The following is a 72,089-nucleotide window of genomic DNA, read 5'->3' as shown; positions in this document are numbered from 1 at the left end:
CAGGAGACAAAAGCTACTGAGAGCAAAACTGAGAAGATTACTTAGCCTGGACCCTGGCAAGGGTGGTGCAATTCTGCCTCGACAAAACATTTGAGATTCACTGCAACAGGCCCCTCCCCAGAAACATATCCAGCCAAGACCAAGCTCACGGATCAAGGAGACCTATAAACTCCAGCACTAGGAGAATACAACACATAGAATTCATGTTTTGTTTTGTTTTGTTTTTTCTCATGATTAGTCAGTCATTCAAAGTTAAATTTTTAAAATTTTATTTCTTTCTTATTCTATTTAAAAAAAAATATTTTCTTCTTTCCTGTTTTAGCCTATTTTAACAATACGTTTTTAAAAAATCTTTTTAATTTTTATCTTTACATTCATATTCCATCCCTTCATCATGTTTATCATTATTTTTGTGTATATACAAGTTTTTCTTTATTTAAAATTTTGGAAGTCAGTTTCTTCTAACAGATCAAAATACACCCAAAAACAAGTGTGTAGCTCTTTTCTATTCACTGTTCTAATCATATAAAATGTGTATATATATATATATATATATATATATATATATATATATTTTCCCTGTCTGGAGATATAAAAGCCCTTTCTGGAGAAATGAGAACTAAAATCTAACCAAGTTGAAAGAAAAAAAGCTATTAATGAGGTATGATAAAAAATGGAAGCTCTTACTGCTAGGATAAATGAGGAAGAAGAGAGAATTAGTGCTATATAGAAGACCACATGATAGAGAATAAAGAAGCTGAAGAAAAGAGAGATAAACAACTACTGGATCATAAAGGGAGAATCTGAGAGATAAGTTATACCATAAGATGAAAGAATATTAGAATAATTGGGATCCCAGAAGAAGAGAGAGGGACAGAATGTATATTGGAGCAAATTATAGCAATCCTATAATTTCCCTTCCCTAATTTGGGGAAGGAAACTAGCATCAAAATCCAGGAGACACAGAAATCGCCCTCAAAATCAGTAAAAATAGGTCCACACTCCATCATCTAATAGTAAAATTTACAAGTCTCAGAGACAATGAGAAAATCCTGAAAGCAGCTCAGGACAAGAGCTCCGTAACATACAATGGTAGAAATATTAGATTGGCAGTAGACCTGTCAACAGAGACCTGTCAGGCCACAAAGGACTGGCATGTTACATTCAGAGCAGTAAACAAGAAAAATATGCAGTGAAGAATACTATATCCAGCTAGGTTGTCATTGAAAATAGAAGGAGAGAGAAAAAGCTTCCAGGACCAAAAAAAAAAAAAAAATACCTAAAGGTATTTGCAAACACCAAACCAGCCCTACAGGAAATATTGGAAAGGGTACTCTAAACAAAGAGCGAACCTAAAAGTAACAGACCAGAAAGGAACAGAGACAATATACAGTAACAGTCACTTTACAGGCAATACAATGGCACTAAATTCATATATTTTAATACTTACCCTGAATGTAAATGGGCTAAATGCCCCAATCAAAAGACACAGGGTATTAGATTAATAAAACAAACAAACAAACAAACAAAAAACCAAGACCCATCAATATTCTGTCTGCAATAAACTCATTTTAGATCCAAAGACACCTTCAGATTTAAAAGATTTAAAGTGAGGGGGTGGAAACCAACTTACCATTTTAACAGGCATCAAAAAAAAAAAAAGCTGGGGTGGCAATCTTTATATCATATAAATTAGATTTTAACACAAAGACTATAATAAGAGATAAGGAAGGACACTCTATCATACTTAAAGGATCTGTCCAACAAGAAGACCTAACAATTTTAAATGTCTATGCCCCTAACATGGGAGCAGCCAATTATATAAACCAATTAATAACAAAACAAAAGAAACAGATTAACAATAATACAGTGATAGATGGGAACATTAACACCCCCTTCACTGAAATGGACAGATCATCTAAGCAAAAGATCAACAAAGAAATAAAGGCTTTAAATGACACACTGGACCAGATGGACATCACAGACATATTCAGAATATTCCATCCCAAAGCAACAGAATACACATTCTTTTCTAGTGCACATGGAACATTCTCCAGAATAGATCACATCCTGGATCACAAATCAGGTTTCAAATGGTACCAAAAGATTGGGATCATTCCTTGCATATTTTTAGACCAGAGTACCCTGAAACTAGAACTCAATCACAAGGAGAAAGTTGGGAAAAATCTCAAATACATGGAGACTAAAGAGCATCCTACTAAAGGATGAATGGGTCAACCAGGAAATTAAAGGAGAATTTAAAAATTCATGGAAACAAATGAAAATGAAAACACAACTGTTCAAAATCTTTGGGACACAGAAAAGGTGGTCCTGAGAGGAGAGTACATGACAATACAAGCCTTCCTCAAGAAACAAGAAAGGTCTCAAGTACATAAGCTAACCCTATGCCTAAAGGAACCAGAGAAAGAACAGCAAAGAAAAATTAATTTAATTAATTAATTAGGTATTAATTACATTAATGAAACAAAGAACAAGAACCATATGATACTCTTAATACATCTGCATGTATTTGATAAAGCATTTGCAAAGCAGAGCATCCTTTCTTGATCAAAACTCTTCAGAGTGTAGGGATAGAGGGTACATACCTCAATATCATAAAAGCCATCTATGAGAAACCCACAGTAAATATCATTCTCATTGGGGAAAAACTGAGAGTTTTTCCCCTAAGGAAGGTCAGGAGCACACCAGGGATGTCCACTATCACCACTGCTATTCAACATAGGGTTAGAAGTCTTAGACTCAGCAATCAGACAACAAAGAGAAATTAAAGGCATAAAATCAGCAAAGAAGAAGTCAAGCTCTCACTCTTTGCAGAGGATATGCTACTTTATGTGGAAATCCCAAAGACTCCTCTCCAAAACTGCTAGAACTCATGCAGGAATTCAGTAAAGTGTCAGGATATAAAATCAATGCACATAAATCAGTTGCATTTCTATACACCAACAGCAAGACAGAAGAAAGAGAATTTAAGGAGTTGATCCCATTTACACCTGCACCCAAAACCATAAGATACCCAGGAATAAGTCTAACCAAAGAGGCAAAGAATCTGTATATAGAGTACTCATGAGGAAGTTCAGGAAGATACAAAGAAATGGAAAAACGTTCCATTCTCATGGATTAGAGGGTATCATGCTAAGTGAAATAAGTCAATCAGAAAAAGACAATTATCATATGATCTCACTGATATGAAGTATTTGAGAAACAAGACAGAGAATCATAGGGGAGTAGAGGGGAAAATGAAATAAGATGAAACCAGAGAGGGAGACAAACCCCAAGAGACTTAATCTCAGGAAACAAACTGAGGGTTGCTGGAGAGGAGGGTGGTGGGAGGGATGGGGTGGCTGGGTGATGGACACTGGGGAGGGTATGTGCTATAGTGAGTGCTATGAATTGTGTAAGACTGACAAATCACAGACCTATACCCCTGAAACAAATGATACATTATATGTTAATTTTTACAAAAATTAAAAATTAAAAAAAATGAGCTATTAGTACTATACTGAAATGAAAAGAGTTTATACAACAAAGAAAACCATCACAAAACAAAAGGGCAATCTACTGAATTGTAGAAGACATTTTCAAGTGTTATATTTGATAAGGGGTTAATATCCCAAATATATAAAGAACTTACACAACTTGACACCAAAAAACCCCACAAATAATCCAATTTTAAAAATGGGTCAAAGAACTGAATAGACATCTTTTGGAAAGAAGACATGCAGATGGCTAAAGAACACATGAAAAGATGCTCAACATCACTCATCATCAGGGAAACGCAAATCAAAACCATGATAAGATACCATCTTACATCTATGAGAATGGCTAAAATCAAAAACACAAGAAACAGCCAGTGTTGGAGAAGATACCGAGAAAAAGGAATGCTGGTGGACTGTTGGTGGGAATGCAAGCTGCTGTAGTCACTGTGAGAACAGTATGGAGGCCCCTCATTGAGTATTTTTATGGCCATTATCTTGAAGTCTTTATTGGGTAGATCACTTATCTCCATTTCATTAAGACCAATAACTGAAAATTTATCTTGTTTTGTTTAGAACGTATTCCCCTGTTTCTTCATGTTCTTTGACTATGTCTTGGTTTCTTTGCATTAGGTAAAAGAGCTACCTCTCCCAGCCTCAATAGACTGGTTTTACGGAAGAGATGAAACTCACCAACCAGCGTGGCCTAAGCTGGTTGGTCCTGAAATCTTTGTGATTTTTCAAGTTATTGCGTGTGTTCTTAGTGGCTCCAAGCAATTGGTGTGCCAAGATCTGCCTGTGTCCCAAAGGTATGGGAAATGCTCATATGCCTGTTCAGGCTCCTAGAGGATTACTAATTGCCTATCTCTTCAGCTTCCCAATCAGGTACACTGGAAGGTTTCAGGCAGCAGCTGGAATGGTCAGGACATAGGTATGGATTCTGCTTTAATGTAGGAGACACAGGAGCTAGGTGTATTTGTCTTCATTCTGTGTTGAGTCAGAGAGAATAGTCGCTGGGAGTACTTGTGTGCCTAAACAGAAATGCCTCTTTGTTTTGTGTGGACCAGGAATTCTCATAATAAATGCCAAGGCCTCTCAGCTCTCAGGGCTAAGTGATTTGGGAGCTAGTTCTCTGGATTACTTAAAAGTTGGGATACTAGATACTAGATACACAGTCTAAACCTTCTCTCCTCAGGGAGAAGCTGGGAATTGGTTCCCTCCCAATGGATGTAAGCACTCTGCCAGGAATATGGTGGTTTATGGGAAGAGTACGTCTCAGCCTTTCTGACTCAATTCATTGTGGATTTTTTACCACTTACCAAGATGGAGGACTCACCCAGCTGGTTTCTGGATTTGTCTCAGGGGGAATTCTCTGTATACAGCTGTATATTTGGTGCATCATGGGAGAAAGGAAATTCAGGAGGCTTCTATGTCACTGTTTTAGTGGCATTTCTCCTAACTTCTTGGTTATGGACTTGCATTCTCTACCATGGTAGAGCTGCTGCTCTCATGACAACGTTCAGAAAATTCTAACATTAGTTCACCTGTCAAAAGAGGGATAAATAGTATCTTTGCTCATGGTTTTTGTGATATTAGGGAACTATATGCAAATGATTGGTAAATAATATATATTATTATTTTAAAGTTCTTATTAAATATTATAAGTCACTGTAAAAATACTGAATAGTACAGGGAAAAAGTCTACAAAACTGGTAATCACATAACCCAAAGATAAAATTAATAAACTTTTGTAAAAGTATACCAAGTATCCATTCACATAGTAGTTATTACTAGCTATCCAGGTTTATATAAATATAGATGGCTAGGTAGAGCAAATAAACAAATATTTATATTTATACTATATTCACTATCTTTTAGAACAGTATGTTACTTAACAGTTATCATATGCCTTCCAATTTATCTGTTAATAAATATATTATTTTATATTCATCATTTTATAAACATTATCTTTCAGACTCATTTTTAATATAACAGATTTAGAGCTAAACAGTAACTACACATCTAATATCACAACCAAAAAGTTTGTTTTAAGTATAGCGGAAGGCTTATCTTTTTTTTTTTTAAGATTTTATTTATTTATTTGACAGACAGAGATCACAAGCAGGCAGAGAAGCAGGCAGAGAGAGAGGAAGGGAGGGAAGCAGGCTCCCTGCTGAGCAGAGAGCCTGATGCGGGGCTCGATCCCAGGACCCTGGGATCATGACCTGAGCTGAAGGCAGAGGCTTTAACCCCTTTCTTTCTTTCTTTCTTCTTTTTCTTTTATTATTAACATATAATGTATTATTTGCCGCAGGGGTACAGGTCTGTGCATCATCAAGTTTACACATTTCACAGCAGTCGCCATAGCACATACCCTCCCCAGTGTCCATAACCCAGCCACCCTATCCCTACTCCCCCACCCCACAGAAACTCTCAGTTTGTTTCTTAAGATTAAGTGTCTCTTATGGCTTGTCTCCCTCCCTGGTCCCATCTTGTTTCATTTTTTTCCATCCCTATCAGCCACAGCCCCAACTGCCTCTCGATTCTTCACATCAGAGAGATCATGTGATAATTGTCTTTCTCTGATTGACATTTCACACAACATAATACCCTCTAGTTCCATCCACATTGTGGCAAATGGAAAGATTTCATTTCTTTTGATGACTGCATAGTATTCCATTGTAAATATATACCACATCTTCTTTATCCATTCATCTGTTGATAGACACCTAGGTTCTTTCCATACTTTGGCTACTATGGACATTGATGTTATAAACATTGAGATGCATGTGCCCCTTCAGATCACTACATGTTTATATTTAGCATAAATAGTCAGTAGTGTGATTGCTGGGTTGAAGGGTAGTTCTATTTTCAACTTTTTGAGGAACCTCCATACTGTTTTCCAAAGTAGCTGCACCAGCTTGCATTCCTACCAACAGTGTAGGGAGGGTTCCCCTTTCTCCACATCCTTGAGAGCATTTTTCATTTCCTGACTTGTTAATTTTAGCCATTCTGAATGGTGTGAGATGCTATATCACTGTGCTTTTGATGTGTATTTCCCTGATTCTGAGTGATGTTGAGCACTTTTTCATGTGTCTGTTGGCCACCTGGATATATTCCTTGCAGAATTGTCTGTTCATGTCCTCTGCCCATTTCTTGATTGGATTATTTGTTCTTTGGGTGTTGAGTTTGATAAGTTCTTTATAGATTTTGAATACTAGCCCTTTATCTGATATATCATTTGCAAATATTTCCTCCCATCCTGTCAGTTGTCTTTTGGTTTTGTTGACTACTTCCTTTGCTGTGCAAAAGCTTCTGATCTTTATTAAGTCCCAATAGTTCATTTTTGCTCTTGCTTCCCTTGCCTTTGATGATGCTTCTAGGAAGAAGTTGCTGTGGCTGAGGTCAAAGAAGTTGCTGACTGTTTTTTCCTCAAGGATTTTGATGGATTCCTTTTTCACATTGAGGTCTTTCATCCATTTTGAGTCTATTTTTGTGGGTGGTGAAAGGAAATGGTCCACTTTCATTCTTCTGCATGTGGCTGTCCAATGGTCCCAACACCATTTATTGAAGAAACTGTCTTTTTTCCATTCTTTCCTGCTTTGACGAAGATTAGTTGACCATAGAGTTGAGGGTCTATTTCTGGGCCCTCTTTCCTGTTCCATTGGTCTATGTGTCTGTTTTTTGTGCCAGCACCACACTGTCTTGATGATTACAGGTTTGTAATAGAGCTTGAAGTCTGGAATTTGATGCTGCCAACTTTGGTTTTCTTTTTCATCATTTCTCTGGCTATTTGGGATCTTTGCTGGTTCCACACAAATTTTAGGATTATTTGTTCCATTTCAGTGAAAAAAGTTGATGGTATTTTGATAAGGATTGCATTAAATGTATAGATAGCTCTAGGTAGCTTAGACATTTTCACAGTATTTGTTCTTCCAATCCACAAGAATGGAACATTTTTCCATTTCTTTGTGTTTTCCTGAACTTCCTCATGAGTACTCTGTATTTTTCTGAGGACAGATTCTTTGCCTCTTTGGTTAGACTTATTCCTGGGTATCTTATGGTTTGGGGTGCAATTGTAAATGGGATCAGCTCCTTAAATTTTCTTTCTTCTGTCTTGCTGTTGGTGTATAGAAATGCAACTGATTTATGTACATTGCTTTTATATCCTGACACTTTACTGAATTCCTGCATGAGTTCTAGCAGTTATGGAGTGGAGTCTTTTGGGATTTCCACATAAAGCAGCATATCCTCTGCAAAGAGTGAGAGCTTGACTTCTTCTTTGCTGATTTGGATGCCTTTAATTTCTGTTTATTGTCTGATTGCTGAGACTAGGACTTCTAACACTATGTTGAATAGCAGTGGTGAAAGTGGACATCCTTGTTGTGTTTCTGACCTTAGGGGAAAAGCTCTCAGTTTTTCCCCAATGAGAATGATATTTACTGTGGGTTTCTCATAGATGGCTTTTATGATATTGAAGTATATACCCACTACCCCTAAAGTTTGAAGAATTTTGATCAAGAAAGGATGCTGTACTTCGTGAAATGTTTTTTTCAGCAGCAATTAAGAGTATCATAAGTTCTTATTCTTTCTTTTATTAATGTATTGCATCACATTGATTGATTTGCAGATGTTGAATGCACCTTCCAGCTCAGGAATAAATCCTACTTGGTCATGGTGAATAATCCTTTTAATGGAGTCTTGGATCCTATTGGCTGGTATTTAGATGAGAATTTTTGCATCCATATTCATCAGGGATATTGGTCTGTAATTCTCCTTTTTGAAGGGATCTTTGGTTTTGGGACCCAGGTAATGTTGGCCTCATGAAATGAATTTGGAAGTTTTTCTACCATTTCTATTTTTTGGAACAGTTTCAGGAGAATACATAGTAATTCTCCTCTAAATGTTTGGTAGAATTCCCCTGGGAAGCCGTCTGGCCTTTAGCTCTTCTTTTTTTGGGAGATTTTTGATGACTGCTTCAATCTCCTTATTGGTTATGGGTCTGTTCAGGTTTTCTGTTTCTTCCTGGTTCAATTGTGGTAGTTTATATGTCTCTAGGAATCCATCCATTATTTCCACATTGTCAAATTTGCTGGTAATAGATAGTTATAATAGGTTCTTATAATGGCTTGTGTTTCTTTGGTATTGCTTGTGATCTCTCCTCCTCTTTCATTCATGATTTTATTAATTTGGGTCCTTTCTCATTTCTTTTTGATATGTCTGGACAGGGGTTTATTAATCTTATTAATTCTTTCAAACAACTAGCTCCTAGTTTCATTGATCTATCCTACTGTTCTTTTGGTTTCTATTTCATTGATTTCTGCTCTGATTTTCATTATTTCTCTTCTACTGCTGGGTTTAGGCTTTCTTTGTTGTTCTTTCTCCAGCTCCTTTAGGCATAGCGTTAGGTTGTGTACTTGACACCTTTCTTGTTTCTTGAGAAAGGCTTGTATTGTTATATACTTTCCTCTCAGGACCACCTTTTCTGTGTCCCAAAGATTTTGAACAGTTGTGTTTTCATTTTCATTTGTTTCCATGAATTTTTAAATTCTCCTTTAATTTCCTGGTTGACCAATTCATCCTCTCAGTAGGATGCTCTTTAGTCTCCATGTATTTGAGTTCTTTCCAACTTTCCCCTTGTGATTGAGTTCTAGTTTCAGGGTACTCTGGTCTAAAAATATGCAAGGAACGATCCCAATCTTTTGGTACCATTTGAAACCTGATTTGGGACCCAGGATGTGATCTATTCTGGAGAATGCTCCATGTGCACTAGAAAAGAATGTGTATTCTGTTGCTTTGGGATGGAATATTCTGAATATGTCTCCGATGTCCATCTGGTCCAGTGTGTCATTTAAAGCCTTTATTTCCTTGTTGATCTTTTTCTTAGATGATCTGTCCATTTCAGTGAAGGGGGTATTAATGTTCCCTACTATCACTGTTTTATTGTTGATCTGTTTCTTTTGTTTTGTTATTAGCTGGTTTATATAATTGGCTGCTCCCATGTTAGGGGCATAAACATTTAAAATTGTTAGATTTTCTTGTTGAACAGACCCTTTAAGTATGATAGAGTGTCCTTCCTCATCTCTTGTTATAGTCTTTGGCTTAAAATCTAATTTATATGATATAAGGATTGCACCCCAGCTTTCTTTTGATGCCCATTAGCATGGTAAATGGTTTTCCATCCCTCACTTTAAATCTGGAAGTTTCTTTTGGTTTTAAATGAGTTTCTTGCAAACAGCATATCAACGAGTCTTGTTTTTTTTTTTTTTTTAGTTGTTGTTGTTGGGTTTTTTTGTTTGTTTTGTTGTTGTTGTTGTTGTTGTTGTTTGTTTTCCCATTCTAATACATTGAGTCTTTTGTTTGGGACATTTAGCCCATTTACATTCAGGGTAACTATTGAACGATATGAATTTAGTGCCATTACATTGCCTGTAAGGTGGCTATTACTGTATATTGTCTCTGTTCCTTTCTGGTCTGTTACTTTTAAGCTCTCTCTTTGCTTAGAGGACCCCTTCCAAAATTTCCTATAGGGCTGGTTTGGTGTTTGCAAATTCTTTTAGTTTTTGTTTATCCTGGAAGCTTTTTATCTTTCCTTTTATTTTCAATGACAGCCTAGCTGGATATAGTATTCTTGGCTGCATATTTCTCTTGTTTAGTACTCTGAATATATCATGCCAGTCATTTCTGGCCTGCCAGGTCTCTGTGGATAGGTCTGCTACCAATCTAATATTTCTACCATTGTATGTTACAGACCTCTTGTCCCAAGCTGCTTTCAGGATTTTCTCTTTGTCACTAAGACTTGTAAGTTTTATTATTAGATGATGGAGTATGGACCTATTTTTATTGATTTTGAGGGAGATTCTCTGTGCCTCCTGGATTGTGATGCTTATTCCCTTTGTTATAACAAAGGAAATTCTCTAATATAATTTGCTCTAATATACCTACTCCCCCCCTTTCTTCCTCTTCTAGGATCCCAATTATTCTAATATTGTTTCATCTTGTGGTATCACTTATCTCTCAAATTCTCCCCTTGGTGTCCAGTAATTGTTTGTCTCCCTTTTGCTCAACTTCCTTATTCTCTGTCATTTGGTCTTCTCTATCACTAATTCTCTCTTCTGCATCATTTATCCTGCAGTAAGAGCCTCCATTTTTTATTGCACCCCATTAATAGCTTTTTAAATTTCAACTTGGTTAGATTTTAGTTTTTATTTCTCCGAAAAGGGATTTTATTTCTCCAGAAAATGATTCTTTAATATCTTCCATGCTTTTTTTTGAGCCCAGCTAGCACCTTGATAATCATCATTCTGAACTCTAGTTCTGCTATATTACTAATGTCTGTATTGATTAGGTCCCTAGCCATTGGTACTGCCTCTTGGGTTTTGTTTGTTTGTTTGTTTGTTTTTTGTGGTTAGTTTTGCCACGTTGTCATTTTATCCAGATAAGAATAGATGAATGAGAGTACAAAGTACTAAAAGGGTGGCAAAGAGCCCAGGAAAATAGACACTAACCAAATCAGAAGAGGCTTGAAGCTGTGAGGGGGAGAAGAAAGGAGGAAAAATTAAAAAATAAATGTTTTATACTGGTGAATAGAACAGAGCCACCTGCATGATGTTGGGTGTATTCTGGTCTCTGAGAAGAAACAAAATCCCAAAATTTTAAAGAAAGAAAAATTTCCATATTAAAGACTAAAGGATCATGGGGGAAAAGCCATGAGTTCTATGTGCTGCATTCCCCTAGCTCTGGAGTTCCGCAGTTCTCAATGATTAATGAACTTGGTCTTGGCTGGATGTTCTTGCTGATCTTCTGGGGGAGGGGCCTCTTGCAGTGATTCTCAAATATCTTTGCCCAGGGCTGAACTGCACCACCCTTGGCAGGGGCCAGTTTAAGTAATCTGCTCGGGTTTGCTCTTGGTATCTTTTGTTCCCTGAATGCTTTCCATACAGCTTTGGAGGACAAAAATGAGGATGGCAGCCTCCCAATCTCCATCCCATAGGAGTCAAGAGCTCATGATCCCACTCCTCATTGCACCCTCAGAGAAAAGCAGTCAATCGCGTCTATCTCCCTGGTGTCCAGCTGCACTTTGTGGTCACCTGGCCTGTAATTGAGCATTTCTATCTCTGATGCACAGCCCCATTTGGAGTCTCCAAATCCAGAAGATTCCTGCCACACCCTCCTGTGCCACTCCTCCAGAAGAGGAAGAAGGAGAGTCTCTCCAGATCTGCCATTTGTGGGGTCACTGCTCAAAGAGCAGCAGCCCAACTGTGCTTTGCATCATGGTTTAAGGTAGCCCTGAGCTAAGAGTGCACTCCTCAGCTCTGTCTCTGTACCCAGCTTCCCTGCTCCAACACCTGGGAGCTCTGCCACATTCAGACACCCCTGGTCTTTCTGTGATCCAGCAGATCCTGAGACCACACTGTCCCCACAAGGGCTCCACCTCCCACTTAGCTTCTGGATCAACGTCCCTCAGTGAAGCAGACTTCTAAAAGTTCTGATTTTGTGCTCTGCTGCTCTCTCCCTTGCCAGGAGCTTACCCCTCCCTCTGGGGTCTATGCTCCCGTGGCTTTGAATTCACTTCTCCTCATGTCCAACCTTCAGGAAAGTGGTCAATTTTCTGTTCCTAGAATTGCTATTCTTCTCTTCTATCTCCTGTTAAGTTTGTAGGTGTTCAGAATGATTTGATAACTATCTAGCTGAACTCCTGGGACCTGATGATATTTCAGTCTTCTACTCCTTCGCCATCTTGCTTCCTTCTCCAAGAATTTCTGATTCAGTCTGATTGAATCAAGGTCCAAGAATCTGTATTTCTGTATTTTTCTGTAAATGATGTATTATATTATTGTATTATGTTGTATATTATATTGTAATATATTCTGTAAATAATGTAATATATTATTATTTATGTATTATATGTAATGCATTATTTATTATAATAATGTAATATATAATATGTTGTATTGTAATATATAGTCTGTAAATAATGTAATGTATTATTTCTGTAAGAATCTGTATTCAGCAAAAGAAATTTGCTGACATTGTTGCTGATGAAGGTCCTGGAATTAAACATTGAGAACACTTGTACAATGGTATGCCTTTTATTGATTGATTTGGTATTTTCAGATGTTCTTGATTCTTCAAGTCGATATATTGCAGTAGTTTTGGCAAATTCTTTGTTATCATATTATCAAATATTTCTTCTGCCCTACTCTCTTACCTCTACTTCTGGGACTCTAGATGTGTTGTGAGAATTTCTCATGATCTGTCTCTTCTGCTCTTTTTTTCTATTTTTTATATGTACATTTCAGTTTACATATTTTCTATTGATCTATCTTCCATTTAATCATCTTGTGATCTAATAGCCCAGATCTTTTCTTAAGCTTATCTTTTACTTCATAATTTCCAATGTTATTATTTTCCTAGTTAAAAAAAATCACCAATTTTTAAAATTCTAATTATGTACTAACATTTTCCATCCCTTCAATTTGGTCATTATTTTTTAAGTTGGAACTTAAATTAGGATATTAGTTATTTCTAGTCCTCTTTATCTAAATTCAGTACTTTTATCACACTGTCTATGGCTATTGCACATGTGTGAATATATGCTTTTCTTTTTTGTCTTCAGTCATATCTTTTGATGTGCTTCCACTAAAAGAAAGTGTAAGACAGAGCATCACTTTTGTGGCAATCCTGTCAAATATGCACAATCTGAGTAGAATTATGAGAAAACTTTCAACTAAAGAATATTGTGGGCAGCCTACAAATTAAACAGCTTCTAGGGCCACCTGGGATGCTCAGTCAGTTAGGTGTCTGCCTTCAGCTCAGGTCATGATCCTGGAGTCCCAGGATCAAGTCTCACATTTGGCTCCCTGCTCAGTAGGGCATCTGCTTCACCCCGTCCTCTCCCCCTACTCACCTCTGTTTCTCTCTCACTCATTCTCACTCTCTCAAATAAATAAACAAAATCTTAAAAAAAAAAAAAAGACTTCTACCCTCATATTGAGAGAACTAAACTGTTTCAGATAAATGAGATAAAGAAACGCAATAATGAGAAGCAGTGAATTACTTATGTAAATTTGAGTCATTATAGCATATTCGCTAGTAACACTTGTTAGGGTTTGATTGAGATTTCGCTTAATCTACAGATACATCTTAAGAAATTTTTGACATTTAGCATATTGAGATATCTCATTAGAAAATATAGAATACATACCTAGACATGTGATTTTGTGCTTGTTCTCTGGTTTTTCTTAATTCTTTTCTCCATATATTTCCCTTATATCATTTTTATTTCAAAGTATTTTATAGTTTTTGTTTATGAATGAATTCACTTATATTAATTAAAAATTACTATGTATATATAAAAGCTACTGATTTACTTTTTTCAATTCAAAATAGTCACTCTTTTCCTTTTGTTTAAAAACAAATTCACAGAAAAATAAGTAAAATCATTAATCATTTTTTATCTTCATCTTTAAACTCAAATAAGTAATTATTGTCATACATTTTACAGTGTGGCACATTAGAAACACTGCAATATGTCTAAATTCATAAATATCATACAATATGAATGGAGTTTAAATAATTTTCATGTGTATAAATAGGAAGATATCATTGAAAACAGAATATTAATGATAGAAAAGTTACTCCTAAAATGGTTTTCTTCTTTATATCAATGTCTGTGTTATGTAAAAGTTCTTAATTTTGTAGAAAAAATACATGAAGTGTTATTACTTTTCCTCTAATCACTACCTTCACCCTTCTCTGTTCTAAGCAATATCTGAGCAGTTTCTTAAACCTGTGGTTACATCTGATTATTAAAACAGAAATCACTTTATTTTAAACTGTTCTCATATTTCTGAAAGAGCTTCAAATTCCCTCTTGCAAAGAAGGCTGAAATTATGTCAGTGACCTATTAAGGTGTGTTGGGGGTGGGGAGAGGGAGGATAAACAAGAAAGAGGATATGTCTGGCAATAGGATTTCTCTTCTGTTATTTTCAAGGCTTACATTATGCTCTTCAGTGTTAGAGGGCAGAAACAGGAAGAGAAAAAAGGAACAAGGATCTTTCTTTTTCCTCAATCTGACTTATCTAGAGGAAGTATCACTGTGACAGTTTGCAGAGCTGTGAGATACAAGGTCTCTTCAAGATGATTTAACAGGTTTCTTGAAGTGCTCAGCTTCAACCTCTACCCTTCTATTACAAGGATCTTCTTACACAAGAGCAGCCAACTCTGCCATTCTAGGTAGAATATTTCTTTGTTTGATAGGTATCCTCCCGGGCCCTTCCCCTCTTATGCTTCTAACCTCATTTTCTAATCTCATTCTTCTTCAGTAAGAGCCACAGAGTCAATAATCAATTAGCACCATCTAATAATTTCAGAGAAGTAGGGTATGGTTGTTCTTCATTATTCTTTATTCTAGACATACTATTTACAATCCTTTCTTGCAATGTTGCTATTGCTATTAACTATTCTACCAACCATGCTATTTTCATAAAGCTTTAAATGGTGATTTAGTACATGCAAACATATTTTAGAGGATATTAACCTTGCTCTTCCAGTATCTCTTACAGAAGAATCACTTAGTAAGAATGGCAGAATAAGAACTTCTATAAATTATTCAACCATAAAAGCACTGAGAACAGTGGCAAATATTCTAAAACTCAACTTATTATACAATTCTGAATCTTAACTAAGACTTGCAACAATTCAAGGAGGGCTTATATAAGAAATTGGCTGAACCTTGGTTTTTAAAAGAAAGTGAGACTTGTGATATTTTTCTTGATCCATTTCCATTTCCCTCTCCTTAGCTGTCTGGTACTCTTGAAACCAGCAACCTCACAATAATGGTAAGTATGAAAACCAGCAACCTAAGGGCCACAAGAGGGCAAAAAAATTGGCTCAAAGCTCCCGTAAAGGTCCTATCCTCAGAGACTTGTCACTATTTGATCTATTTAGCAGCTTCCTTAAAAGCCTCATTCACAAGGCTTTTCTTTACTTAACCTAACTCAGAGTTCACATAGAGAGAAAAACCATTCCCCATAGCACATTTATGAAAAAAAAAAAAATGATTGTTTACACTGCAGCTATTCTAGGCAGCCATATCACTTGAGGAAACAAGAGGCTCACCAAAAATCTTACGAAGAAAATATTGGAAGTGAGATGTACATGTTGGGCTTTAGAAACCTCTTGACATGTTTCTGGGAATCTAGAACATTATATACATATACAGGTGAAGGTGCACACTCAGGAAAATCATGAGAAATGTCTGATCTTTTGCCTCTTGCTTACTTTGAGATCCTAGGAAAGCAGGAAGTAAAGGCTGTAAACTGCCAGATCAGTGAAGATGTGCCACGTACAAACAGAACTCAACAGAGGATAGGACAATGTGTTAAAGGAAATCTCTGTACAATCAACAACTGACCTTTGACCTAACTGAGCAGGAACTTCAGTGGTCACATATGATAAAAAATATAGATTTTATAAAAGTAGTGCAAGAAAGTCACAAAATAAACAAACAGCAATAACAACAATAACCAGCAACAACAAACCAAAGAATGGACTGATTTTAATAGTTCCCGTGTTATGTTATTTTAAATCTCTAGATTTCAATGAAAACAGTTATAACATGATAAATGACATAATAAATAATACATAAAATAACATAATAAATAATAAATAAAATAACATAATAAAAACATATAAAGGAACAGTAATAAATAGCTCATGCACAGAAATAAAAAGATAAAGCAGTCAACAGAAACTATCCATGACAAAGTAAAAATGTCACTTATTAGACAAAGGTCTGAAATCAGCTAGCTTAAATATATTCCAACTAAAAGAAATTATGTCTAATAAACTAATGGCAAGTGTGAAAATAATATCTCATCAAATGCACAATGCAAAAAAAAAAAGAAAGAGATAAATTAATAAACTGCTCAAATAGGAATTCTGGAGTCAGTAAGAACAATAACTGAAAAAAAATTCACTAGAAGAGTTCAACAACAGATTTGACAGTATGATCAACTAGTAAATTCAAAGATAGCTTAAGATTTTTCCAGTCTGAAGAAAAGAAATAAAAAAGAATAGATTAAAATAAATAGATCATCAGAGATCTGAAGTAAACCATCAAACTTACCAATAGATGCATAATGGAAGGTCCAGAGGAGAGAAGAGAAGAAAAAGAGGAATAAAAAATATTTTAAGAACTTTTGTGTAAAACCATCCCAAATTTGGGGTGCCTAGGTGGCTCAGTGGGTTAAGCCTCTGCCTTTAGCTCAGGTCATGATCTCAGAGTCCTGGGAGCCCCACATCGGGCTCCCTGCTCAGCAGGAAGCCTGCTTCCCCCTCTCTCTCTGCCTGCCTCTCTGTCTACTTGTGATCTCTCTCTCTCTCTGTCAAATAAATAAATAAAATCTTTTTTTTTTAAATCCCAAATTTGATTTTTAAAAATTTATCTATACATCTAGGTAGCTTAATGAATTCCAGATAGAAGAAATTCAGAGATCTCTGCCAAAAAACTTCATAATCAAGCCACTAAAAGATATAAACAAACAAAAAATTTCAAAAGCAAAAAAATATTATTGTAGTACAAAAGATTCCTTAATAAGATTTATAGCTGACTTCTTGTCAGAAATCACAAGGCCAGAAAGTAGTCTAGTGACACATCCAAAGTGCTGAAAGAAAAGTACTATCAGTTAAGAATTCTATATCCAAGGGATGCCTGAGAGGCTCAGTTGGTTAAATATCTGCTTTTGGCTGGGGTCATGATCCCAGGATCTTGGGATCCAGCCCCAGTTGGGCTCCTTGCTCAGCAGGGAATCCACTTCTCCCTCAGCTTGCCACTCCTCTTGCTCATTTTCCCTCTATTTCTCTCTCAAGTAAATAAATTAAATCTTAAAAAAAATATTATATATCCAGAAAAACTATCTTCAAACATGAGGAGAAATTAAGAGATTCCCAAATAAAGAAAAATGGAGTTATTTGTCACTAGCAGAGTAACCATACAAAAAAGCAGGGCTGGGGGAGCCCTTTGAGATGAAATGAAAAGACCTTAGACAGCAGCACCTCAAGATTTTTGAAGAAATTAAAAAAAAAAACCTACTGATAAAGGTAACTACATAGTGAGTATAAAAGACTTCACTTGTATTTTTTGCAACTCTTGTTCTCCTATCTGACTTGAAAGACAGTTTTAATAAAATTATAAAGCTATATGATGGGTTTATAATAAAGATATAATGTGTATTAAAATAATAACATAAAGATGTAAATGGTAAAGAATGAAGGTGTACCAGTGAAAAGTTTTTATAAACCACTGAAATTTAACTAGTGTTAATATAAAACTAAAATTTTTAAGGTAAGAAGCCCAAGAGCAACCATTAAGAAATTTAATAAAAAATATATAGTGAAAGAGGGACACATGGGTGGCTCAGTCAGTTAAGCATCTGACTCTTGATTTCAGCTTAGGTCATGATCTTGGGGTCATGGGATAGAGCCCCGAATCAGGATCTGTGCTCAACCAGGAGTCTGCTGGATATTCCTTCTCTCTCTCTCTCCTTCTCTCTCTCTCTCCCTCTGCCCCTCCCCAAGCTCATGTGCATGGGCACTCTCTCTCTTTCTAAAATAAATAAATAAATTATCATACACACACACACACACACACACACACACACACAAATTTTGGAATACCAATGCAGCTATTCTTAATAAGGCTCAGGAGAAACTAGTTTATCAGAATCTAGCCTATTGAGGTATATCAGAAGTTAACTGGCATGGGGGTAAGGAAATTAATCAATTAATCAATTAATTATTTAATTATTAATTATTAATTAATAACTCCAGCCCCCTCTAGCTATTCTGTCCTACCTAAGCAGAGGGGGTTGGGGGGTGGATGAGAAACACCTGTGAAGTTCACAAGCCACCAGCCTAGGTTCTTGAAAACACTGAGATCTAACTATGGATCTATAGAATGCTTCCTATCTCCCTACACCTCACATCAAATTACTAAAGACTTACTTATAACAGTTCTTTTTACTTGGTACATCATGTCCTACTATCAAGAAAAAAAAATTATAAGATATATCAAAAGGCAAAAACAAAGAAACAAACAAAAAGAAAACAAAGAAGAGCAGAATATCCAAAGATTGTGAGACAACTACAAAAGGTATAATATAACATATATTTTTGTTATATCATATTTTATAACATAAGTAAAAGAGAGAATAGAGAAGAAATATTTAACATAATAATGACTGAGAATTTCCCCAAATTAATATCAGACACCAAACTGCAGTCTTGGGTACCTCAGAGAATACCAAGCATCATAAATGCAAAAATAACTACACCTAGCCATATTATTTTCAAATTACAGAAAATCAAAAACAAAGAAAAATTCTGAAAGAAGCCAGAAGAAAATAATACCAAGGAACAAAGATTAAAAATTATATTCTACTTCTCCTTAGAAACCATGCAAGCAAGGAGTGGAATGACATATATCAAATGTTGAAAGAAAAAAAAAAACTAGATTTTTGTATATGGAATTATTTTCAACAGTGTTGGAGAAATAAAGACTTTATCAAACAAAAATTGAAAGAATTTATTGCCAGTAGACCTACCTTTCAAGAGACATTTTAAAGAGTTCTTTAGAGACAAGGAAAATAATGCCAGAAACTAGTTTTTACATAAGGAGAAAAATAAAAGGGTATTGAAAAGGAGTAAGTAAAGATAAAACAAAAACTTTAATTTTTCTTATTCTTAATTGACTTTGCTGATAAGAGTTTGTTCAAAATAATAACAACACTATATCCAATATGTATGCTTATGTATGTACCTTATGTGTGTGCATGTATATTTATATGTTTAAGTATGTTCATATATGAAAAAGTGAATGACAACAATGATACAAAGGACATGGGGGAAGAATTGGGATTATATTGTGTTTATAGTGTTCTCATACTACCCATGAGCAGTAGCAGTATAATGTTATTTAAAAGTGTGCTTAGATTAGTTTAAATGTATAGTGCAAACTCTAAGGCAACAACCAAAGAAAGTAAAAAATAAATAAATAAATAAAAAATAAAAAAATAAAAGTCTAACTGACTTACTAGGAAAGGAGAGAAAACGGAATCATATAAAGAGTCAACTAAAACCAGAAATTCAGGAAAAGATTAGAAGACGATAATAGGAATATAGAAAACAGAAAACAGTAATAAATGTGTTGTATATTAATCCAGCTCTATCAATAATCACATTAAATCCCAAAGGTTTAAATGCATCAATTAAAAGAGATTGTCAGGGTGGATAAAAAACACAACCTGACTATGTATGTCTATAAGAAACCCATTTTAAATATAAAGAAAGAAGAAGACTAAAAATAAATGGAAGGAGAAAAATATGCCATCCTAACATTAATCAAATGAAAAGAGTAGCTATATTATTTCTAATAGAGTAGTAGACATCAAATACTTAGGTATAAGTCTAATAAAATATGTAGAAGATTTATATGTGGAAAACTATAAAGGTCTGAATTAAATAAAAAAACTAAAATGAAAATATTCATGGATGGAAAAATATTGTCAAGATGTCAGTTCTTCCCAGCTCGATCTACAGATTCAATGCAATCCAATTAAAATTCCAGCAAGTAGGGTTTTTTTTTTTAGATATTAACAAACAGATTCTGAAGTTTATATGAATAGAGAAAACCTCAGAATATCCAACTCAATATTAAAGGAGAACAGCAAAGCTGGGAGACTGACACTATCTGACTTTTTTTCTTACTATAAAGCTACAATTATGAAGACAATTATTGTGGTATTGGCGAAAGAATAGGCAATTAGATAAATGGAATGGCAAGAAAACCTCAAAATAGACCCCTTTAAATATAGTAAACTAATCTTTGACAAAAAAGCAAAGGCTGTACAATTGAGCAAAGATATTCTCTTCAATATATGGTGCTGGAAGAACTGGATATCCTATTAATATTAATATCAATAAATAATTCAGGCACAGATCTTACACACTTCACAAAAAAATAACTCAAAATGCATCATGGACTTAAATGTAAAAAATAAATTCATACAACTTCTGGAAGATAACACAGGAGAAAACCAAGATGGTCTTGGGTATTGTAATGTCTTTTCAAATACAGCACCAAAGATGCAATCTGTGTAAGAAAGAGTGATGAGCTGGACTTCAGCAAAACTGAAAATACCGACTCTGAAAAAGACAATGTCAGGAGAATGAGAAGATAAGCCACTGACTGGGACAAAATATTTGCAAAGACACATCTGATAAAGCATCCTTATCCAGAATATTCAAAATCTCTTAAAATTTAATAATAAGAAAACAATCCCGTTAATACTGGGTCAAAATCCTTAGCAAGCACTTGACCAAAGACGACAAATAAACATATAAAAAGATGCTCCATATGATATGTTACATTAGAAAAAAATGAGTTCCCATTCCATATCTACTAGAATGGCCTAAATTCAGAAAAATTGCAATAACAAATGCTGATGAGAACGTGGAGCAACAGGGGCTCACTCATTGCTGCTGGAAACACAACATGATAAACTGATTTTGAAAGCCCTTGCGTCATTTCCCACAAAACTAACCGTACTTTCACTCTATGATCCAGTAATTTTCTCCCTGATATTATCCACATTAAGACTTGCACACCATTGCTTCTAGCAGGTTGATTTACATTTGCTAAGACTGGGACGCAGTCAGATGTCCTGCAACAGATGAATGAGTAAACAAGCAGGGGTGCATCTAGACAAGAGTATTATTCAGCAAGAGGGAGGGAAGACTATCAAGTCATGATAAGATGTAAAGAAAACTTCAAATTACTAAGGGAGAGAAGCAATTGTGCCCATTGTTAAAGGAAAGAAGCCAACCTGAGAAGGCTACATACTATGTGATTCCACCTATACAGCCTTCTGGAAAAGACGAAGCTATGAAGTCAGTAACAAGTTAACAGGAGTTGGGGTGTGGGGAGGGATGAAGAGGTGGAGCACAGAGGATCTTTAGGGCAGTGAAAATATTCTGTGTGGAACTCTAATGGTGGATACATGTCATTATGTATTAGTGTAAACCCACAGGATGTACAACACCAAGGGTAAACCATAATGTGTTTTATCAACTTTGGTGTCAAGGCAGGTTTATCAATGGTAACATATGTAATACTCTGGGGTGTTAATAATGAGACTCATTATGCATGTATGGGGCAGGGGATATATGGTAAATCTCTGTACCTTCTTCTCAATTTTGCTATTAACCTAAATCTGTTTTTAAAAATTTTAAATCTGGGGTGCCTGGTGGCTCAGTCAGTTAACTGTCTACCTGTGGCTCAGGTCGTGATCCCAGGGTTCTGGGATTAACCACATGTTGGGCTCTCGGCTCAGGAGGGAGCCTGCTTCTCCCTCTCCCTCTGCCTGCTGCTCCCTCTGCTTGTGCTTCCCCCTCCCTCTGTCAAATAAATAAATAAAATCTTTAAAAATTTTAAATTTAAAAATTAAGTGGTTCTAAAAATTGTTATGATAAAAGTAAAATTTTTGGTTTTATACCTGCAACATTGCTATCATCTTTATCTTTTATTTTTTTTCCTTCTTTCCTTTTTCTCAATTAAATAATTTTTAAATGATTTCTTTTTGTTTTCACAACATCAGCTGTTCAACTCTATCTTCTGTTATAATTATTTCAGTGGTTATCCTAGGACATTGCTGAACCGAGTGGTTCAAATGTGATCTAGCAAACCCTGAACATAGCTGTTTTGAAACTAAGTTATGCCTTAGTTTTCTGGGCCAAATTAAAATGATATGTAGAAGAAATTTAAATTAGAATAAGGTCTTAAAATATTTGACTTTTAATAGAGATAAGAGTCTAGCTTAGCCATGACTTACAACTATTTTATATATATATATACATAGTCAGCCTTTTAATTCATTTTGCAATCAAATCTTGAGAATGTTTCATTGTTCATGTTAAGATTTCCATTTTCACATTGTCACTCCAGAAGGGGTTAATGTTCACATATTCTTAGGATCCTATCCTTCTATGTGATCCCTCTTTTCTAAATATTTTGTGAAACACCAGATCTGAATTTTACACATTTCTATATACATTTATCTCTACGTTAAAATTTTAAAGACTGCATAATAAAAAAGTCCCTTCTGATTAAAAAATTAAAATTTTTAAAACGTGCATATTTGTGTACATTTTTAAACTACTTTCTTTTATATTACTCCCAATGTCTTTAAAATAATTCCTTTTTTCCCCTCTCTCTGAAAGTAATCCTGATTATAGTCATTTTGGAAAGAATACCAGTGTATATCTAGGTTTTTGGTGACTAGGGAGTAAATCGAGGATTTGTCTGTTCTTTAATTATAGCAATTACAGTGAGTCCAATTCACTTTCCAGGAAACCTAAGCAAAGGTTAATTTTAATGAGAATCTAAATCTTGCCTAATTTTTCAAATTCCCTTCTTCAACTTATGTGTCTCTGTTTAAATTCCTAAGGAAATATTGCCTTTTAAGGACTCTAGAATACCTTTAAGACTGTTTCTTTAGAAAGCTGCCTACATTCTAATTTTATGGCTAATTTATTTCTCATATAAACTTCAAGGTTTAGAATATAAGGATCCATTTTCTCCTGATTTGTGTGTTTACTCCTATTAATGATAATAGAAGTCTTAATTTGTACTCTGTGATTATATGCACTTGGTCCTGAACTCATTAACAAGTATTTGTAACACGAATTACACACAAAGAAATAATGATCACAGTGTTTCCAAATTGTTCAGTTTTTTGCAGCTCAAATTTGAGGTTGAAAAAAATGAAACTGTTTAATTCCAAATTATAATAATGTTCAATGTTGTGCTGGTCAAATTATCTTAATTTGTTCTCTAAAATCAGATTTGAAATACCATCATATAAAAAAGAATGTGCATAACAGCATTTAAAATTCTATCAAATGTAGGATGTGACAATATGGAGGGGTAATTCTACTTTTCAAATTGTGTGCACATAGCTAAAAATATTTTACAAGTATCTATTATATCATTGATGGTATAATTAAAATTACTTAAAATGTATTTTAATCATACATATCTCAGCAAGCAGATTCCTAAACAAATATATTTGGTTCATAAAATTTAGGGCACAATTAAGTGATGACTAAAATGTTTTATATATCTTTACATTTTCTTTGTAATGTGATGCAAAATCACATACATTTCCAGAGCCTTATTAGAGTTTAGTATCTAAAATTTGAAAAAAATAGTTTTTATTCCTGATGCATTTCCATTTATCTTCCTATTACATTTATAAACTAATCATATAATAGTGGGTATATACATATGTAATATATTTAAATATATTTATGCAGTTTATGTATGTTACATATACACACGTTTATACATACTATTATATATACTATCCGTATATATAATATTTATATATTACATTTGTATATTTGTATATTATATTTGTATATTACATACACATATGTGTGTGTATAATACACACATACACATACATATAGCTATACACACACAGACATACACAATGGTTTTCTTATTTGTTTAAAGTATCTTGGGGAGGGTATGTGTTGTAATGAGCACTGGGTATCATATAAGATTGATGAATCACAGACCCATACCCCTGAAACAAATAATGTGTTATATTTGAATTAATTTAATTTGATTTAAAAGTAAATAAACTAACTGTACTAAAAATAAGTTTGGATAATGGTCATTAGGAAAATTTGAACGGAGCCTACCTTATTCAATAGACTTTTAAAACTGTTTCTCAAAAATGAATTTATAACATTAAAAAGTTTTAATAATTTCATAGATTTTAACTGATTGAATTGCATCTACTGTCTTTTAACTTGTCACTTCTAAATTAAAGAAAATCTACCTAATGGAAGATTAGTTTAATGTGACTAAATAATTAAATCAACATTCCTTAAAATTTCAATAAAAAATTCTGACTTTTTTCAACTTTACTGAGGTATAACCAGCAAATAAAATTGTAATATATTTAAAGTATGCATTCAGATAATTTGATATTTGAACACATGTGAGAAATTTCCTCTATTGAGTTAATTAATACATCAATCACCTCACATACTTTTTTTTAAAGGCACCCCTGAAGTTCTACTCTCTAAGCAAATTTAGATTACATAATAGATGATCAACTATAATCACCATGTTATATTCTAAATCCTCAGATTTTACTCATCTTATAACTAAAAGTTTACACTTCTGTACAAATCTGTCCCTATTTCCCCACTCCACAGACCCTAGGCAAGTACCACGTACTCTCTAATACTATAAATTTGACTTTTTAAAAAAGATAAGTAGATTCCACATGTAAGTGATACTATGTAATATGTGTCCTTCTCTGCCTACCTTATTTCACTCAGCATCAGACCCTTCAGGTTTACCTATGTTGTCATAAGTGGTTGGATCCCTTTCTTTTTTAAGGCTGTCAAATATTTCCCGTGTGTGTGTGTGTGTGTGTATTTGGCTGTGTTTGTGTGTGTATATAACATTTTCTTTATCCATTTATCTATCAATTCAACTAATCTACAACAAAGAAAGCAAGAATATACAATGGAGAAAAGACAAATTGTACTGGACAGCTATAAGCAAAATAATGAAACTGGACCACATTCCGACACCTCTCATAAAATAAGCTCAAAATGGATTAAAGATCTAAATGTGGGACCTGAAGCCCTGTAACTCCTAGAAAACATAAGCAGTAATTTCTTTGACATCAGTCATAGAAATATTTTTCTACATATATCTCCTTAGACAAGGGAAACACAAGCAAAAATAAACTATTAGAGGGGAGGAGGAGCAAGATGGTAAATGAGTAGGAGACCTAAATTTCATTGGGTCCCAGAATTCAGCTAGATAGTTATCAAACCACTCTGAACACCTATAAACTCAGCAGAAGATCGAAGAAAAGAATAGCGGAAATTCTATGAACAGAAAAGTAACCACTTTCTGGAAGGTAGGACATGTGGAGCAGTGAATCTAAGGCAATAGACCACGGGAGGAGGGGCCAGGTCCCAGCAAGTGACAGAGTAGCAGAGCACAAAATAGGAACTTATAGAAGTCTGCTCCACTGAGGGACATCACTCCAGAGGCTAAGTGGGGAGTGGAGCTGGAGCCCTTGCTAGGACAGTGTGGTCTCAGGTGCTTGGGGTCACAAAAAGACTGGGGGTGCCTGAGTGTGCCAGACCTCCCAGGTATCAGAGCTGCAAAGATAGAGCTGAGGAGTGAGCTCTCGACTTGGGGTTGCCATAAGCCATGATCCCCAGCACAGATGGGTCACTGCTATTTGAGCAGGGACCCCCATAAGTGTGAGATCCAGGGAGACACCCTCCTTCCTCCCCTGGAAAATGTGGCACAGGACCACAATGCAGGAATCTGCTGGGTTTGGAGATCCAAATGGGGTAGAATGCCAGAGATAGAAACACTTGGTCACAGGCTGTGTGAGCTCAGAGTATGGCCAGAGACCAGGGAGACAGGTGTGATTGACTGCTTTTCTCTGAGGGCACACTAAGAGGGGAGCTCTGAGCTCTCAGCTCCTCCTTGACCAGAGATTCTGAGGCTTCCATCTTCACTAACATCCTCCAAAGCTGTAGAGAGCACTATCAGGAGACAAAAGCTACTGAGAGCAAAACTGAGAAGATTACTTAGCCTGGACCCTGGCAAGGGTGGTGCAATTCTGCCTCGACAAAACATTTGAGATTCACTGCAACAGGCCCCTCCCCAGAAACATATCCAGCCAAGACCAAGCTCACGGATCAAGGAGACCTATAAACTCCAGCACTAGGAGAATACAACACATAGAATTCATGTTTTGTTTTGTTTTGTTTTTTCTCATGATTAGTCAGTCATTCAAAGTTAAATTTTTAAAATTTTATTTCTTTCTTATTCTATTTAAAAAAAAATATTTTCTTCTTTCCTGTTTTAGCCTATTTTAACAATACGTTTTTAAAAAATCTTTTTAATTTTTATCTTTACATTCATATTCCATCCCTTCATCATGTTTATCATTATTTTTGTGTATATACAAGTTTTTCTTTATTTAAAATTTTGGAAGTCAGTTTCTTCTAACAGATCAAAATACACCCAAAAACAAGTGTGTAGCTCTTTTCTATTCACTGTTCTAATCATATAAAATGTGTATATATATATATATATATATATATATATATATATATATTTTCCCTGTCTGGAGATATAAAAGCCCTTTCTGGAGAAATGAGAACTAAAATCTAACCAAGTTGAAAGAAAAAAAGCTATTAATGAGGTATGATAAAAAATGGAAGCTCTTACTGCTAGGATAAATGAGGAAGAAGAGAGAATTAGTGCTATATAGAAGACCACATGATAGAGAATAAAGAAGCTGAAGAAAAGAGAGATAAACAACTACTGGATCATAAAGGGAGAATCTGAGAGATAAGTTATACCATAAGATGAAAGAATATTAGAATAATTGGGATCCCAGAAGAAGAGAGAGGGACAGAATGTATATTGGAGCAAATTATAGCAATCCTATAATTTCCCTTCCCTAATTTGGGGAAGGAAACTAGCATCAAAATCCAGGAGACACAGAAATCGCCCTCAAAATCAGTAAAAATAGGTCCACACTCCATCATCTAATAGTAAAATTTACAAGTCTCAGAGACAATGAGAAAATCCTGAAAGCAGCTCAGGACAAGAGCTCCGTAACATACAATGGTAGAAATATTAGATTGGCAGTAGACCTGTCAACAGAGACCTGTCAGGCCACAAAGGACTGGCATGTTACATTCAGAGCAGTAAACAAGAAAAATATGCAGTGAAGAATACTATATCCAGCTAGGTTGTCATTGAAAATAGAAGGAGAGAGAAAAAGCTTCCAGGACCAAAAAAAAAAAAAAAATACCTAAAGGTATTTGCAAACACCAAACCAGCCCTACAGGAAATATTGGAAAGGGTACTCTAAACAAAGAGCGAACCTAAAAGTAACAGACCAGAAAGGAACAGAGACAATATACAGTAACAGTCACTTTACAGGCAATACAATGGCACTAAATTCATATATTTTAATACTTACCCTGAATGTAAATGGGCTAAATGCCCCAATCAAAAGACACAGGGTATTAGATTAATAAAACAAACAAACAAACAAACAAAAAACCAAGACCCATCAATATTCTGTCTGCAATAAACTCATTTTAGATCCAAAGACACCTTCAGATTTAAAAGATTTAAAGTGAGGGGGTGGAAACCAACTTACCATTTTAACAGGCATCAAAAAAAAAAAAAGCTGGGGTGGCAATCTTTATATCATATAAATTAGATTTTAACACAAAGACTATAATAAGAGATAAGGAAGGACACTCTATCATACTTAAAGGATCTGTCCAACAAGAAGACCTAACAATTTTAAATGTCTATGCCCCTAACATGGGAGCAGCCAATTATATAAACCAATTAATAACAAAACAAAAGAAACAGATTAACAATAATACAGTGATAGATGGGAACATTAACACCCCCTTCACTGAAATGGACAGATCATCTAAGCAAAAGATCAACAAAGAAATAAAGGCTTTAAATGACACACTGGACCAGATGGACATCACAGACATATTCAGAATATTCCATCCCAAAGCAACAGAATACACATTCTTTTCTAGTGCACATGGAACATTCTCCAGAATAGATCACATCCTGGATCACAAATCAGGTTTCAAATGGTACCAAAAGATTGGGATCATTCCTTGCATATTTTTAGACCAGAGTACCCTGAAACTAGAACTCAATCACAAGGAGAAAGTTGGGAAAAATCTCAAATACATGGAGACTAAAGAGCATCCTACTAAAGGATGAATGGGTCAACCAGGAAATTAAAGGAGAATTTAAAAATTCATGGAAACAAATGAAAATGAAAACACAACTGTTCAAAATCTTTGGGACACAGAAAAGGTGGTCCTGAGAGGAGAGTACATGACAATACAAGCCTTCCTCAAGAAACAAGAAAGGTCTCAAGTACATAAGCTAACCCTATGCCTAAAGGAACCAGAGAAAGAACAGCAAAGAAAAATTAATTTAATTAATTAATTAGGTATTAATTACATTAATGAAACAAAGAACAAGAACCATATGATACTCTTAATACATCTGCATGTATTTGATAAAGCATTTGCAAAGCAGAGCATCCTTTCTTGATCAAAACTCTTCAGAGTGTAGGGATAGAGGGTACATACCTCAATATCATAAAAGCCATCTATGAGAAACCCACAGTAAATATCATTCTCATTGGGGAAAAACTGAGAGTTTTTCCCCTAAGGAAGGTCAGGAGCACACCAGGGATGTCCACTATCACCACTGCTATTCAACATAGGGTTAGAAGTCTTAGACTCAGCAATCAGACAACAAAGAGAAATTAAAGGCATAAAATCAGCAAAGAAGAAGTCAAGCTCTCACTCTTTGCAGAGGATATGCTACTTTATGTGGAAATCCCAAAGACTCCTCTCCAAAACTGCTAGAACTCATGCAGGAATTCAGTAAAGTGTCAGGATATAAAATCAATGCACATAAATCAGTTGCATTTCTATACACCAACAGCAAGACAGAAGAAAGAGAATTTAAGGAGTTGATCCCATTTACACCTGCACCCAAAACCATAAGATACCCAGGAATAAGTCTAACCAAAGAGGCAAAGAATCTGTATATAGAGTACTCATGAGGAAGTTCAGGAAGATACAAAGAAATGGAAAAACGTTCCATTCTCATGGATTAGAGGGTATCATGCTAAGTGAAATAAGTCAATCAGAAAAAGACAATTATCATATGATCTCACTGATATGAAGTATTTGAGAAACAAGACAGAGAATCATAGGGGAGTAGAGGGGAAAATGAAATAAGATGAAACCAGAGAGGGAGACAAACCCCAAGAGACTTAATCTCAGGAAACAAACTGAGGGTTGCTGGAGAGGAGGGTGGTGGGAGGGATGGGGTGGCTGGGTGATGGACACTGGGGAGGGTATGTGCTATAGTGAGTGCTATGAATTGTGTAAGACTGACAAATCACAGACCTATACCCCTGAAACAAATGATACATTATATGTTAATTTTTACAAAAATTAAAAATTAAAAAAAATGAGCTATTAGTACTATACTGAAATGAAAAGAGTTTATACAACAAAGAAAACCATCACAAAACAAAAGGGCAATCTACTGAATTGTAGAAGACATTTTCAAGTGTTATATTTGATAAGGGGTTAATATCCCAAATATATAAAGAACTTACACAACTTGACACCAAAAAACCCCACAAATAATCCAATTTTAAAAATGGGTCAAAGAACTGAATAGACATCTTTTGGAAAGAAGACATGCAGATGGCTAAAGAACACATGAAAAGATGCTCAACATCACTCATCATCAGGGAAACGCAAATCAAAACCATGATAAGATACCATCTTACATCTATGAGAATGGCTAAAATCAAAAACACAAGAAACAGCCAGTGTTGGAGAAGATACCGAGAAAAAGGAATGCTGGTGGACTGTTGGTGGGAATGCAAGCTGCTGTAGTCACTGTGAGAACAGTATGGAGGCCCCTCATTGAGTATTTTTATGGCCATTATCTTGAAGTCTTTATTGGGTAGATCACTTATCTCCATTTCATTAAGACCAATAACTGAAAATTTATCTTGTTTTGTTTAGAACGTATTCCCCTGTTTCTTCATGTTCTTTGACTATGTCTTGGTTTCTTTGCATTAGGTAAAAGAGCTACCTCTCCCAGCCTCAATAGACTGGTTTTACGGAAGAGATGAAACTCACCAACCAGCGTGGCCTAAGCTGGTTGGTCCTGAAATCTTTGTGATTTTTCAAGTTATTGCGTGTGTTCTTAGTGGCTCCAAGCAATTGGTGTGCCAAGATCTGCCTGTGTCCCAAAGGTATGGGAAATGCTCATATGCCTGTTCAGGCTCCTAGAGGATTACTAATTGCCTATCTCTTCAGCTTCCCAATCAGGTACACTGGAAGGTTTCAGGCAGCAGCTGGAATGGTCAGGACATAGGTATGGATTCTGCTTTAATGTAGGAGACACAGGAGCTAGGTGTATTTGTCTTCATTCTGTGTTGAGTCAGAGAGAATAGTCGCTGGGAGTACTTGTGTGCCTAAACAGAAATGCCTCTTTGTTTTGTGTGGACCAGGAATTCTCATAATAAATGCCAAGGCCTCTCAGCTCTCAGGGCTAAGTGATTTGGGAGCTAGTTCTCTGGATTACTTAAAAGTTGGGATACTAGATACTAGATACACAGTCTAAACCTTCTCTCCTCAGGGAGAAGCTGGGAATTGGTTCCCTCCCAATGGATGTAAGCACTCTGCCAGGAATATGGTGGTTTATGGGAAGAGTACGTCTCAGCCTTTCTGACTCAATTCATTGTGGATTTTTTACCACTTACCAAGATGGAGGACTCACCCAGCTGGTTTCTGGATTTGTCTCAGGGGGAATTCTCTGTATACAGCTGTATATTTGGTGCATCATGGGAGAAAGGAAATTCAGGAGGCTTCTATGTCACTGTTTTAGTGGCATTTCTCCTAACTTCTTGGTTATGGACTTGCATTCTCTACCATGGTAGAGCTGCTGCTCTCATGACAACGTTCAGAAAATTCTAACATTAGTTCACCTGTCAAAAGAGGGATAAATAGTATCTTTGCTCATGGTTTTTGTGATATTAGGGAACTATATGCAAATGATTGGTAAATAATATATATTATTATTTTAAAGTTCTTATTAAATATTATAAGTCACTGTAAAAATACTGAATAGTACAGGGAAAAAGTCTACAAAACTGGTAATCACATAACCCAAAGATAAAATTAATAAACTTTTGTAAAAGTATACCAAGTATCCATTCACATAGTAGTTATTACTAGCTATCCAGGTTTATATAAATATAGATGGCTAGGTAGAGCAAATAAACAAATATTTATATTTATACTATATTCACTATCTTTTAGAACAGTATGTTACTTAACAGTTATCATATGCCTTCCAATTTATCTGTTAATAAATATATTATTTTATATTCATCATTTTATAAACATTATCTTTCAGACTCATTTTTAATATAACAGATTTAGAGCTAAACAGTAACTACACATCTAATATCACAACCAAAAAGTTTGTTTTAAGTATAGCGGAAGGCTTATCTTTTTTTTTTTTAAGATTTTATTTATTTATTTGACAGACAGAGATCACAAGCAGGCAGAGAAGCAGGCAGAGAGAGAGGAAGGGAGGGAAGCAGGCTCCCTGCTGAGCAGAGAGCCTGATGCGGGGCTCGATCCCAGGACCCTGGGATCATGACCTGAGCTGAAGGCAGAGGCTTTAACCCACTGAGCCACCCAGGTGCCCCGCATAAGGCTTATCTTGATTTTTTTTGTGAAATTTGGAAACCACCTACTATGAAATACTAGAGGAACTAAAAAGATATTATTTGTATTTGATTTACTTTCTTCTTTTCCAGTTTGGCTAACTGAAAGCTTAAATAATTAAATTTCAGCTTTTCTTTTTATTTTTTGAGGTGGTTATTTAAAGCTCCAAATTTCCTTCTAAGCACAATTAGCTATACTCTGTAAAATTTTATCTTGCAATGGTATGAATAATTGTGTCCTCCCCAAATTCATTTGTTGCAATCCTAACCCCCAACATGCTACCTTTGGGGGGTAATTAGGTCGGGATAGCCCTTATGAATAGATTGCCATTATAAAAGAGGGTCCAGAGAGATCCCTTGCCCTTTCTGCCATATGAGATTTCAGTAAGAAGATGGCTATCTATAAACCAAGAAGTGTCCTCACCACACACCAAATCTGCCAGCACCGTAATCTTGGACTTCCCAGTCTCCAGAAATGTGAAAAATAAATTTCTGTTATTTAGAAGCCATACAGTTTATGGGACTTTTGTGATAGCAGCCTGAACAAACTAACATGGATACATTTTAATTTTTGTTAGGCCTTATATACATATTCTAACATAATTGCTGTGATTTCACCATTGAAACCTAGGTAACCTAGAGTTACATGTTTGTTTTTTTAAACACTCAAATTTTCAAGAAACTAGAAATATAGTTTATTTTTTAAATTTAGTTTTATAATCTTTAAAATAAAGTGCTTATGGGGCGCCTGAGTGGCTCAGTGGGTTAAAGCCTCTGCCTTCAGCTCAGGTCATGATCCCAGGGTCCTGAGATCGGGTCCCGCATGGGCTCTCTGCTCAGTAGGAAGCCTGCTCCCCACCCCCCTTCACTCTCTGCCTGTCTCTCTGCCTACTTGTGATCTCTGTCAAGTAAATAAATAAAATCTTAAAAAAATAAAATAAAGTGCTTATTACATTTTGGATATTCATGAATATAGTTGGTATTATATCTGCAACATTGCTATCATGTTTATTTTTTCCTTCTGGATTAAATAAAAATTTTAAATGATTCCTTTTTGTTTTTACAGTATCAGCTGTTTAATGATATCTTCTGTTATAATTATTTCAGTGGTTGTCCTAGAGATCATAATTGCATCTTTGGTTTATTTAAATAACACTTCCATTTAATGCTTTTACCATTTCTGAAATAACATAAAAATTTTACAACTATAACCCATTGAACCTGTCCTACATTTTGTGCCACCATCATCATATATATTTGCCAATATTGTAAACCCCTTAAGACATTACTATTATTGTTCTTTTTAAAAGAATTTATTTATTTATTTGAGAGAGAGAGCATAAGTGAGAGGTGGGGCAGGAAAAGGGGTGGAGGGAGAGGGAGAAGAGAACTCCCAACTGAGCAGAAAGCATGATGCAATGTGGGGAGGCTCATCCCAGGACCCTGGGATCATGACCTGAGCTGAAGGCAGATGCTTAACTGACTCAGCCACCCAGGAACCCCTATTATTATTCTTTCAAATAACCAATTTTCATTTATATCCATAAAATATTTTATCTTTCTGGTATTCCTCACCCTTTCCCATAATTTTTCATGTTTAATTTTCTCTTGGATAATTTTTTTCTGCCTGAAATGCTTCCTTTCTTTTATTTGTAGTGCACATCTGCTGGAAATATATATTTTCCAATTTTTTCTTTTGTCTGAAAATATCTTTGTTTTGCTTTTGTTTTGAAGACTATGTTCACTGGTTATAAAATTCTAGATTGACAGTTTTGCCTTAAATACTAAATTCATCTTTCCATTGTCATCTAGCATCATACTTTCTTTGTAATATCATCTACCATGTTAATTCTTCCCTTTGAAGAAAATATAATTTTTTATCTTTACTGTGTTTAAGATTTTTTTTTTTTTCTCTAATTTCCAGAACTCTTGTAGTTTTGGTTTTCTTGCTATTTATCTTTCTTGAGGTTTTTTTTTTTTTTAATGTTATTGTATATCTTTAGGCTATATATCACTATTGGATAAGAGTTTCCTTCTCAAGCTTTTATATTAAGTTTATGCTCATATCATAAAGCAGTTAAGAAAATATTGCCTCTCATTTTAAACTCAGCAGAGTTTCTGAAAGTGTTTTTTTATTCCTTTGTTTGTTTGTTTGTTTGCTATAATTTACAAATGAGGCATCTGTGCTTAAAATCTTGGAAGAATTTTAACTGCAGATGCAATATCTCTAATAGATATAGTGCAATTCAGACATCTTTTTTATCTTTGTGCTTGCTTTGATTAGTTTCTTTTTCTATATTTTTATCTTATTTATCTACACGTTCCATTATTCTTAGAATAGAGTCACTTATAATCTTCTTTTATTTTTTATTACCTTTCTAATATTTAGGGTCTACAGTGATGTCTCATTTACACTACCAAAGTTAGCAATTATTATTTTATTATATTCTATCATATATTTCAAAGAACCAACTTTCATTTCTGTTTACCCAGTCTTTGGTTATTGTACTTGCTAATGTTTTATCAGCTTCTTTTATAAATTTACTATTTCCTCCTACTTTGATATTAGTTTTGTTACAGTTTCCTTACATTCTTGAATTTGCTTTTTATATAAGTGATTTTTAAATCTCATTCCTGTCTTATGTATTTACAGTTATAAAATTTACTTCTAGCTAAGAAAGATTAACAGAGTCAGTATTTATTCTTCTTATTTAAACAACTCAAAATTCAGATAAAAATATGAAATAGCAGTTCTACATAATTGGGCATTAGGTAATAATTCTGAAAAGTTAAAAAAAATAATGAGATTAGTCTTATTCTCTATTTTCCTGTTCTCTTTCTCTTTCTCTTTCCCTCTATCCTCTAAATTTTCTAGTTGTTTTCTAGCATTATGGTTACTTTGAAACAAGCAATTCTACCATTATTATTGTCAGAAAAGCAGAACCCTTGGACCAAAGGTGATACTGAGTTCTAGGAGAACAGAAACCAGCACAAATACGTTTATGAAGAAGCTACAGTAGAAATGTCCACAGCTAAGTCTTAGAGAACGTAAGACTATAGTTAAGCATGAATATATCTTTAGAACAGAATTTTTGAGGGGTTCCAATCTACAGCCAGCATGTTAGAAAGTAAGAAGTACTATTTTTATTCAGACTAAAACTGGAGGAATAGTCTAAGGAATTTGAGACTTGCTTGCATGGGGGCAGGATGCCAAGTGTAGTCAGTTGAAGTCTGTCCTTCAAAAAGATATGTCTAAGTCCTAACCCCCAGTACCTATGAATGTGACTTTATTTGGGAATTGAATCTTTGCAGATGTAATTAAACTAAGCATCTTAAGGTGAGATCATCTTGGATTTAAGTTGGGCTCTAAATCCAATGACTATTATCCTTATAAGAAAAAAAAAAAGGAGATTTGCAATATAGTCACAGGTAAGTAAAGACAGAGGCAAAGATTGGAATTATGCTACCTTAACCAAGTAATCCATGGAGCCACCAGTAGCTGGATAAGACAAGGCAAGGTTAACCTCTAAAGGCTTTGGAGGAAGCATGACCTTGCTGACACCTTGATTTTAGACTTTCACCCTAGAACTATAAGAGAATAAATGTCTGTCATTTAAAGCAATCAAGTTTGTAGTAATTAGTTATGGCAGGCTTGTGAAACTAATACACTGTAGGTGGGACCATGTGCTTCCATGCAGCTACCAGCTTCTCTTGGCAATTTCTAAAATGATCTGTCCTGTCTGCCTGTTCTTTCTATCTGTACCCTAAAGTTAACATTGCCAGTTAATGCAATACACCAAAATAGTCAAACTCTTAATTCAGCTTTAAAGAGACAATAAAGAATCTATCGAGACTTTTACATTTAATATCCATCTCTTAAGAATTTCAGGAAAATAGAACAGAGAAAATGTAGGTACACAATAGAAAAAAGGGGGGGGGATTAAGCTGAAGAAAGACACAAGTCTTCAGATTGAGAGGCAATAATATGGACTACTGGGGCACCTGGGTGGCTCAGTCAGTTTCTGCCTTTGGCTCTGGTCATAATCCCAGGGTTCTGGGATCGAGCTGAACGTCAGGTTCCCTGCTCAGTGGAGAGCCTGCTTCTCCCTATCCCTCTGCCCCTCTGCCTCCCCTGCTTGTGTTCACATATGCTCGCTCTCTCTCTCGCTCTCGCTCTCTCACTCATTTACTCTCTCTGAAATAAATAAATCAAATCTTTAAAAAAAAGTATGGACTACTAGTATTAAAATAATGATAGCCATATTTACCTCATAAAACTTCAGAAGAGGAAGAAAATATGAGATAATACATAATCTTTAGTGTTATCATCAGCAAGCCTGAATAAGAAAAACAGAAATGGAATTATGCATTTAAAAATCTGAGAGGAAACAATTTTCAACTGAGAAAACTTCTACCATTAACAAAATTATTGTTCAAAAGGAAAAAAATACTTTTAGATATATTTGACCCTCCATAATTATTTTTGTCCAATTTATTATTTTTATAAAAATACTTGAGAATCCCATCTAGCAAAATGAAGCATGTAGAGAGATACAAGAAAGAAAACCAAGGGATCTTCAGAAGTTCAAAAGGAAAATAAATATGTATAATAAAATAATGTTTTTATCATGGGAGACACAAATATACCTAGAAAACAATGGAACCAAGTTAGGATACTTAACAATTGTTGTGATTAAATAATGGCAGTAGAAGTCAGTCATCTGACATCTCTTTCACAAGGAAAAAAAATAGTTTGCTAAAAATGTAGGGAAAATAATTTTCTTAGGAAAAACATGGCCCTGGTAGTATAGATTTTGAATGAGCTTAATGGAATGTTAGATTAAAATCCATTTGACCTGGATGTTTGAAATATTTTCTTTCAATTGTTTTTTCTTCATAGATGCAGTTATAATATTTGGTTCTTTTGTGAATGCATTTATAAAAGGATAAAATTGTGAAATATACTTACTAGATTTCAAGTATTTCAAATTAACAAGTAGATAACATGAAGACCTAATAGCAGATATAGAAAGAAGTTTAGAGGGGAATGTGGGGATACTAATACATATCTGAAAATAATAGGTCAGTGATAATGTCTGAAGCAGACAACAAATGTGGATTCCTCAAAATTGATCTTTTCAGTTCATGTCCACAAAGTTTATGGTGTAAATGTGTAGATATTTTGAATAAATTTGAGACTATCTCTTTTTAACTAAACAACTACCACTTATGAATTCATGGAAAGGGAATACACACACACACACACACACACACACACACATGACTATATACTATATATATTACTAGAAACTATACATACATAAATAGAGATACATGCATATATATAATTACATTTATAAATACATCCTTTAAAGCATAGCTCTGTCTTCATATCTGTCAATTGGAACCTACTCATTAAACTTCATCAACTAAGATACAGAACTTAGGCATAACTCCTATGACTTTAGTCTAACAGACTCCACTCAATTCCAAAATTACTAGGTCCACACTTTTCTCCCACCCTGTCAGTGCAATTGTTTCATACATTTGTAATGTAGTTAATTCCTTTCTTACATTCTCCATTCCATCCTGAGGTCCTGGACTCCCAGGATATTTTTAAAATTTGTTTCCATTAGGTATCACTTTTTATTGCGAATTTCTATGGATTTGGGCAAATACGTAGTGTCAAATATTTGCCATTACAGTATCATATGGTGTTTACACTGCCCTGAAAAAGTTTCTATGCTCAATCTATTCAGCCCTCTACCTCACCGTAAAACTTTGGCAACCACTGATCTGTTTATCCTCTCTATGGTTTCCCTCTTTTCAGAATGCAATATAATTGGAATTATATAGTACATAGCCTTTTCATAGTGTCTTCTTTCATTTAGCAACATGCATTTAGGATAACACAACATGTGTTTCTCATCTCTTTACTTTTAACACATTTAAGTCTTTATACTTCAAGTGTATATCTTACATAAGACATACGGTTGGGTCTTGTTTATTTTTATTCTCTTTTTTATTGACTCTAAATATTTGTCTCTTAATTTGTATATTTAGGCCATTCAGATTTAATATGATTATTAACATAGTTAGATTAGTATCAACTATGTTTCCAAATAGTTTCTATTTGTTGCATTTGTTCTTTGCTTCTTAGACTCTCTCTTTTCCTTCCTTCACAGGTTTTAATTGAACATTTTACATTGTTACATTTTATATACTTTCTCATTATATTAATATCTTTAAAAAAGACTAGAGTGGTTTCCTTGAATTTACTATGTATTTTTTTAAACTATTCTAAGTCCAGCTTCAAATAACATTATAACACTTTTACTATAGTTCAGGAACCTCATAAGTAAACATATTTCTCAATTACTCCATCCCGGTCCCATCTCTTACGACTGGGTGGTTCTTCATTTAATTTATACATATGCTATAATCACTGAATACATTGATGCTATTGGTACTCTAAATAGTTATCTTTTAGACCAATTAAGACTGAAAAATAAAAGATTGTATCTTACCTTCATTTATTTCTTCTCCAACACGTTCTTTTTTATACAGATTCCAACTTCTTACTATGTTTCTTCTGTCTAAAAACTTTTTTAAAAATTTCTTGCAGGACGTGTCCTCAGGCAATGAACTGCCTTAGATTTTGTTTGCCTGGGACAATATCTATTCTTTTACCTCTTCAAAGAATAATTCCACTGGATATAAAATTTTAGGTTAATTTTTTTCTTTTAATACTTAAATATTTTATTCTGCTATGTCTTCTCTTAGATCGTTTATAATAAGATCACTGTGATTCTTATCCTTGTTCCTTTACAGGTTAATTTTTTTTTCTTGTTTCTTTCAAGATTTTCTCTTTTTCTTTTTTGATTTTACAGTTTGAATTTGATATGCCTATGTCTGAAGGTTTTTGTTTGTTTTGTTTTGTTGCTATTGTTAAGATTAATCACATTTCCTCTTCACTTTTGAACACAGGGAAAGTAGCCCATGGGCTGGATTCTCATGAGTGGGTGGATTGTGTGCTTGCCAAAGAAAGCAGACCAGGGTCCACTGGAGCCCTCTAGGGCGTACTCTGCTGCTTCACATTGTAGTGGGGTGGGGGGTGGTTAACTGAGGACCTGCTATAGGGGCAGCAAGTAGGGAGGGGTCACAGAGAAAGGCATAAAGGGCCTGTGTCTCAGCCCACCACACTTTAAAACAAAGCCCCAACTCATGGGATCACAAGCCCACAAACCACGTGGCTGGGGGCCTTCCTCAGAAGAGATGCAACTAGGAGCCCTGTTTGCCAGACAGGTTGAGTCTGGTACTGACAGCAGGGCCAAAAGGGGTCTGACTCATGACTTTTCCAGATACCTCATCAGGAAGGCAGCACAGGGTCCCATTAAGCCCCAGTGCCCTTAGTGGGTCCCAGCATCTGGACAGTCTAAATAGAGACCAGATCACTAGCAGGGATCCAGGGGCCTAGAATGCCTCTGCACTTTCCAGCACAAAGAGGTTGCTTCTCCTGAACCCAGCCCTCAGGAGATATCAGCAGTCCTATTACCCACAGGCCCCTCAGAAGACAGGAAAACTGGGAGCCCTGATTGTCAGAGAGCCTCCTAGTTGCTTAAAATAGCAGGGGTCTGTCTCTCACTATCTTTACGGGCCCTGAGTAAATATTTTATCCCAGGGAATAAAGGTATCTGTTGAAAACTAAGTTTTCTGTATGTTAAAAATTAACTTAAAGGATATTCTATATAACGTAACCATGGGTTGTTTTCTTCATAGAAAGGAAGACAAAAATATGTCTGAGCACTAAACCACTTTTGATAATAGTCCTAAGGATACATACAAACTGTTCTTGCCTTTGGTAAATGCAGCACAAATGCAGGGATGCTTACATACATGAAAGCTGGTGCCGATGCTTTCACAAGAGTTCATCAACCGTCTGGTGCCCCCAAAGATTTATTTCCCTAGAAACTTTACTGAATAAACTTTATTAAGCCTAGTAAACTTGCCTGTCTCTAGAGTGCTTTCATAAGGTCCTTGAAAAATTCTTTGACTGCATTTTAAATCTGCATTTGAAGAATGAAGAAAATAAGCGAGTTAAAAATGAAAATAAATCAACCTGCTTTGAGGGCACAGGAGCCTGTTAAGAACAAGACTCGAGCCACCACTGACCAAAAGGATTACAAGCATAATTGTCAGCCAGGAAATAATTATTCTGTGATTGCAATGTTTTAAGGGCCCTTTAATGATTAAGAACTGAATCAAAGACATAAAAATAAAAAAAAAAATCAGTCTACTCACAGTATATAAAGTTTCTATAACCCATTAGTGAAAGATTTGTGTACATACACAATGGTTTAGAAATTATAACCAATTCAGAGTATGAAGAGGAAAATGTTAAAAACGTTAGATCTGGTTGGAAATTAAGTTTAATTCCTCTGGCTCCATTTAGAAATGATCAAATGTGCAAAAAAGAAAAATAAGTGAAGTCTATTTGACTGAGTTTTATCTTCAACACAAAGCAGATGTTTTAAGTTGGATATTTTCTGTTTTTTTTTTTTTTTTTCCTGTGACAAATGAATGAGAATAGCTCTTGTGGGAAATCCATTTCCAAAATGCATTCATTAGGGCTTTCTCCAAGTGCAAGGAAAGAAGATGAAGTGACGAGTCAATTTCAATATAATATAGGTTTGAAAAGATTTTTTCCACCTTGAGTAATTATGAGACTGATTTCAAGTGTTCAATCTATTACTAGGCTTGGAACACCTGTGGTTACATGTTAAATAAAAAAATATTTTTAGGAGTACACATTTGAGGACCTAAATTTGAATTGAGGAACTTAAGGATATTCATGCTCAAAGTCAAAACCCGACATATTATCAAGAAAAAAAAAAAAACAGATAGAAAGAATATATGTACATGACACTGTAGGTAGGTAAACTGCTTCAAGTTCACTATTTTCAACAAAAACTAGGTACATTGCATTTAGAAACTTGTTTAAGTCTATCAGCCTTTTCTGCTTATACGTAAATAGAATTATTAATACTTAGCTGGTTTAGCTGATGTGACGAGTAGATGAAGTGAAGTGCCTCTCTAAAAATAGATGCTCAGTAAACACCATGCCTCCTCTTACTCCTTTGGGAACTTAAAAATTTAATGACAAGATTTTGTTCCCATCGATCGCTGAACAGTATGGCCATGTCCCATTCTCAAACAAAATATTTCTACCTGTATGATTCTTAAAAGCTGTAATTCCTCTGAGTGCAAAATTCTGTCTTTTCTTTCTGTGTCATTTATTACCATTGAAATTGTCCTTTGGTTCTTGGTTTGTTCGATCTCACTTTGCAAAACAGTGTTAAACATCAATTAGTAAGTGTCAGGCACTGGGCAGGCGTTGGCAAACATAAAAGAAAATTGAAAGAACTCAGGGACTGAATTAGATGAGCTCACAGTTCATTTAAACATAAGCAAATTATTGTGTGTTGGCTATACCCAAATAAAAAAAAACATAAGCAAGTTAAATAACTTATAAGGAGATTATAATATAAAATGTGTTCAATTATATTTTTTATCTCCCTGCTTTTATACCCACAGATACACCTGGTAATCCACACACAAAGCCAACTGATTTCCCAGAGCCTCAAATTATTCATGTCTTGCTTTCCAAAACAGCCTTTAGGCTCACTGAATCATCTTACTTCCTCATCTATTTTTAGTCATATAATTTCCCCCAGATTATTTTATTCTTTATATCCATCCACTTTAACTTCAATCTGAGTAGAAACATCAATCCCCTCATCCTTCTGGATGAGCCTTATTGTTCAAGATGATAGTATCTATACCATGCGGTAGAGGGGTTTAATTTACCTCCTAGCCACTATATGGCCATAAAGTAGGGAATGGATATAACATATCTGGCATATAGTCAGATTTGGTATTTTTATCATTAATGTTAGTATTAATACTAATCTAGGTATTTAAATCATAAGAGCAACAAAATTATTCTGAAATATATATATATATATACTAATTTAAAAAAACAGAGTAAGATTACATTTTCCTTTTATATTAAATGTTTACTGCTTACCTGTTCGTCTACTTTTTTCTTGTTTCTCAGTAAATCATCACACATATGACCACGTATGTGGTCTAGTTACCTAACATTTTAACACTATTGTACATTTTCCGGAAGGACAATTTCTAGAAAGAAAATGTAGACTTGCAGGAATACTAATGTTTTAGGGGTTTGGCATTTCTCCCAGAAGTGCTACAAATAAACACCTGAATACTTTCTCCTTCAGAACCAGTAGGTTTAAATAGAATTCTGTTTAGGTTTTTGAATTGTGACATATGTTAATCCCAATGAGAGTCTCTGCATGAAAGGAATGTTAGCAGAATTTCAACATGGTACTATCAGGATAATTTGCCACTTTGCAATAAATATGCTATAAATATTCTGACTTTTGGGGGTTTAAGCCTATAGGAAACAATTCAACAAACTATAGTTTGATGCCCTGAGAGCAACCAATATGTATTAAGGGGTCAATAACATCTAACATATTTTCATAATTCAGGTTCAGATATAATATTATATATAATATTATTGTTATATAAAAAATTTTATTAAAACATTTTAATTTACCAGTATTCTTTTTATTTGTAAGTTGTATCAAATAATAAAATCTATTTGCAAATTATTGTAGTTTAAAATGCATTTGAAATTAGAATTTTGACTAATGCTCAGGGAAGTTTTCTGTATCTTTATCAAGTGTTGACAATTAGTTTTTATATTTGTTAAATACATTTTAAATATAGAGAATGAAAGAAAACTTTTTTCCAATGAAATTTCATCTCTTAGGGTTTCAGTATTTAATAGTCATGCCCATACTTTAATGTGCAGAACCAGAATTAATAAGAAAGACTAAAAATCTGTCCTTATCTAATGCATAGGACAGAGGTGACTTATGTCCAGTGCTTCAGTCCTTAGACTAAGGTTGTACCTTCAAACAAAAGGGGCAGGGGAGGAAGTAGGGAGAAATAAAGAGGAAAGAAGAAAGGCAGTGAAGGAAAAAGTGAAGGGAGAGAAGAAAGACAAAACCTGAGAGAAAACCTGGTCGACTCGGGTGCATTCCTTTTCCCTGGCCACAGTTTTAAATAAGTAAACAGACACAATCATAAAAACTGATCTCTTAAAACGATTCCCAACGACACTGTTTTTGGCATTACCACCATTTTTTTCATTCTAATAGGAGAGCTCTTAGAATGAGTTTTCGAGGAGGAGAAGTGCTTACTAAACATGTACATTGAGTTCCTTCCCTCTCTGGGGTTCACAGGAGTGTGGGTCAGATGCCCTTGTTTTTTAGACCAGGTGAGGTGATAATTTAAATGAGATCCTTTCAATATCACTATTATAACCTGTACAAAATTATAAAATAACAATAAGAAATCATTTGTGTAACTTGTGTGCTTTCCATTTTATGGTAGGGAGGGAGAAATATGCATACACATTGAAGGAAAGAAAGATATATATATTAAAATAAATAAATGAATAAATGTAAGTAAAAGTTCACCCTGGTTCCTTTTTGCAAAATGGATTAGCCTTCATGAGATGTAATTTTAAGGCAAGAATTACTAGCGCTACCAGTATGATACTAGGATAACTTATTCTTGAGTTTTTGTTACTGCTTGGGAAGATTATCATAAATTGAAGATGGCAGAAGACACTGTTCCAAAATGTGATATTTAACTTTTCAATAACACTAAGAACCAGCTGCAAATATTGTCTCCACTTAAACGTAAAGAAACTGAAGCAAAAAATAATTTAGAAAGTATCTTTAGTCTAATAATTATGGAGTCAATATGGATAAAGTATTTTTTGGAAAAACATAACCAGATGAAGGAAAAGATCTCAAGTTCCACCGAATTTATTATTAATATTGTTATTATCATAAGTCACAGCTTCTTGCTGTGATATTTTTATAAGAAGCAATAGTCTCTTCACATCTTTCAGCTGTTATCTGCAAGGTTTTTTTTTAGTAGCTCATTGAAATAATCGTTGTGATAAAAGCAATTCAGGCAAAGTGAACCTACAATGGAAACTGAACTTATTTAACAGAAATTATAAATTTTTTCTTAAGTGCAACAGAATTTGTTCATCTAAGTCATGATGGATTCACTGACTTCATATGTAGAAAATAAAACTGTGCCCTCAACTGATGTCACAATGCAAGGTAAAGTATGCATACCTACCCATATATACGTAACTCTATTCTTAAATTATATCCACACATATGCTTACATTTACGTTCCAAGTATCACCAACATAGTTCACATTCAAAGTTCCACTCTTCATTTAGTACCCAGATAGTAAAATATGTGAGCCAAACCCCATCCTGCTCAGTTATGCAGGAGGGAATCTACTTTAGAAAAATTGCCCAATGCCAGCCTCTGCACCACCCTCACCAGGCATGACTGGGTCACCCAGAGACTTGCTGTGCTCCTGGAAAGATGAATCCTCTCTTTGCCTCCACCTGGCCCCTAGCAGACCGAGGAGATGATCCTGGGGAAGGCTACCATCCCACCTCGAACTCCCTGTCTGGACACTACAAAGTGTTTTTTGAAAAATTTTGACCCAGAAGCCTACTAGAGGAAAGAAAAGAATATGAATAGTGAAATCATAGAAGAGAAAATTAAAAGTTGTAATTATTATCATTTTTCTTATATTTACTTTCATTTTCCTCACTGATTATTCCCCTTAACCTTTGCAATTTAGTTTCTTTTTCAGTATGCTACCTGAAATGTTGTATTGAAGGTCACTGAAGACCCTCTGAATATTAAGTCTAACCTTTCGTAGATTCCTTGCTCTTTCTTAAATTTAACCTTATGACTACATGTCTGTAATTTTTCCTCTCTGGACATTTATTACACAATGTTATCCTATTTCTAGTAAATTATCCTTTTGTTTTGTTTTGTTTTGTTTTTTGTTTCCCTCTACCCTCTCACTCAGGAATCTGATTGATTTTTTACCAATTTTACCAATCTCTGTCTATACTAATTTATTCCATACCATTATCTCTCGGAACTCTTTCTGAAAGGTCAATCACGAATTGAAATTCCAGCTGGCTTCTGGTGTCAGTATGTAAATATGCTAGCCATTTTACTCTTAACAAATGGGAAAAAAGGCAAAAGTAATTCCATATATTGTGTGTGTAGCATAAGTAGCTGGTGAATTTGGGTAATGGGTGTGTTGAAGTTCCTTGGACTATTCTTGCAACTCATCTATGAATTCAAAATGTCATCAATATAAAAATTTACTAAAACAAGCAGATACCAATTGAGTGAGCAGCACTTTCTCTTACATATCAGTAAGTGGCTTTTCATACTTCTTATAATCTGGATTTGCGATTACACTTGTTAAGAGCCCAGGGTCTAACACTAGATTCTTTCAAATCCTGGTTATTCCATTTCCAACTAATATGACTTTTGACTATGAGCTAAACCTCTCTGAATTGTATTCTTTCTGCATGATAGGGGGAACGTTTATTTATTTTTTAGGGTTATTGTGATGATTAGGAGAAATAACCTATATAAAATGGTCAGTAGTAAAAATAGAAACATCAGCTTATACAGTTACTAATGTTGCTATTTTTCCTTATATTTTCACATCTGAATAGTTGGTAAACTTGGGAATCCTATCTCTACAACACCATATTCCTTTGCTTCATCTGTTCACATTACATGGCTTTATTTTGTGATTATTATTGCAAAATTTTTTGTTACTCACTTCTTCTAAATCACATTATTTATAGCTGCTAGATGAATAGGCATATACTACAAATTGTGCATTTTCCTTTGATGATAAGCCTTTATCATGACCCCCTATTGCTCCCCAAATTATGCCAAGGCCCTCAGTGTGAAAGGCGAAGTCTTTCAAAATATAGCCCGAGTACACATTCTTTACTCTATCATCTTCCATTCCCTATGACTATCTAATAGTACAGCCAGACTGCTTCATATTCCACACGTATGTCTCGTGTTCTCCTGCTTCTGCCTCTTTGTCATGCTGTGCTGAACCCAGCTTTTGTCTTGACTCCTCTCCCCACCTAGGGGTCTTTTGTCCAGATCCTTCCTACAGATGTTAAATAAGGACACATTAAGGCAATTGCTGTGTAAGAAAAGCTCTAAAATGCCAGTGGTTTATCACAATTGTTTATTCTTGTTCATGGTAAGCTCCAAATAAGTGCCCCCGCTTGGAAGGCAGCTCTCCTCTACGAGGTCATTCAGAGACCCAGTCTCTTTCAATCCTGCGGTTCTGCCATTTTTAATTCATGACTTTCAAGGTTACCAGACTCATCTGCATCAAGTCAGTGGAGAAGGAAGGAATGTGGAGGGTTTTATGGGCCAGACCTGGAGTTGTACGTTATCATTTTTTTCTCTCATTACATTGTCAACAACTCAGTTATATGCTTACAATTGATTTCAATGAAGTCTGACAGTATAACGAGGCTATATGCATAGAAAGATGAAGAAACAAGTCTTAGTAAATATTCTCTGCCACACTTAATTCTGGGTACGTTTCAAATATTTTCCCTTCTGTGAAGCTCTTACACCCCCCAAGTAGATGTCATGTATGATACACAACCCACAGGTGGGAGCGAATTTTCATTTCTAAATTTGAAATTAGCTGTTACAGGGTATTACTAGTGAAAATGCTGTATTAAATTTGTTGTTAAAGGAGGTTGTACAACAAGAGGATTTTATGGATTTTTTTTCTTTATGGATTTTTTTTATAGAACAGAATCTGTATTCATCTTTATAGAACAGAATATGTATTCATACCAGATGGCAAAAGGATGAGTTAATCAATCTCTTAAGGTCCCTTATGACCTTCTAATTCTAATGATTTAAATGCTTTTGAAAAGGTATTTCCAAGTGTCATTTTATTTTTTATTGCAACAAATGTACACAACTTGTGTCAGGTTTTTAAGCTTTCCAAATGTCCATGCAAATGGCATTTCCATAGAGTAGATGTTTTTAACCAATGTTCACATTATTTTGCTGAATTTAAGGGAATTAAATAAAATTGAAGAACATACGAACTCTCACTGTATCTTATTATGAAGAAGTGAACCCTACTGCAATTTTATAATCAAAATCTTATTGCCCAGAATTTGAAATTATGTTATGAAGCCCATCTGTATTGCAAACTTATTCAGAAAATATAGGATATAATGGGGCTTACGAGACAATGCTGCACCCGGTGCCTTTACTAGCTCCACAGATAGCTTTCTCCAGATGTTGCCAGGCAACAACAGCTCATATAAAGAGATTCCTTGTTCATAAACTAAACCTCATTGGTAATACAGTAAGACTTGGGATTTTTACCACTTGAACAGGTAGAATTACAAGTAAAATGACTTTAGTCATAATCTCAAAGGAAAGAATCAATGCATAGATTTTTTTTTTTTTAAATGATAGTTACCTTGGTAGAGAGATCTGTAATCAAAATGATAGCCATCACATTAATCATATATGCATGCGTCTGTATCAAGGGACAAAATGGGAGATTTCAGGAAGAATTTTTTAAATTATATAAACAATACATTACATGAATAGGAAATTAATAGATAAATTGATGTAGTGACCCTAACAGAAAATGATCAGACTTGCAGTCACGATTTAAGAGTAGGAATGCATGTTCTGAAAGGATTTTGCAGTTGGCCAGAGTACAGTCGTGTGAACAGCAGAGTGCAGATAAGTGAAATACAGCATAAAATATAGAGGAAGCCGACTATCACTTCCTCATAGGTGGGCAGTGGCAGCCATGAGTATAATACATGATATGTTATGGGGGATATTTTACAAAATACCACATAATGAAATAATAATTTTTAAATGATCTCTAGAAAGAATTAAAACAAGAAACTTTTTCTTATTCTTTGTCTCCCTCTCCCTGTGTGCGTCTATATGCATGTTTGCGTAAAAATTTGTTCATAGGGAAACTCTGACTAGTTTATTTTGTGTATTTCTAGTTATAAGAAAATATTGCATGCCTTTGTTACATAAAGAACCGCAGAAGGAAGTATGTCAGTTGAGAGGAGAAAATCAGCATGTTCTTAAGTGTAGGGCAGAAAAATACAAATATAACATGTTGAATAAGATTCTAAGAACAGAGAAAAAATTTAAAATATTTATCATATTATCATCACTATGTATTTATATATTTTTAATTTTTTGATATGTTTAAATACTTTACACATATTTTATTATTTAGATGCCAATTCGTTCATATCCTGCCTTTCATCTTTTCCTATGCACACAATTCCAAAGGCAGCTGTCTTCACCCCATGTGCACCTATAAACTTATTCCTCTCAATTATAGTTAATTCTCCATTATCCAGCTTGGCAGGGAACTGTTTTATTCACGTTACTTAAATTTTCTAGTTCTAATCTACATCATACAAGGACTACTAATTTTCAAATTGCAAGACTATAGAAATTATTTTACTATTAAAATGGTACTAAGTTAAATTACTTCTTTTCATATGTATTCAATTTTGTGGTTTTACCTAATTTAATCATCATTTATTAAAACCTTCAAATATATATGCAATGATTTAGCATGTTTAAAGTTACCATCTTTTTCCACAAAAAATAAAGTGCATTGATTTTATATGATAAAATTCAAAATAGAATTTTGCAAAAATTGCAAGTACAAAAAGTATACGCTCTCAATGTAGAAAAAGACCCATTCTCCAAAGAGATTTGCCACAATGGCACCCTGTACATTCCTGAAGAATCAAATCATGTTATCAGTCTTTCATGCCGAAGGCTCCATAATATTGTATAGTTTTATAGATTCTTGGTTTTGTTTCCACCTATTCATAAATATGTTTTGTGGACAATGAGTAAGTAGATTTTTTTTTTAATCTTACAGAGGTATGTGTGTTAACTTTCCAAGCTTCAAAACAGGTGTGTTATTTCACTGGGGAGCCGAACTGCAAAACTAACCTCTCAATATTTATATGCTTATGATGATGGTTGTTAACGGTTTAATGCTTGAACCCCTATAATCCACAGTATCACGCAGTAAACTGTTTACTATGATCCTCATTTGGTAGCTGAATGGGAAAACTTATACTACAAAGATTATGTGATGAATGATTTGTGGATACTCAATCTGTTTGAGACTTCCACTTCCGGTATGAAGGAGTAGGTAGTATTTGACAAACCTTCTGATGAGAAATGTAAAAAAATTACATAAAGTACAGAGAGAGGGAGAGAAAGGAATAGACAGAGATTGAGAGATATGAAGAAAAGCAGGGCTTGAGGCTCCAAGATCCCAGAAAGAGTGTGCATGCATTTCCTATTGCTGTTGTAAGAAATGAGTACAAAAGCAGTCACTTAAAACAACATAAATTTGTTTTCTTCCTGTGCTGAAGATAAGTCTACAGTGGGCCTTATGTGGCTAAAATCAAGGTTTGGCCAAGCTGCCTCCCTTCTGGGAGTTCTAGAGGAAAATCCCTTTCCCTGACTTTTCCAGCTTGTAGAAGCCACCCACATTCCTTAGGTAGAGCTCTCTGTCAGCAATCACGTCCCTCCTCACGTCCCCTTCTCCGACTCTGACATTCCTGTCTTTTTTCCTTTGAGAACACTGGTGGTTACATTGATCCCACCCAGATGGCCTAAAATAACCTCCCCATCCCACGATCCTTAATTTATGCATATTTGCAAGTTTTTGCCAAACGAGGAGACATATTTACAGATTTCGGGAAGTAGGAAATGACCATCTTTGGGTAGACATTATTTTTATTTGCCGTCTGTATATTTTCTTTGGTGTGGTGGTCTTTTCAGATCTTTTGCCTATAATTTGGTTGGGTAATTTGATTTCTTAGTATTGAATAAATGTGTATTATTTAGGCTGTGAATCTGTGGAAACTTTTATGCAACAATAGAAAACTAATATGAAAACATAAGTGGAGAGTGAGATACTCTCAAGTGTGTTGTGTAAAAAAAAATAAAATGCATTTGAATGGAGCAAGACCTGGTACAAATCAAAGATGACACCAGAAAGTTACCTCTTAGAAGTTAGAGCAAACCAGAAGTAGACCAGCCTCTACCAGATCAAGATTATGACTGAATAAATTATCTGACTACAATAAGAAAATTAAATCCCTCTGGAAGAAAATAACATTATGAGAATCTCAAGAATTCTAGAATTTTAATATGCAATATCCATCTTTCAATTAAGAAGAATGTTGAGAATTAGCCCAATCTAATCAATATTTACACTTTGATGTGTATCTTTTAACAATTTTTCATAGGCTCATTTAATCATAAGCAAATTCATATAGACAGTGTATAAGATTCACTCCTCTATGTGTAAAAACAACATATATAATAACTTTTTTTTTTAAACACAGGTGAATCACGAGTCATGTACACGTACATAGGTTACATCTAACATATTTAAGCTGCCGTGTTGCGAGCTGCCTTGTGAAGACATCAGTGTGGCAAGGAACTGAGGGTAGCCTCCAGCCAATAGCAAGTAGGGGATTGAGATCCTTAGTCCAAAGGCTTAAAGAAACTGAATCCTGCTAGCAGCAACACTAGTGAGCTTGGAAGAAGATTTTGCCCCAGTGAAGCTTGAGATGATCTCAGCCTGGCTGACACCTTGTGGAAGATTCTGAGCTCTAAGCTTCAACGGTGCTGTACCCAGATTCCTGGCCCACAAAAACTGTGGGATAATAGATATCACTGTTTTAAACCACTAAGTTTAGAAGTAATTCTTACTCTATGATAGTAACTAATACACAAATAAGGGAGGAAACATGTCATTTTGTTTTTAAATAAAACATGGATCATTCTAGCCTCCTCCACTTAATTATCTATAAACTCCCACTTAAAGAAGGAAACCTGATTTCTACCATCTGCCATCCATTACTTCATTGTTCATTGTCAGTGTACATATACATATAAGAGTATCAGAATTTTTAACCCCTATTTCTGTCAGATGCAACCTTATCAACTAGATTATAATGCTTAGGTGCATTTTTCTTTGGTCTTTCATTTTACAAACTCCACCCATTTTCAAAGCTACTTTGATCAGCAACGCCCCCCCCCCATTTTCTTTAGTGAGATCGTTTCATACATTTGTGATACGGTCAGGCTGCCTTGGTATATTGTGCATTCCGTTCTCGGACTCACCCAACTGTCTACATGATTGTCTTAAACGCGTGCATGCATCAACTTTGCTCTTTGTTCTGTCGAGTTCAATGATTTCCGACAAGTGAGTCACATACGTTGGAGACTGTTTTGCCATCTTACATGTGTCCTGTTTCACCTGCCGACGCTCCCTCTCGTTCCCATGAACATCTGGCAATGACCGGTGTTTTATAACCTGTATTAATGTTGTCTTTTCAGAATGTCATATTATTGGGCTCATTGATCATTTTTCACTCATATTTCACTAGCACGATGTATTTAGGCTCATCCACATCTTTCTGTAGCTTAATCACTTCTTTTTATCACTGAATAAAATTCTATTATGTGGATGAATCACAATATATTTATCCATTCACCTATTGAACGACATCTTTGGGGGCAGCCGGATGGCTCAGCCGGCTAAGAGTCTGCCTTCAGCTCATATTATGACCTCAGGGTCCTGGGATCGAGTCCTGTATGTCTGGCTCCTTGCTCAATGGGGAGTCAGCTTCTCCTCCTTCTTCCTCTCCCCCTCTCTCATGCTCTCTCTCTCTCAAAAAAATAAGTAAAATCTTAAAAAGAAAGACATCTTGGTTACTTTCAGTTTTTCATCATTATTAATAAATCTGCTATAAATATTTCTGTGCAGGTATCTGCATGGACTTGAGTTTTCAAATCAAATGGGTAAATACCAAAAAGTGGGATTGCTGGATTACATGGTAAGATTACCTTTAACATTGTACAAAACTGTCAAACTACCTTCCAGAGTGACCGTAAAATTTTGCAAGCCCACCAGCAATGAATGAATGTTCCTATTGTGTGCTACATCCTTGCCAGCATTTTGTAATATCGCGTTTGGGATGATAGCCATCCTGATAGGGTGTGTGGTCTTATCTCATTGTTTTAACTTCCATTTCCTAGGGATGCACTGTATTCAGCACACTTTCATATTTTTATTTGCCATTTGTGTGTCTTCCTGGCTGCTTTTTAAACAACTGTTAATTTGAGCTGTCAGTGTGATTTTACTTGTTTTAAGGGTTGTTTTTATATTTGGTGATTCCAGCCCTTTCTTAGTTATATGTTTTGAAATATTCTTTACTGTCCATGGCTTGTCTTCCTTTTTTCATCAGAATCTTTAAAGAATAGATTTAAGTTTAATAAAGTCCAACATATCAACTATTTCTTTCATCAGTCATGTTTTTAGCCCTGTACCTAAAAGATTATAAACAAAATCATGGGCAATTCTTCTATGTTTATTTCCGGAAGTTTTATAATTTTGCATTTTATGTTTAAGTCTATCATCCATTTCAGTTAATTTTGGTGAAAGATGTAATATCTGTTTCTAGGCTTTTTTTTTTTTTGCATGTGTATATCTAATTGTTTCAGCACTATTTATTGAAAACACCATCTTTTCACCATTATATTTGCTCCTTTGTCAAAAAAACAAACAAACCCAGTTGATTATCTTTGTGTAGATCTGTTTCTGAGCTATTATATTCCTTTGATCTATGTGTCTATATTTTTGCCAGTAACATTCTCTCTGGATTAGGCGGCTGCATAGCAAGACTTAAAATTGCATAGGGAGTCTTCCAATTTTATTCTCCTTCTTCAGAAATGTGTTGGTTATTCTGAGTCTTTTTTCCTCCCATAAACTTTAGAAACAGTTTGTTGACATCTACATAATCACTTGCTAGCATTTTGGTTGGAACTGTGTAATATCTATAAATAAAGTTTAAGATAATTGACCTCTTAACAGTGTTGAATCTTCTATTTATTCAAATGTTTGTTGTTCCCTTCCATCAGAATTTTAAGTTTCTCACATATACACATTATTTTTTAGATTTCAGTCTTTGTGTGAGTGCTTTCATACACAGTCTATATATGTATAGATTTCTAATTCCAGTTGTTCTTTCATATTTTGGGGCTCCTTCCACTGTATTTTTTTTTTAATTTTGTTCATTCATTTACTTGAGAGAGAGAGAAATTCAGGGTGTGATTTCACGACCCTGAGATCGTGACTTAAGCCAAAACCAAGAGCTGAATGCTTATCTAACTAAGCCACCCAGGTACACCTTTCACTGCATTAAAAGTCAACAGTGTCACAATTTCAAATTTCTCTCCACTCTCTAACCTCTACTTTCATCATCATATCTCGTTTCTCAGACTGACCATCCTACTTCTTTCTCATATGGTCCTTTGTGATTGTATTGGGCCCAGACAGATAATCCAGGATAATTTTCTTATTTTAAAAACCTGAATTTAATTACCTCTTCAATGTCTTTTTTTTTTTTTCTTTTAAGGTAACATAATAGATACCAGGAACTAGGACATAGACATCACTAAGCAACCATTATTCTATCAAATCTTGCTTCCTCTGACTTTGCTGTATTGTTCTTTTGTCAATTCTTTATGATCTTGTACATAGACTTCATGTTATGCAGGAAGACTACAGGTATTGGATAGAAAAGGAACAGATTCATGCATATAAGGGCATTTGATATTTGACAAGTATCAATAAATGTAAGGAAAAGGTGGACTTCTTGATAATGATGGTGGGGCATTAGATACCTATGAGTTTTCTATAGCTGCTATAATAAATTACCACAAACTTACAGCTTAAGTCAGAAGGGGTTGGTAGGGCCACCCTCCTTCTGAAGGCTTAGAAGACGATCCTTCCTTTTTCCTCCAGTGTCTGTTGGCTCCAGGTGTTCTTTGCCTATGGCAGCACAAACCCAGCCTCCATCTGTCTTCGCATGGCCTTCCCCTTTGTGTCTTCTCCTTTCTCTTCTCTTAAAATAACACTCATTAAATTTAAGAATCAGACATTCAGAATATTCTCATCTCAACACCCATATCTTAATTACATGCGCAAAGACACTTTTTTTCTAAGTAAGTTCACATTCATAGGTTTCAGGGATTAGCACTTGCATATATATTTGGGGTTGGGGGAGCACAATTCAACCTTTTATACTACGTATGTAAAAAGAAAATAATCCCTTATCTCACACCATGTTCCAAGTGGATTAATTACCTAAGTACAAAAAGTTTAAACCTTTTAGATTATAAGAGAATATATTTAAAACATCAGGGTAGAGTCTCTTAAACAATATTCAAAAGGTATAAAAATAAGAAATAATAAAGTATTAACAAATTTGAGTATATTTAAATTAATATTAATATTCACTAAAGGGCAATATAAAATGGTGAAAAGCTAAACTTTTTATCCATAATATTGAGAAATATAACATGTCATTAGGAAAAAGTTAAGCCACTAAAAAATTAATACACAAAATTTATAATGGATTTCTGAAAGAGAAGCATGTACAAGTAGACCATATACATGACAATGAAGACACATCGGTCAAAACCTATGGGATACAGCAAAGGCAGTCTTAAGGGAGAAGTACATAACGATCCAAGTCTCCCTCAAAAAAATTGAAAAATCCAGAATATGCCAGCTTTCTTTATACCTTAAAGAACTAGAGAATCGACAACAAATTAAGCCAACCCCCCACACAAAAAAGGAATTAATCAAGATTAGAACAGAGATCAAAAAGATAGAAACTAGTGATACAATAGAATACATCAACAAAACCATAAGCTGGTTTTTGGAAAGAATCAATAAGATCAATAAACCATTGGCCAAAATAATCAGAAAGAAAAGACAGAGGACCCAAATTAATATAATTATGAATGAAAAGGGAGAGACCACAACTAACACCAAGGAAATAAAAACAATCATCAGAAATTATTATCAACAGTTATATGCCAATAAGTTAAGCAACCTAGGTGAAATGGATGCATTCCTGGAAACCTATAAACTTCCAAAACTGAATCAGGCAGAAATTGATAACCTGAATAGACCAATATCTAGTAACAAGATTGAAGCAGTGATCAAAAAACTCCCAAAAAACAAGAGCCGAGGACCTAACAGATTCCCTGGAGAATTCTACCAAACATTCAAAGAAGAAATAATACCTATTCTCCTGAAGCTGTTTCAAAAAATAGAAAGAGAAAGAAAACTTCCAGACCCTTTTTAGGAAGCCAGCATTACCTGATCCCCAAATCAGGCAAAGACCCCATGAGAAAGGAGAATTTCAGACCAATATTGCTGATGAATATGGATGCCAAGATTCTCAACAAGATCCTAGCTAATAGGATCCAACAGTACATTTAAAAGATTATCTACCATGACAGGGTGGGATTTATCCATGGGATGCAAGTGTGGTTCAACATTCACAAACCAATCAATGTGATAGAACAAATCAAAAAGAGAAGAGAAAAGAACTACATGGTCCTCTCAATTGCAGAAAAAACATTTGACAAAATACAGCATCCGTTCCTGATTAAAACGAGTCAAAGTATAGGGACAGAGGGAACATTCCTCAACTTCATAAAGTCTATCTATGAAAAACCCACAGCGAATATCAATCTCAATGGGGAAAAGCTGACAGCCTTCCCTTTTAGATCAGGAACATGACAAGGATGCCCACTCTTGTTACTGTTGTTCAACATAGTACTGGAAGTTCTAGAACAGCAGTTAGACAACAAATCTCTTTGCAGATGACATGATACTTTATATGGAAAACCCAAAAGACTCCACCCCCAAACTACTAGAATTCATACAGCAATTCAGTAATGTGGCAGGTTACAAAATCAATGTACAGAAATCAGTTGCTTTCTTGTACACTAACAATGAAAATATAGAAAGGGAAATTAGAGAATCAATTCCATTTAATATAGAACCAAGAACCATAAGATATCTGGGAATAAACCTAACCAAACAGGTAAAGGATCTGTACGTGAGGAACTATAGAACACTCATGAAAGAAATTGAAGAAGACACAAAAGGATCAAAGAGCATTCCATGCTCATGGATAGGAAGAATAAACATTGTTAAAATGTCTATACTGCCTAGAGCAATCTATACTTTCAATGTCATCCTGATCAAAATTACACTAGCATTTTTCAAAGAGCTAGAACAAATAATCCTAAAATTTTTATGGAACCAGAAGAGACCCTGAATTGCTAAGGAAATGTTGAAAAAGAAAAACAAAACTGGGGAAATCACATTGCCTGATTCCAAGCTTTACTACAAAGCTGTGATCACCAAGATAGCATGGTACTGGCACAAAAACAGACACATAGACCAGTGCAACAGAGTTGAGAGCCCAGATATGGGACTCTCAAGTCTATGGTCAAGTAATCTTTGACAAAGCAGGAAAAAATATACAGTGGAAAAAAGACAGTCTTTTCAATAAATGGTGCTAGGAAAATTGGACAGCTATCTGTAGAAGAATGAAACTCGACCATTTTTTACACCATACCCAAAAATGAACTCAAAATGAATCAAAGACCTCAAAATGAGACAGGAATCTAACAAAATCCTAGAGGAGAACATAGGCAGTAACCTCTTTGACATCAGCCACAGCAACTTCTTTCAAGACATGTCTCCAAAGGCAAAGAAAACAAAAGTGAAAATGAACTTTTGGGACTTCATCAAGATCTAAAGCTTCTGCACAGCAAAGGAAACAGTCATTAAAACAAAGAGCAACTCATGGAATGGGAGGTGATATTTAGAAATGACAATACAAAGGGCTCATATCCAAGATCTATAAAGAACTCCTCAAACTCAACACACACAACACAAATAATCACATTAAAAAAAAAAAAAAAAAAAAACAGGCAGAAGACATGAACAGACACTTCTCCAAAGAAGACATACAAATGGCTAACAGATGAAAAAATGTTCATCATCATTAGCCATCAGGGAGATTCAAATCAAAACCACATTGAGATACCACCTTACACTAGTTAGAACGGCTAAAATTAACAAGACAGTAAACAACAAGTGTTGGAGGGCATGTGTAGAAAGGGGAGCCCTCTTACCCTGTTGGTGGGAATGCAAGTTGGTGCAGCCACTTTGGAAAATGGTGTGGAGATTCCTTAAGAAATTAAAAATAGAGCTACCCTATGACCCTGCAATTGCACTACTGGGTATTTACCCCAAAGACACAGATGTAGTGAACAGAAGGGCTACCTGTACCCCAATGTTCATAGCAGAAGTGGTCACAGTCATCAAACTGTGGAAAGAACCAAGATGCCCTTCAATGGACAAATGAATAAAGAAGATATGGTCCATATATACAATGGAGTATTATGCCTCCATCAGAAAGGATGAATACCCAAGTTTTATCTCAACATGGACGGGACTGGAAGAGATTATGCTGAGTGAAATACTCAAGCAGAGAGAATGAAGTATCATACAGTTTCACTTACTTGTGGAGCATAAGGAATAACATGGAGGACATTGGGAGATGGAGAGGAGAAGTAAGATAGGGGATATTGGAGGGGGAGAGACAAACCATGAGAGACTGTGGACTCTGAGAAACAAACTGAGGGATTTGGAGGGGAAAGGGGTGGGGGGATGGGTGAGCCTGGTGGTGGGTATGATGGAGGGCACGTATTGCATGGACTACTGGGTGTGGTGCCTAAACAATGAATTCTGGAACACTGAAAAGAAATAAAATAAAGTGGAAAAAATTAAATAAAAGATTTAAAAAATGTTCAAATTGATTAGTAACAAGCAAGGTACAAATTAATAACACAATTCAGTATCATTGTACATTCATTAGATTTGCAAAATAAAAATTCTGAAAATGTCAAATGTTAGACTTCGGGATAATGTAAATAAATTCTCTCAAGTATTGTAGGTAGGGGTGGAAATTCTACAATCTCTTTGGAAAACATTTTGGCATCACCTACAAATATGATGGGGTATCTTTATATTTACTTATATTTTCCTTTTCATATCTAGTAGTGGTAAAAATTGCTATAGGAAAGAAACCTAAAAGAGAAGTAAAATGACGGCAGTGAAGATTCACCCTGGTAGGGGGAAGAAAAGATGGCTCTGTTTCTGCACATTAAACTGAAAGATGTTTCAAAACCCAAGGGCAGCCCATTGTGAAAATAGTATCTATACATATATTTACACACAATATTTAGTTTGTAGGTGAACTACAGGTGTGATACATATAATATCTCATAAGAACATATAAATGAAATTTTATAACAAAGATTATATACATTTATTACTAAATTTTGCCCATTAACCTCCCCAAGTTCTTTTTCTACTTCTATATCTATTATTAGCTTAGATTATTCAAAACAATGGAAAGAATGTGTGTTTTTCAGTTCTTTAGGCTGAAGGGAAAAGAAAAAACTAACTTCATATCCAGTAAGACAAGATTAAATCCTTTACATCATATCAGAGTAAATATAATGTCAATACAAAGTCATTGGAACATGAACAAAATTAAAAGAACTGGTAATGTAACTATGAACAGAAACTAGACTAAACACGTATTTACAATCAGTGTGCAAAAGGTAAAGTTCAAAATTTAAAGAAAGAATTGTATCATATGAGATAATAAGAATTTTTCATAATTTATTTATGTGGAATAATTAATAAATATTAAATATTAAATGGAATATGCAAGAGTATAGAAAATGAAAGGGGGGGGTTAAAGATCAAATTAAATAGATCAATAAGTATCATTAACAAATTAACTAAAACCAGGAAGAAATAGAATAAGCATCATCAAGAAGCAAGTTATTTTTAAAGAAAAATGATTTAGATAATCATAATCAATATGCTGGTTTAAGATAGAGGTGAAAGCAATTATAAAGATACTTAAGATGTGTGATAAAAAGCCATATAGTGTATGAAAATTTGATGTATCTGAATTTAAGAATAATAAAAGGCAATAAAACCCAGAAAATTGGAAAGATATAAATTTAATTCTAGAAGTTTTTCTAGCTGGAAAAAAATAGGTATTTCAGAAATGTTTGATTTAGAAAATTCTCCAGTGAGTTATATAATTTTGTTAATCTTTCGGACTTAAAAGACATAATTCTTTAATCATCATGACAGAAAAAGTCAATGTCTTAATAGGGAAAAAGGAAACACGACCGCAAACTTATCAAGAGTATTATTAACGCTGGCGTGCCTGGGGTTCAGTCAAGTGGCTGACTCTCGGTTTGAGCTCAGGTCATGCTCAGAGCTTGAGATTCTCTCCCTGCCCCCCGTCCTTTCCCTAGCTTGCACTCTCTCTCTCAGAAAAAATAAATAAATAAAATGCTAAAAAAGAGAAAGCACTATTAATGCTAGAAGGCAGTGGAACAGTCTTCAAAGTTAATAGAAAAATCCTGACCTAAATGTCGAGTTTGTTGGCAAATGAAGGCAATAGACAGACATTTCCAAACATGAAAGAACTAGTTTGATAAAAGCTCTTGACCTGATGACATATTTTTAAATACACATTTTTAAATCTACATATTATCTGATGATGAAAAATAAAGGAATGAGAAATGCAAAAGTAAGCAACTGGCCAACAGTGACTACTAAATCATTTTAAACATAATATGGATATTAAACATCTATGAGAATTATAGAAATAAAATACAAATATTAGAAACTTACACAATATATAAATAATTACCCAAAGAACAAGTGAGCAAAGAATTAAGGATAACATTATAGGAGAAAAAGAGAGGGTTTTAAAAGCCCTTAGATGTCATTGCAGAGAGATACCTAACTCTCCTTCACAATATTTACTCTATTTTAGTGTCATCTCTATTTTCTCTATTTATATTTTTCTCTTTCTCTCCATGCATCGCACAATGAATGCGTCTTATATAGAGAAAGCTTTCTGCAAATGTGCTTATCTAGTATTAGTAATGCTCATGTATGAAAGGCAGTCTTTGTATTTTTGTTTAAATATACTCTTCTAACTTTTTTGAAAACTTCGTTATTTAAGTGCATATTTTTAAAAAGCGAGGGTGCTCCTGGTTGGCTCAGTTGGTTAAACGTTCAACTCTTGATTTCAGCTCAAATCATAATCTCAAGGGACAAGAGTGAACCTTACATCAAGTTCCCTGCTGGAAGGGGAACCTGCCTAAGGTTCTCCATCTCCCTCTCCATCTGCCCCTCCCCCCATGCACACCTGCTCTCTCTCTCTCTAAAAAAAAAAGCAAATAAACAAAAAAACACAAAGACTAAAGATGAAAAATAGTAGAACTATATTGAAATGGCTAAGTCCATCTAGTGGAGATAGATGATTATTTATTTTCCTTTATTCCTGAAGCTATGTATCTATCTGAATAATAATGATGATGATGATAATGATGTAATGTAAAAGAAAAGACTTAACAGTAGTGTGTTCTCCCTTCTTTTAAGCTGTTCTTTGCAAATGTCTGGTGACTTTATTAAAATCCATAGTCTGTGTCCCATGTAGGATCCATACATTTTAAGAGGAATTAGAAAATAACTTTATTCAGTAACAATAAGGTAGTCCAGTGAGACTATCATTTGGAGCTGGCATGTCTTTTTGTAAGCCTGACAGTGGACTACATAGGTCATGCCCTATCTAAACACAAAGATGAGTTTTACCTCTCATGTGCTTTATGCAGCACCATTGAATAATCTTCTATTATGGGCATTTATATATTTACTGCCTTTATAATTTTCTCAGGAATCAGTTTTGTTTTTATTTTTTACCACAAAAATGGTTAAATATTTATCTGACTAAGTTACTTTTAATTCTTATGAACACATCAATTTGGGAAATTGGAAAATTGAATTCAGAGTAAGAGGAGAAATACTCTAATTTCATATTTCATTAATTGATTAAATGCTGAGGGTTTTTTTGTTTTGTTTTTCCTTTTTTTTTTTTCCTGCAAGTAAAGGCACTATGCAGGGAACACAACACCAGGAATGGGATATCCCTAAGTCATATATAAAAATCATTGTGAATTAGAACTTTAGAAAGATTAAAATAGTGATTTAAATAGTGAACATTGACATTCTGAGCTACTTCATTCTTTTTTAATCCAGATTCTTAACAGCCTGTAGCAGCATTTCAGAAGCACTACAATTTCTGCCAATAACCTTTCACCAAAAAATAATTTCAGTCAGCATTATCACTCAATGTAACCAACAGAAACCAGAAATCCACTTCAAGTGTCCTTCAAATAGCTAGAAGATGAATTCAAGGGGATATGAAATGTAAAACTCAGAAGATGAGGCCTGACTTTGATACTTACTTGGTCTGATAAAATAATTTTGTCTCCATATAGATCTCATTGTATAAGGAAAAGGAGGGGGAAAGGAAGCCGTAATGTGTCACCTTATCTAAATAAGGTACCTGTCATTTCTGGAATTTTGTTTAAACTATGATAGATGTTCTTATCAACAAAATCTCTTTCCTTCCTAGAAAACAGGACTTTTAAAGGTAAAATAGTACAAGTAAGCTACATTTTCCTGCTAGAGATGCTATGAACAATGGAAACAAGAGCCTTGATTAAAAATAGCCAAAACTTTAGAGGGAAAGATACAAACCACCCACAGTGGACCGAACAAGGGGACATTATCCTTTAATGTGAGAGGTACACTGATTTATCACTTTTTCCCCCATATGTTGGTTATCCTTAACATTATTCACTATTTTCTATGTTTTATACACTTGGTCCATGCAATACTATAATTTGTAATATGGAATATGTATTTGGTGACACAGAGCTTCTAAAATGCTGGGTGTTTCCAAAGTGGTAAGAGCATGAACGATGTCATTTGTTATTTTAATGAGGGGACTTTTGGAAAACACCTAAGGATGCAGCTGGTCGCCAAGCTTACCCCTGTGTTTAGAGAGGGGCAACTTCCAGCTCAGCAACCCTGACTGTCAGGGAAGGGGGAGGGGCTGCCGATTAAGTTTCATCACCAATGGCCAATGATTGCATCAATCATGCCTTTGCAATGAAGCCTTCCTAAAAACCGAGAAAGTCGGTGTGCGGAGCTTCTGGGCTGGTAAATAAAGGGAGGCACTGGGAGAGTGGGACTCTGGGAGAGGGCATGGAAGCTCCCTGCCCTTTGCTCATATCCTCCTCCATGCCTGTCTCCCTCTGACTACTCCTGAGTTATATTCTTTTAAAGTACACTGGAGCACTAGTAGTTGAAATGTTTCTCAGTTCTGAGAGCCACTCTAGCAAACTTCCTCCCCTGAAAGGAGAGGGTTGTGGGAATCTGATTTACAGCTACGTGGTCAGATGTACAGGTAACAACCTGGACTTGGAGCTGGTCTCTGATGTGGTGGAGGAGTGTCTTCTGGTAGGATGACCCCTCAGCCTGCGGAGTCTGGTGCTGTCTCTAGGAAGACGCTGTCATAATTGACTCAATGCTCAGTTACATCCTGCTGGGTCCAGAATTCTTGGTGTTATGTGGGAAACCCCTACAACGTACACGTGGAATTAGATCCAGGAACCCAAAGAGTCAACTTTTCCAGCTTTCATTGAATTTGGAGTGTTTATTTTTTTTTATAGAAAAATATGTTAAGTAAGTTATAAAATTATAATTATTTCACCTGGTGGAGCTGGAAAGAAATGGAGGAATTTTTGTTAAGCCACAGGTAAGCGTACTGGGAGATCTGTTTTGTTCTGTTTTATTTTGTTTCCTCTATAGCTACATCTTTTCTGGTACCATCATCATCACCAAATTGTCAGTTAATTAGGGATCCACTTCTTCAACCACATTCTTTCTTTCATTCCTCCTTTCTTTCTTTCTTTTTCTTTCTTTCTTTACCTTTTTAATTTCTATTTTAATTTCAGTCAATGACATTCTTTTATAGTAATGATCAAAGTACAGACAAATGATCCATAATTTGTCAATCATAATTTTTAACCTTCTGGCCTCTATCATATTTATTTGAAAGTTCATATACAAGACATGCCAGGCCAAATAGAAACCTCCTCTGATTTCTTCAAAATTGTAACCTAGATTGGGGGCAAGGGAAGTTGGAAAGTAATATGAGCTCATAGTTGTTAGTTGGTCTTGCCTAAATAAGTTGAAGACAGAGTTCAGTTGCTTACAACTGCATGCCTAGATGAATACATGTATAAAGAAAATCAGATGGCAGATGCCTAACTTTGGTGGCCAGGTGGAGCAATGGCAGGCATTTCAACAAGTAAATATTCTTGGTAAAGCAAAACACTGAGTCAACATTTCTTTTTCTTCTTTCTTTTTTACATAAAATGGCCATGTAAAAAGAGTAAATATATAGGTACTAGCTTCAAAGATATAAAATATTTAACAATTGAGATACTATATACATCATCTTTTCCATATGAAAAAATACATTATTTGAAATGTATTTCCATTTATTTCAAAGTATGTAACATTAAAATCATTGCTTTTTGGGGAGCCTGGGTGGCTCACTGGGTTAAACCTCTGCCTTCGGCTCAGGTCATGATCCCGGGGTCATGGGATCAAGCCCCACGTCGGGCTCTCTGCTCAGCAGGGAGCCTGCTTCCCTTCCTCTCTCTCTGCCTGCCTCTCTGCCTACTTGTGATCTCTCTCTGTCAAATAAATAAATAAAAATCTTTATTTAAAAAAATAAAATAAAATAAAATAAAATCATTGCTTTTTTATGTGGTTTCATGATTAATTAGTAATATGGAATAGGGTAGTGTAGATTCACCTAGTGTTTTTTGTTTTTTTTTAAGATTTTATTTATTTTTTTCGACAGAGAGAGAGAGACAGTGAGAGAGAGAACACAAGCAGGGGGAGTGGGAGAGGGAGAAGCAGGCTTCCCACTGAGCAGGGAGCCCGATTCAGGGCTCGATCCCAGGACCCCGGGATCATGACCTGAGCTGAAGGCAGATGCTTAACAACTGAGCCACCCAGGTGTCCCTCACCCAGTGTTCTTAATAAGAGCTGAAACAGTGGGCACTGATACATGAAAACTTAGCAAAAAGGGTCATATAATAGAGTACAGTTATATACTAAGTATATAGAATGCATTTACACATTTGGGATGTATTAAAATACCTTCTCACTTCAGCTAAAGCCTTTAAACTCTATATATATATCACATGATATGGCACAAAAAACATATATAAAAACAATTTTCCATAAAACCTCATAATTTTATGCTATGCAGATTATGATAAATTACCTTCTTTTTCAATAACAAAACTAGGTATGTAAGTTACATCTTGAGTATTATGTCATTAGTGTTTTAGAGAGATACAAGCATACAATGTCAGATCTGTTTCTACTGTAACTAGCATAATTATATTGTTCTTTTTTTCCTTCTTTCCTTTTCCTCTCTTCTCTCTTTAGCTATCTTGTTTTCTTCCTTCTCTTTCCTCGTCTTCCACTTTTCCCTTCTCCCTTCCCTTATTTTAAACCTCCTCCTTCCCCCACCTCCTTTTTCCTGTTCTCTTCCTTCTCCTTTTTCTTCTTTCTTCTTCTTCTTCCTGTCTCTCACTCTTACTCTCAAACTGAATATATCATCTTTTTCAGTTTTTATTTAAATTACAGTTAGTCAACATACAATGTTATCTTAGTTTCGGGTGTACAATAAGGGGATTCAACACTGCCATACAACACCCCACGCTCATCACAAGTGCCCTCCTTAATCCCCATTACCTATTTGACTCATACCCCTGCCCACTACCCCTCTGGTAACCAACAGTTCGTGAATTTATAAATTTTAAATTTCTTTTTTTCCTAACATAGAGAACTTTTCTCTCTTTGCTACTCCATTAGTTTCCCTAGAATATTAGTCAAATAATTATCTTTAGAGAGATCTGGTTATAATATTTGTGAATTTTTGTTTTTATAACAGAACAAAGAGAGAAACAGGATCCCCACTGAGGAGGAAGCCCCCCATGGGGCACCATCCCAGGACCCTGGGATCTTGACCTGAGCTGAAGGCAGATGCTTAATTCACTGAGCCACCCAGGCGCCCCAGCTAAAAAGATTTCTTTTGTGTGTGTGGCTATAAAATTGGTCAGCAATAATCTTATGAATATAAATTCATAAATATAAATTCATAAATATGCTTTTAGTAAAAATAATGTTAAATAAAAGCCTTACACAACTCATTTGTCATATCTACACAATTACATATTGAGAGATGCTAGAGCCTAATGGATATGAACCTGGTGTCTACAGCTGAATTTCCTGGATTCAAATCCCACCTTCTGAGTTTACTAGCTGATGCCTATAGGAATCAATTTTCTTTCTTTAAAATCAAAATTAATAAAAGCATTCAATTCATACATCATTATTACAAACATATTAAAATGTATTTCTCTTTTTCCTTTTGTTTCTTTTTTCCCTTTAAAGGAGTGTTGAAAATGTCGCATAACATTTTTATGCATATTTCTGCCTTGCAAAGTACAGAAGATTCTAATAGCCCCTTGAAAGTTCAAAGAAACAATCTTGTCAAATCTTGTTTGTACCCTGGCTCTGAGAAAGAATGACATTGTCAATTCTATGGACAGTTTGTTAAGCCACTTTCTGTGGTAGAATAAAACACAGCTGGTGTTGGGGGAGCCTGGGTGGCTCAGTCATTAAGTGTCTGCCTTCAGTTTGGCTCAGGTCATGATCCCAGGGTCCTGGGATTGAGCCCCACATTGGGCTCCCTGCTCGGCGGGAAGCCTGTTTCTCCCTCTGCCACTTCCCCGGCTTGGGTTCCCTCTCTCTCTCTCTCTCTCTCTCTGTCAAATAAATAAGTAAATAAATAAATAAATAAAATATTTTTTAAGAAAGATAGTGTTTTTATTTAATGAGATGGTTTGTTTTATTTCAAAGCCCAAGAGCCATAACTTTTAAAATATATTTCAAGGGCGCTTGGGTGGCTCAGTTGGTTGAGCAACTACCTTCGGCTCAGGTCATGATCCCAGACTTCTAGGATCGAGTCCCACATTGGGCTCCCAGCTCCCTGGGAAGTCTGCTTCTCCCTCTGACCTTCTCCTCTCTCGTGCTCTCTCTCACTCATTCTCCCTCAAATAAATAAAATCTTAAAAAAAATAAATAAAACAAAATATATTTCAAGACTTCTTGGGTTACCAAATAGAAGTGATGGATGAGAGCGAGGGAAATTTTTCCTTATTTCTATTGTTGACATTTTAAGTATTCTGCATGTGGTTACTTTTAGAATATGACATTCTGATGTTCACTTAGCTATTTGAAATGTCAATTAGGAAATAGGAAGTTGTAACAAATCATGTTATTTAACTTTAATTTTAATCCTCACTGTCTCAACTGATAACTTATTAGACTAGAAAATCCCTTAAAATATAAAGATGGAAATACTTTTTATTCTAGTCAGCTCTTCGTATTCCCAACTTGTCAGTCTTTGGGAAGTGGAATTATTTGTAAAAGTGTCAACCAAGTTAGGAACAGAAAAAAAAGACTAAGAAAATTAAATTTGGGGTCTATGACAATTAGGATGAATAGTCCTAGAAGAATCACTTTAAATATTACTTCTTGCAAAGTAATTGTGTACATAAAGCATTGCTTCTCCACAAAAAGATTAAATCTGTACCTAGCTGTAATTTAGATTTTTTCTAAAATGTAAAGTCAGTGACCACCAATCAGGACTAAAATCAGAAATAAAAAGGTTTAGAGTGGTGTTAGTAGTTAATACAAGGTGCCTTTAAAAAATTATAATTTATGCAAAAAAGTGAAAAAAAAATCAGATCACTCTGCTGAAATTTCACCCGACTCTCCCGTTTCCCTTACCCTGGCACTAATGTATAATCTACTCCACAGAATTTCAGGACATACTTAAGAAACTGAAAGCCATCTTCTGAAGCAACAACGAGTCTTAGATTGGTATATGGCATTTAATTGTTGGAAATAAGTCTACTTCGTATGAGTAAAATCTGGTTCCTACCATTTCTGTAATCTGTAGAGGAGATATCACAAATATTTTCAGAAAATGTGTATTCAGAAAAGTGTATTTTCAGAAAAAACTTGTTAATAGTTCTTAGAATCTGGGATCTTAGCTACTCTTTGTTATATAAAGTGACAATAATTAATATATACCAAAAGAAAGGGAAAGTGCAGATTAAAGAAAGAAATAGAAGCCAAATAAAATTATATTTTTATTTCCACACAGTTTATATAAAGACTAGTTCTAATCCTTTTAAAAATCATGGGCAACTTTTAATTCTTTCCCCAGAAAAATTCACGTGGGCTAATGTATCTAAAATTTTGCATAAAGTTTCGGGGCACTCACGGATCATCCATGGACTGTAGGTTAAAAATAGTTTTTCTATTGAAATGAGGTAAAGGTGTGTTTTTACCTTCATCAAGGAAGATGAATGAGTCCAGTCCTTTGAAGACAGAGCTGTGACGCATACAGCTAAATTCATTGTAATCTGCACTTTTTGATGTTTCAGTTGATATATAACAGAGCAGTTAATATGTCAAACTCCTAAGACCTTTTATGAGGGAGAAAATATTTAGACTTATCATAAAACTGCAGTTGCTAACAGTTGCTATAATTTGCCTTAATTTAGTGGGAGTCTAGACACAAAACTGCCACAGGACACATTTTTAATGGACAGATTCCTTTCAAACTGATATACACTTTTTTTGCCTTAATTCACTTGCATAAAGCTATCTGGCATATTATTCCAAAGGTAACACTATTGCTAGTGTAAGGTCTGCTGCCCAGAAATCGTATAAATTTTTCACAGAGAGCCATATGTTTCTTTTCTCCTTCTGTTAAAGTACAGTGTGGCAATCTGACAATGTGTGCTAATAGGGAGTAAGACATTTACTTCCTCTACTGTAGTCATCAGAGATTTTATTAAGTGTATCATGATAAAAAGTATAGTTTGGAAATCAGTTATGGTCATTTTTAATGCAGCCCAGTCAGACAGGTTAATGTCCACTGTTGATTTTCTCCTCTGAACCTAGGATTCTAGCAGTATAATACTCTCTGTTATATGCCCTGAGGTAAAAATAGAACCTAACAAATTCACAGAGCTTGCACCTGTGACATCTATCACATTAGAGCAGATCTAAAAGTTTATCTATGAAACCCTCTTCCTCTCCCATAGCCCTCGCAGCATTTCTTGTCTGTGTTTCTCAACCCCATGCCTTATCCATCCCTCTTGCTTTTACCTTTCTGTGTTGTTCTGAAGGACCCCACTGACACCAATGTCATCAATTTCTAACCGCAAAAACATGGAAATGTTGCATCAACTCTTTGAACTCTTTGAGAATCAGCCTGCTGTGTTGCAAAAACATAAAATAATGCCTGGTTATTATGAAGACAAAGGGAGACAATATAAGGGAGAGAATGACTCCCGTATACCCAGAGCTAGAATTAGGTTTTGGTTGGAAGAAACTGTCAGTTAATAAAACATCCGAATTAGAACTCCTCCAGGATTATTTGCTTTTGAACAGAAGCCTAAAACCAAAGGGGTGAAGCTTCAGGAAGACCTAATAGCCATACCGATGTGTTGCTGTAAGGGCCATTGTCAGTGTCCCTCAAACTACTCCCTGTCTGGCCTACTTTTCCAAAGATTGTTCCAGGGTTGTGTCTAAGTAACTAATGGATAAAATGGTCATAGAAATACCTTAATAAAATATATTAATTTGGGGAACTTTTTCTCAGGTTCAAATTATTTTTGGTCTATCCATTGACAACACTTGAAACTGCATTGTTTGAGAAAAGGAGGAAATCATATTTTGGGAAAACCTCAACTTACAGAAAGTGCAAGAAAATGGAGCACATTTAACATATTGCATTAGGTTTGCAGAACAAAGTTTTTAAAGAAGAAAAGGAGAAGTAACTCAACATAAAAATATCAACAATATAGAGTCATTAATAAATTTTACACCATTATAACTGTGGTCATAACTGGGTAAACTTCGCTTTCCAAAATCTAAATTTCTACTTTTTTTTTGTATTCTAACAAATGTACCAGTTGTTCCAAGTAACTCTGGATTTTATATATATATATATTCAGGTAACATATGGAAAGATACATGTGAAATTAGATACCATCTGTAAACAACAGATTAAAGATATGAGCAAACCCTGAAAACGGCCTCAAATTTTCAGTAAAATCTTACATATAAAACTTCAACTAAGTGCTTGAGAATTTTAAGTTTGCCAAGGCTTTACATCCTGCAATGCTATGTCATAGTAATATTATTTTCATTCTTTACTATAATAAAAATGATTTAAAAACATTAAAGAAGGGTACATTAAATCAAAAATCTGTATTTGGCACATATGTATTTACCTGTGAAATCACATTTCTAACACCTTTTTGGTAACTCTGTGAAACAGAAGAAGCAACAGCTTGTGAGGCATATTTTCAATCATCTTGAAATGCCCTTTACCCTAGTAATTTACTTTCTCGCTCTGCATGCATTTTAAATGACTACTTTGCTAATATGTGAAAGATGTGAAAAAGTAAAATGAACATATCATGCACTAAAGAAGAATGTGGAAAGAAATTGAGGTCATTCAAATTATTGGTAAGAGGCTTATAACTCATGATGATGACCGTGGCAATGAAAAGACAGCAAGGAAACTGGCAAGGAACCATGAGCAAGTTGATTGTATAAGAATGATGTCATCGCCTTGATTGGGCAGCATAGACCCTGTGGAAGTGCTTGTCAGTGCTGTGAGTGACATTCCCCAATGTCAAGTCAGAACATAAACCCATCATAAATCATCATAACAGCAAGTGGCCAGTAACGGCAAATTGAGAAATATGAATAAGGCTCTTATTGTTCCCAGACTTTTTCCAAATTGATCTGTTTTGGTCTCTAAGTACACAATTCACATTTTCAGAGTATTCTAATTGCCTTAATGTGGTTCTTGTACTTTTCAGATGAAATCTAATTCATCATCTCTACCTTAAATTATAAGGGGATTTCTAATTTCTCCACACTAAGTTTTGCTTTTTTTGCTTTTTCCCCAGTAGACCGATATGGTTTAATATTTATCACAGTGGTATTTGAGCTTGAAAGTTCCCTCTGCTGTTATTGTGGAAAATAAATAATAAAAAATGTTGCAGGACACATTGCAAATAAGGATATTTTATTAACTTGGGTTAGAACTATTCTCATTGGAGTTCATGTTATGGCATCAAAGAACTACGCAAAAACATCTGTCTGAGATAAAATAACTCCAATAACTGTCATTGTGCAGACCAGGAAAATGAGGCTGAGAATGTTAAGTAGTTTTCCTAGATGTTAGAATAAAACTCAAATAAAATCTTAAACAGATATATAGAGGAAGCACAGAGAACTTTCTGGATTTTCTTACTTCATCATTATTTTATTTATCTCTTCTGATGAGTAGGCTTGCCTCATCTGACTACGTCATATAACCTGGCACTTCAGAAGTGTTGCTTTGGATCACAGGAAGCTCAGAGGCAAATTTAATGCTTAATTACAATTATATTAACTAAGATTTTTAATGTGTCATGATTTTATATTCTATTTCTAATTTATCTGGTTTTAATTTATATGTGTGCAATCGAATGCAATTGTAAATATTTTGGGAAGCAAACGGTGTTGATAAAAATATCAAGTGGCAGCGTTTGTATAACTTATTTTGTGCTATGATAAAAAATAATAAGGAATTGCTACTATCAACACCATCTACCTCAAGTTTGGAATTTCAAATATATGATCTTTCTGTTCATCTTTTAGGAACAATAAATATATTTCATCAAATTTTCTTTTCTATGTAATATACTTTCTTGTATATGGAGAAAAATGCTTAATTTTTAATATAATATGGATTGAAGTTTTCAAAGAGTTTGGAGTGCTGAAATAAATATGAAAGCCTTTTCTTTTTTTTTTTTTTAAAGATTTTATTTATTTATTTGTCAGAGAGATAGAGAGCGAGAGTGAGCACAGGCAGATAGAGTGGCAAGCAGAGGCAGAGGGAGAAGCAGGCTCCCTGCCGAGCAAGGAGCCCGATGTGGGACTCGATCCCAGGAGCCCAGGATCATGACCTGAGCCAAAGGCAGCCGCTTAACCAACTGAGCCACCCAGGCGTCCCATGAAAGCCTTTTCTAAAAAGGTATTCCTGTGTCTTTCATGAAGAGACAGCCGTCCTATTTCCATCCACTTACCTTTAACCAATCACTGCATTTATATCCTTTAATCCTTCTCCACAAATTAGTACCTCAATTCCTCAGTCATATTTTAAAAACTTTTCATAACTTCCTCCACTTTTTCTGTTCCTGTATACGCATTTGAAATCAACATCAAAATCAAGTAGGAGAAAATGTTTATATAATGAGTCCAGGATAGTTTTTCTGTTTGTTGGATTGCTTTTAGTGTTTTTCATTGCCTGTAAAAGTCTAATGCATTGTCTACCATATTTGCTTAGGTCTCTTTTGGTATTTTTACCCACCAGGTATTTCCGTCTACTACTTATCTGTGTTTCCAAAATGATGATCTTATCTCTGCTCTAAGTCTAATCACATTAACTGTACTTTTCTTCCTAGATGCTTATTTTTTAGTTTAGTAGTAGCATAGACTTCTGGCTCTGCTTATCCTCCCTGGTCCCTCTGCTCTTAGAGTGGAAAACAATTTTTAAAATCAGATATATGCTACTTTTTTAATCAATTGGAAATTTTTCTTCCAAGTGTATTATAATTTTTCCTAGGATTCTTTCAGTAATATTGCAGAAAAATAAGATTCAAATTGATCAGGCCTGGTTATGAGTAAAGGAATTTTGAAGGAAAGTAAAAATACTGGATGAATTTCCAATAACTCCACTGGTCCTCTGATTCTTACTAAATTCAATTCAATACAGATAAAAGAAAGAGGGGGAAAAAAGGTCCATCCCTATCACTTAGGTTTGCTGCATAGTAAACGACCGCGGAACTGCGGGCTTAGAGCAATAAAACTTTATTAGGTCATTGGTGCTGAGCGTGGGAAATTCAATCTGGGCTCAGCTTGGCATTCGTGTGCTGCTCATGCCTGGGCTCACTCATGTGGCTCCAGTCTGCTGGTGGGTAAGCTGGCAGGTGACCAGGTCTTTGGGTCAACTGCATCACATGTATACAGCTTCTAACTGGCTACTGTAGATTTAGTCACATCATAGTCGTGTTCCAA

This window comes from Enhydra lutris, unplaced genomic scaffold (genome assembly GCF_002288905.1).
Source record: "Enhydra lutris kenyoni isolate GAN:26980312 unplaced genomic scaffold, ASM228890v2 scaffoldscaffold1, whole genome shotgun sequence".
NCBI lineage: Eukaryota > Metazoa > Chordata > Mammalia > Carnivora > Mustelidae > Enhydra > Enhydra lutris.
Note: the sequence above shows the minus strand (reverse complement) of the source record.